We start from the raw sequence: 70,977 nt of genomic DNA, 5'->3' as shown, positions 1-70,977 counted from the left end.
CGACATTTTCAATTTCAAGCCCTCCCTTTCGGTCTTTCCTCAGCCCCACGCATCTTTACGAAGGTGTTGGGGGAAGCGCTGGCTCCACTAAGGTTAAAGGCGATAACTGTTATCCCTTACTTGGACGACCTCCTGATAGTGGCAAAATCATACCAAAGGCTGTTGGAGGATCTCCAGGCTGTACAGGACTTCTTACAGTCCCTAGGCTGGCTGATAAACAAAGAAAAATCGTCCTTGATTCCAGCCCAGAAAGTAACTTATCTGGGTTACGATTTTTGCTCAGTGAACCAAAAAGTTTTGCTTCCTTGGGAGAAGATTACCAGAGTAAGTATTCCAGACTATGTCAGCATTGCAGACCAACCAATCGGTCTCTCTGTCTCTGAGACAGGTGTCGAGGGCAGTGGGTCTTATGACCTCATGTTTTTCCACAGTACCATGGGCGAGACTCCGTCAGCGTCCGTTACAAATGTTTCTATTAAACTGGGACGGGGACGTAAGGTCCCTGGAGTCAAGGATCCGGCTTCCCACCAGGATAAAAAAGCCTGTGGTGGTGGAGAGCTGGCCAGCACCTAGCAGGAGGTCTCCCATGGTCCTTTCCCATATCCCGAAGAATTACCACGGATGCGAGTTCCTGGGGATGGGGGGCCCACTTCAGCAATTCAGTAGCACAGGGAGAGTGGTCCTCGAGGGAGGCAAGGGCCTCATCCAATCAAAGGGAGCTGCTAGCAGTCCCGAGAGCCCTGCAGTCTTTTCAGATGGAGATCAAAGGTCACAACCTCCCAAATTCTGTCAGACAATATCGCGACAGTCGTGTATATCAACAAGCAGGGAGGCACGAGAAGCCGGATGCTTCAGTCCATTGCCCAGGAGATCCTTTCATGGGCAGAGGGGAATCTAGCTTAAATTTTGGCTGTACACCTGAAGGGGACAAACAATTGCCTGGCAGATTATCTCAGCCGTCACAGGATAGACCGAGACAACTGGTCCCTTCATCCCGAAGTCTTTGCAGACCTCACCAGGAGATTGGGGTTATCCCGTAGCGGATTTGTTCGCAAACCGAAACAACCGCAAGACGGAGATATTCTTTTCCATGAACCTGGCAGACCAAGCCTTGGGGATCGATGCTCTGGCAAACCCGTGGCCTCCAGGCCTATGCTATGCCTTCCCGCCAATCAGACTGATTCCAGAAGTCCTCCGGAAGTTTTTACTAGAGGAGACGGATCTCTTTCTAATTGCCCCATTTTGGCCCAAGAGGCCATGGTTTTCCCTGCTACAATCTCTGGTTTCGGAGACTCCATGGAGTCTTCTGAAAAGAGAAGACTTATTATTGCATGGTCCAGTATCACACCCTCAGGTGGTTTCCTTAAACTTGACGGCCTGGTATCTGAAGAAAAGATACTGAGCGCCCAGGGGTTCTCTGACAAGGTAGTCAAGACTCTCGTAAATTGTAGGAAGCCGGTCACTAGAGCCATTTATTCCAAAGTTTGGAAAAAGTTTTAATTCATGGTTATCTGAAAATGAAAGATTAACTCATGATATTCCGTCTATTTTGGAATTTTTCCAAGAGGGTGTCGACAAAGGTCTTTCTGTTAGTACCTTAAAGGTACAGGCGGCAGCTATTGGTGTGTTCCTCCAGTTTTCTCTCCTGGAAAATCCCACTATAGCCAGATTTTTCAAATCTATCTCTAGGGCCAGACCAGTAGTGGTGAGAAATTGTCCAACTTGGGACCTGTCCCTTGTACTTCAAACTCTGGTAGAATTTCCGTTTTGAGCCTCTGGGAAGTATGTCAGTTAAGTTACTTACATTAAACACTGTGTTCTTTTATAGCTGTTACCTCAGCTCGTAGGCTAAGTGAGTTGCAGGCCCTATCACTAAGGGAGCCCTTCCTCATGATTTTTGAGGATCGAGTTGTTTTTTGAACCGATCCAGGTTTTTTGCCCAAGGTGGCAAGTACATTCCACCGATCTCAGGACATTGTACTGCCAACCTTTTGTAGTTCGCCACAGGGTGACCTAGAAAGAAAATTTGAGTTTTCTAGACATAAGAAGGATTCTCTTAGTCTATCTTGAGGTCACCAAGACCTTTAGGAAAACTGATGCCTTGTTTGTCCTCTTTTTTTCTGGAGTTCACAAGGGGAATAGTGCATCTAAAGCCACATTGGCTAGATGGATAAAGCAAGCCATTTCTGAAGCCTACAAAATTAGGGAGGTTCCTACACCTTTTGTTTCTGCGCACTCAACTAGAGTCTTGTCTACGTCTTGGGCTGAGAGGGCTGGTGCCTCACCGGAACAAATTTGCAGGGCTGCCACATGGTCCAGTTACTCGACCTTCATTAAACATTATCGCCTGGATCTCCTATTAGCTCAGGAGCAGGCGTTTGGTCGTAAGGTCCTTCAGGCAGTTGTCCCTCCCTAGACTGGTAAGTTCTGGCTCATCGTTTCATGGGCTGTCCTGGAAGACGCTTGAAGAAAAGCTGAGTTAGACTTACCGGTAACTCCTTTTTCTGAGAGTCTTCCAGGACAGCCAGATTCCCACCCAGTTATGTGTATTATGCATATGTTTTGCAGGGTCCTACGGTTCTTGAGAAGACTGACATGGGCCTGGAGGACTGCCCTTTTATCTGGTGGGTGTAACGTGTTTCCTGTCCTGGTAGGAGGAGCCCAAGGTCTCATGGGCTGTCCTGGAAGACTCTCAGAAAAGGAGTTACCAGTAAGTCTAACTCAGCTCCTTTTTTTTTTTTTTTTTTTTTTTTTTTTTAAAAAAAAAAAAGTTTTACCAAAAAATTGTGTAGTAGTTTTGCTGGAACGTTTTGCATTTGGTAAACATGTGACATAAATTTGCTATAAACACCATTTTATTTGCCAGGGCCTCTACTTTCCAAAAAAAAAAAAAATATATATGTTTGGGGGTTGTAAGTAATTTTCTTGCCAAGAAAAGTTCTGATAGAGAGATATATATATATATATATATATATATATATATATATATATATATATATATATATATATATATATATATATATATATATATATATATATATATATATATATATATATATATATAAAAATTATATATCTCCTATGTTGCCATCCTGCTGTTCTTGGCTGCAGGGATAGCTGATCTGTAAAATGTATTCAGCATTGTGCTGATCTGACACTTTTTTTTTTTTTTTTTTTTTTTTTTTTTTTGCATACTTACTGCTGACTTTTATTATTGAGTGGAGTTCTCTGCTAACATTGACCATATTCTCTCCCAACCCCCGCCCATTGTGTCTGCAGGTTGAGGTGATCGGAGGGGCAGACAAGTACCACTCGGTGTGCAGACTTTGTTACTTCAAGAAACAGCAGCCGACGGCGGGGAAGGAAAATCTTCTCACCCTCCAGGATAAATCCAACGTAGCCAAAACCAAACTCTTGCTGGGTGCGTCACCTCGTAAGCCTCTAATGCAAATCCAGCCCTCCGCATGACACAGTAGTGGGTGGCTGTGACCTCTGGGGGGCGCTGGAGGACTGACCTGAAAGACTTGCTTTGCAGGGAAATGCAGAAAGGTGTGCTTTGTAAATATGAATCTTTTTTTAATTTTATTTTAGTCTTTTGTTACTGCCATGCTTTGCTCAGAACCTGCAATGGCTGGATGGATGCGGTATTTATAATCCCTATGGGCTTTTCATAGCTGGGGCTCCAAGGGGAACCAAGATAATCCGCACTGAGTATTTGGCTGCAGCTGTGCCGAACCTCGTACGATGAAGTTTCTACCTTTTCCCTACTCGCCGGATCCAAAAGCTTTACATCAGGAATCTTCAAACTACGGCTCTCCAGCTGTTGCAGAACTACACGTCCCATGAGGCATTGCAAAGCTCTGACATTCACAGACATGACTAGGCATGATGGGAATTGTAGTTCCTGAACAGCTGGAGGGCCATAGTTTTTAGGAACCCCCCCCCCGCTTTTACATCATGGGTGCTCAAGCTGTTGTGAAACTACAAGTCCCATCATGCCTTTTGGGAGTCGTGCCTGTAACGGTCAGCAGCCTCATGGGACTTTGAGGTCCGCAGGTTGAGCCCCCGCGCTTTACATGAACTCTAAGGTGGTATTAAACCGAAAAAGTGAACCTTTTATTATATTGCAGCTTACCGATTCGTAGATGTGATGGCTGCTTTCTATTATTTTTCACCTGGTGATCTGATCGGCAAGTCTGTTGCTTTTCAAAAGCACAAGCGCTCCAGCAGAATGTGTCAATTTTATACAGGGGGGGAGACAACCCCTTTAACCACAGGGGGGGAGGGGGGGGTGGGTGCATGCGCGCTTACAATGATCAGCTTTTATTTATATTAGGGCCGGTTCACACCATAGAAACGCAGTCCGGATGCTCTGCATGGGTGTTTGATGTTTTCTATGTGTGTTTTTGATGTATTTCAGTACAGGAAAAACGCAGTATGTTATGCTGCTCCCCCTCCCCCCCTGCACTCGTGTGATCTACGTCATTGAAAACCACATAACCTACTTTCCATGCTTTTTTACCGCACTGGACTGCATGTTGTGTGAGCTGGCCCTAAAAATCTTTATCCCAAAAAGCAAAACTGATTATAAAGTGCGAGCTGGAGTTTGGCTTTAGTTTGTTAGTGTATCTAATGAATTACAATGCTGCTGTGCCTCCTGTGCTCCTTCATCCAGCGTGGGGGACAGCCTAATAAAGGAGGGGTGTTACTGGCTGTATTAATAAGTGAAAACAGTGGGAGGGGGCAGCAAAGGCTTAAAAAAAAAAAAAAATATGAATTCTGCCGCCACATCTAGTGATTGGTAAGCTTCAAGATGTGCTTCCTGTCCCGACTCCTCCCCTCCTTGCATGTCATAGCCCAGTCCTCCTATGGGAGTGGCCTGACTCCTCCCCTCCTTGGATGTCATAGCCCAGTCCTCTTATGGGAGTGGCCAGACTCCTCCCCTCCTTGCATGTCATAGCCCAGTCCTCCTATGGGAGTGGCCTGACTCCTCCCCTCATTGCATGTCAGAGCCCAGTCCTCCTATGGGAGTGGCCCGACTCCTCCCCTCCTTGCATGTCAGAGCCCAGTCCTCCTATGGGAGTGGCCCGACTCCTCCCCTCATTGCATGTCAGAGCCCAGTCCTCTTATGGGAGTGGCCCGACTTCTCCCCTCCATGCATGTCATAGCCAGGCCAGTAATTAGCCACTCCCATAAGAATACTGGGCTGTGACAGGCAAGGAGGGAGGAGCTGGGCCAGCATATACAGTAATTAATCATTCCCACGGGAACACGGTGCTGGCCCAACTCTTGGAGTGGCTAATTGCATGTCATAGCCCAGACAGTAAGGAGGGAGGAGCTGGGCCAGCATAGACAATAATTAGCCACTCCCAGGTGAGGAGAGCACTATGCTGTGCAAAGAGGGAGGAGCTGGGGCAGTACACAGGAATTAGCCACTCCCAGAAGAGGACTAGACTATGCAAGGAGGGAGGAGCTGGGCCAGCATGGGCGGTAGTTCTCCACTCCCAGAAAAGGAGAGAGCTATGGTTTGTAGGGTGGCAGGGGCCTGTGCTCGGGAATAGACTCTGCTGCTGCCAGCACTATCCATGTCGAATTGTTTCTTTTTTATTTGAGTGATGTGTACAGATTTTATTTGTGACGGTTTAGCACTTAGCTCTATATAACACTTTCTGGTTTGCTTGGGAAATAATATTCTGAATACTGCAATAACAAAATGAGGGGGGTTCTTGGATGATGAAATTGCGTACCCCTCCCTCCAAAATGAACACATGGCCCTAACGTGGTAAATGTGCCTCCCTTGTGGATACCTAATAGCGATTCCAAAGCCGGGGATCAGATATTTTTCAAGAAATATCAAACGGCGGCGTCCCAGTCCTTAGCCAGAAAAGAAAACGAATGCAGCCACCACATCTACGAAGAAGATTTTCAGCAAGTACAGAAAATGTTGCATCCTTGTCACTTCCTGTGAGACTAACTGGAAGCAAAAACCTCCTTTGCGTAAACTAGAAATCCCCCCCCCCCCCCCCCTTATCCCCCATGCAAAAGAGATGAAAAAATGCAGGCATGCTGGGATTCCAGCCTATGTGACAAGCATAGCTCCTTCCATAGGTACAGTGGAGGAGTTAGTGTAGCCACCTAGAGGCGAGTCGTGTTGTTACAATGGGATATAAATCAAGCCTAAAGAGAGAAAACTAGTGCAGCCACCACATCTAAGGACTGGGAAGCTGGAATACGACACTTTTTTTTATTTTTAATGTGCAGCCGCTAATTTGTACTTCTGCCCCCTAGGAGGTCTCCATAGTGCTGAGCGGATACAGATCTAGAGGTGGCTTTTCCTTGAATGTAATCCGTTTGCTACACGTTCTCTCTAATCCACCCCTATTTAGCGGCAGATGTCGTCCCCCCCCCCCCCCCGTTAAAATCTGGGGGATGAAGAAAAAACTGGGAGCATAGGTCCCACCCCCTTTCTGTTGAAGGTGGTGATTGGCTTAGCACTGTCACATGATAGGGGGAGTCCTTCGACCTGTGTAAGCTCCAAACAGAGCAACCCAGAACTTACCGAAAGCTGACTCCTCCCCCTCCTGAGGGGTGGATCAAAGGATGGTTGAGTATATTGCCATACATACATATGTGGGGGGAGGGGGTGCTGCAGATTCTTCCAGATCTCCGACCTTTGTTTTTAGCCACAGATCTCTTTTACGTTTCCTAAATGTGCATAAAATGTGGGATGTTTGCAGGCTTTAGCGTTTGACCAATATTTATTTATTTTTTACATTGTAATAAAATCTACAGAAATCGTGTTTGTGTCTTGTGTACTTTATTCTCAGCAAGAGGATGACTGCAGCTTGAGGTTTTTTGTTTTTTTTTTGTGGGGGGGGGGGGGGGGATTTTTCTATTTTTTTTTTAAACTTTACATTTTTAGGTTAGGCAAAGCCCCTTCCCTAATGTAAAATGACATCAGTCCGCTTTAAAGGGGAACTCCCACTTTCTTCCATTGCTTTGTGGTGCAGTTCTGATGCTCACGTTCCCATTATAGGTGCCTTTGGCTGTGGACACGGGTCAGCATGGACACCCTGACTGGTCTGCCGCTACACAGCAAACTGCAATGCTCTGTGTTATGACACATTTCCATCAGAATCGGCATTCACTTTTTCAATTTGAGCTCCAGTAGCTCTTGTATCAGACTACACTGGACAGCCTTGCCTCACAGCCCCAGGCCCCCCCCTCAATGAGCCTTCCTCACCCTACCTCCATCAATGAGCCTTCCCACCCCCACCTTACCTTCATTAAAGAGCCATCTCCAGTAGGTCTTTATTGAATTGGGCTATACAGGCCAGCCACCATCGATGAGCCTCCCCCCACCAAGGAGCCTTCACTCTACCTCCACCAATTGAGCCTTCCCCACCCTACCGCCTCCCCCCTCCATCAATGAGCCTTTCCTCTCCACTGCCTCACTTTTTCTGCAATCTCAGCTCCAGTAGGTCTTCGATTGGATTGGACTGGACTACACAGGTCAGCCTCCATCGATGAGCCTTCTCTCCCCCCACCTCCATCGATGAGCCTTCCCCACTACCTCCATCGATGAACCTTCCCCACCCTACTACCCCCTTAAATGAGCCTCCACCCACACTCCCCCCAACCTCCATCAGTAAGCCTGCTCTCCCCACCCTACCTCCATCAATGAGACGCCTTCCCCACTCTACCTCCAATCGATGAACCTTCCCCACCCTACCTCCTTAAATGAGCCTTTCCTCTCCACCACTCCAGTAGGTCTTCTATTGGATTGGACTACACGGGCCAGCGTTGACCCACTCCCCCCCAACCTAAATCAAAGAGCCTTTTCTCCCTCAAACAAGCCTTGGCCACCCATGACCCTGTCGCCAGTTGGCTGATTCTCCTTGGACCACTGCAGACTGGGAACATCCCACAAGAGCTGCAGTGACTCAGCCATCTAGACCAGGGGGTCTCCAAACGTTCTAAAGAGACTGTGGCCATTGGGAGTAGAAAAGGTCCTAAAGTCAGTGGGGAAAACCAATGCCCCATCATTAGTGTAATTGGGCCCAATTGTTTGGATCAGCAGGAAGAACTGTGCCCCGTCATTGGGCCCAATTAATTGTGTCCCCCTTTTACTGGTCGCAGTGGGGGAGAATTATACCTCAATGTTGATATTGGTGGATGAAATAGTGCCCAAAGGGTGGCATCTGGCTCCTGGGCCACAGTTTGGAGACCACTGGTCTAGACATTACAATTTGCCCCTTTTCAAAGTCGCTCAAATCCTTACACTTGCCCGTTTTTTTTTCTGCTTTCGACACTACCATTGTAATGAGCTAATCAATGTCATCTCTATCCATTCACACCCTTGAAACAGCAAGCAAACGGACATTTATTACATAGTGCCCCCCCAGAGTCGGAGCGGAGGATCAGCCCCTGGAGAGCTCAGTGAGGCTTCAGCCTAGTATCAGTTTGGCATCAAGTACAGCCAGTGGTTCTATGAGGGGGGGGGTGTTTAGAAGTGAGCGGCAGTGTCACCATTGGCTCCGCCCATTGCTTTGGTTTTCTGAAATATTTTACAGAAAGAGCTGAACAGCGGCGGTAACACTTCACCGCTCTCCAATAACAGAGCCCCAATTTACTAACGTGCAAAACAAGAAGGCAACATATCATTCAATGTACAACAATCAGCAGTATCAGTTCCTGGACGTTTGTGAAATCGTGGTTAAAACTCACCAGGACAAAGCTAAAAAAAAAAAAAAAAAAAAAGCAAAAAAAGGAATAGAAAAAAAAAGTTAAAGTGCAACTCCAGCCAAAACATTTCCTGGTTTGAGTTAGGGGGGGGTGGGGGGGGATAGGAACCTCTTGTTAGGTTTTTATTGCAGTGTATGTCCCCACTATGGAGAAGATCCCACTTCCTACCTAGAGACACTGGTCACCTGAGCCTTGTGGATGATGTTCTCAGCGATCCTAAATTGCAGTAAAGAGTTTTGGTTGTGTGTAGCCTATTAAAAGAGAATTTCCTGACTCACCAGAGTGACCTGGACCAACTTCTAAAGAGACGCTGTCAGGTCTTAGATGCAAAAACAAACTCCCCATAATAAAAGTATTTTACACCCCTCCAATGTCCCGTGTCTCCAACCTTAACGTGTGTCACCAGATGGATGGCTGTATTCTCCGTGGTTCCTTCCTCTGACCCCCATTGTCACTATAGCACTCAAGATGAAACCATGGTGCATGGCAGGGACATAGGAGGCCATCACTCATGGAACTGTTGAGAGGGATTATATCATCTCTTCTAATACAGGGAATGGAGGGGAGGTAGGAGACACAGGACACCAGAGAGGAGAGTATAATATCTTTTCTATTACAGAGAAAGGAGGGGAGGTAGGAGACACAGGACAGTGCAGTGTCCCCACTAGTGCAGCCAGCCTGTGTCCCCCACTGTAGCCAGCCTGTGCAAGGGAAGAGAGAGGAGAGCCGCCGCCTGGTTGATTACAGCGCTGGGAACATCACAGCTTTCATTTCAATAACTGTGTGTTCCCTGCCGCGTGCCGTCACATAAGCCCCTCCCCCTTGTCCGGGGAACTTTGATAGACAGATCACCCATCCCAGGATTGGACGGCTGATCTATCAAAGTTCCCCGGACAAGGGGAAGGGGCTGTATGTGACGGCGCGCGGCGGGGAACACACAGCTATTGAAATGAAAGCTGTGATATTCCCGGCGCTGTAATCAACCAGGCTGCGATTCTCCTCTCTCTTCTGCGTTATAGGACACCCCCGTGATGGGCGGCATCAGAGGTGGAGCCCCGCCCCATTATCGGCCATTTTTCTCTTTCGGCAAATTGCCAAAAAGGCCATTTTCGGTCAAAATGTTTCGGCGGCCGAAATTTCGGTTCATCCCTAGTTTTAACTGCAAGGTCCACTTTAAAGGGGAACTCCCACTTTCTTCCATTGCTCCGTGGTCCAGTTCTAATGCTCACGTTCCCATTATATGTGCTTTTGGCTGTGGACACTGGTTAGCATGGACACCCTGACTGGTCTGCCGCTACACAGCAAACTGCAATGCTCTGTGTTATGACACATTTCCATCAGAATCGGCATTCACTTTTTCAATTTGAGCTCCAGTAGCTCTTGGATCAGACTACACTGGACAGCCTTGCCTCACAGCCCCAGGCCCCCCCCCCTCCCTCCATCAATGAGCCTTCCCACCCCCCCCCCCACCTTACCTCCATTAAAGAGCCATCTTCAGTAGGTCTTCTATTGGATTGGGCTACACAGGCCAGCCTCCATCAATGAGCCTTCTCCCCACTCCACCTCCATCGAGGAGCCTTCTCTCCACTCCACCTCCATCGAGGAGCCTTCTCCCCACTCCACCTCCATCGAGGAGCCTTCTCCCCACTCCACCTCCATCGAGGAGCCTTCTCCCCACTCCACCTCCATCGAGGAGCCTTCTCCCCACTCCACCTCCATCAAGGAGCCTTCTCCCCACTCCACCTCCATCAAGGAGCCTTCTCCCCACTCCACCTCCATCAAGGAGCCTTCTCCCCACTCCACCTCCATCAAGGAGCCTTCTCCCCACTCCACCTCCATCGAGGAGCCTTCTCCCCACTCCACCTCCATCCTCCATCGAGGAGCCTTCTCCCCACTCCACCTCCATCCTCCATCGAGGAGCCTTCTCCCCACTCCACCTCCATCCTCCATCGAGGAGCCTTCTCCCCACTCCACCTCCATCCTCCATCGAGGAGCCTTCTCCCCACTCCACCTCCATCGAGGAGCCTTCCCCACCCTACCTCCTTTAAATGAGCCGCCCCCCCCCAATCAATGAGCCTTTCCTCTCCACCACCTCACTTTTTTGGCAATCTCAGCTCCAGTAGGTCTTCTATTAGATTGGACTACACAGGCCAGCCTCCATCGATGAGCCTTCTTTCCCCCCACCTCCATCGATGAGCCTTCCCCACTCTACCTCCATCGATGAGTCTTCCCCACCCTACCTCCTTAAATGAGCCACCACCTCCACTATACCGCCATCGATGAGACTTCCCCACCCTACCTCCTTAAATGAGCCACCTCCCCCTAATAAGCCCCCCTCCCCTCAATGAGCCTTTCCTCTCCACCGCCTCACTTTTTCTGCAATCTCAGCTCCAGTAGAGCTTCTATTGGATTGAACTACACAGGCCAGCCTTGCCCCACTCCCCCAACCTCTATCGATAAGCCTTCTCTCCCCACTTTACCTCTATCGATGAGTCTTCCCCACCCTACCTCCATCAATGAGACGCCTTCCCCCACCTCCATCGATGAGCCTTCTCCACTCTACCTCCATCAACGAGCCTTCCCAACCCTACCTCCACTGATGAGCCTTCCCCACCCTACCTCCACTGATGAGCCTTCCTCACCCTACCTCCACTGATGAGCCTTCCCCACCCTACCTCCATCGATGAGCATTCCCCATCCTACCTCCATCGATGAGCATTCCCCACCCTACCTCCTTAAATGAGCCACTTCCCCCTAATGAGCCTCTCCCCCCCCCCCCCATCAACGAGCCTTGGCCACCCATGAACCTGGCGCCAGTTGGCTGATTCTCCTTGGACCACTGCAGGCCAGGAACATCCCACAAGAGCTGCAGTGACCCAGCCGTCTAGACCAGGGGGCCTCCAAACTTTCTAAAGAGACTGTGGCCATTGGGAGTAGAAAAGGTCCTATAGTCAGTGGGGAAAACCAATGCCCCATTAGTGTCATTGGGCCCAATTGTTTGGGTCAGCAGGAAGAACTGTGCCTCATCATTGTCATTGGGCCCAATTATTTGTGTCATTGGGAGGAATTGTGTCCCCCTTTTACTGGTCGCAGTGGGGGAGAATTATACCATTGTTGGTATTGGTGGATAAAATAGTGCCCAAAGGGCTGCATCTGGCCCCTGGGCCACAGTTTGGAGACCACTGGTCTAGACATTACAATTTAGCCCTTTTCAAAGTTGCTCAAATCCTTACACTTGCTCATTTTTTTTCTGCTTTCGACACTACCATTGTAATGAGGTAATCAATGTTATTTCTGGTAGAAGCAAGTTTTAATGCAGCTTTACCAAAAGGCTTTTAAGGTAATGTTTAGCAGATAGCGATGGTGTTGGTTTGTTGAAGGTTACAAAGGATGAAAACGCTTCTCGTGTTTTGTGAACAAAAATCTTTATTGACACTTAAACCAGTGCAATGTGACATACAGGAAATGCATGACCCACTTCTCAATCCCCGACACCAGAATCACAATCATCTCTATCCATTCACACCCTTGAAACAGCAACCAAACGGCCGTTTTTTACACGGCGCTCCCACCCCCCAAAGTCGGAGTGGAGGATCAGCCCCTGGCCCCCGGAGAGCTCAGTGAGGCTTCAGCCTAGTATCAGTTTGGCATCAAGTACAGCCAGTGGTTCTATGGGGGTAAGAAGTGAGCGGCAGTGTCGCAATTGGCTCCGCCCATTGCTTTGGTTTTCTGAATTATTTTACAGAAAGAGCTGAACAGCAGCGGTAACACTTCACCGTTCTCCAATAACAGAGCCCCAATTTACTAACGTGTAATGCAAAACAAGAAGGCAACAGATCATTCAATGTACAACAATCAGCAGTATCAGTTCCTGGACGTTTGTGAAATCGTGGTTAAAACTCACCAGGTCAAAGCTAAAAAAAAAAATGCAAAAAAGGAATAGAAAAAAGTTAAAGTGGAACTCCAGCCAAAACATTTCCTGGTTTGAGTTAGAGGGGGGGGGGGGGGGGGGGGGGGGGGGGGGATGGGAACCTCTTGTTGGGTTTTTATTGCAGTGTATGTCCCCACTATGGAGAAGATCTCACTTCCTACCTAGAGACACTGGTCACCTGAGCCTTGTGGATGATGTTCTCAGCGATCCTAATTGCAGTGAAGAGTGCTGGTTGTGTGTAGCCTATAAAAATAGAATTCCCTAAGTCACCAGAGTGACCTGGGCCAACTACTAAAGAGACCCTGTCAAGTCTTAGACGCAAAAACAAACTCCCCATAATAGAAATATTTTACACCCCTCCAATGTCCCGTGTCTCCTACCTTAACATGTGTCACCAGGTGAATGGCTGTATTCTCCATCGTGGTTCCTTCCTCTGACCCCCATTGTCACGACAGGACTCAAGATGAAACCATGGTGCATGGCAGGGACATAGGAGGCCATCACTCATGGAACTGTTGAGAGGATTATATCATCTCTTCTAATACAGGGAATGGAGGGGAGGTAGGAGACCCTGGAGTATAATACCTCTTCTATTACAGGGAATGGAGGGGAGGTAGGAGACACAGGACACCAGAGAGAGGAGTATAATACCTCTTCTATTACAGAGAATGGAGGGGAGGTAGGAGACACAGGACACCGGAGAGGAGAGTATAATACCTCTTCTATTACAGGGAATGGAGGGGAGGTAGGAGACACAGGACACCAGAGAGAGGAGTATAATACCTCTTCTATTACAGGGAATGGAGGGGAGGTAGGAGACACGGGACACCGGAGAGGAGAGTATAATACCTCTTCTATTACAGGGAATGGAGGGGGGTAGGAGACACGGGACACCAGAGAGAGGAGTATAATACCTCTTCTATTACAGGGAATGGAGGGGAGAGTATAATACCTCTTCTATTACAGGGAATGAACAGACGTCAGGCAAGGCACCTCGGTGATAACACTAGTGAAGGAATCAATTGCACTAGGATATTGGCTGAGCGTATATAATGGCTGACATGGCGGTAATGACCATGGCTATACATAAGTAACCAATAAACAAAGCTCAAAACTGCAACCAACACAAAAAACAAACAAGAGACCCATCCTAATTGTATCTCTTCTGAAGCGATCCCAAATATAACTAAAATCTAAATAAAATCTACATATCCATGACGTTAGAAAAAAAGCCATGTGATTTCAAACAGAAAAATGAAAGAGAATGACAACTATGGCGTGTAAGAAGGTGAAGAGCATTCAGACTCGTTAATATCAGGCTAATTAAATATACAGTGCAAGGAGCGAAGAAGGGCTGGTGCAGTAACCCAGAGCAACCAATGCCAGCTCAAACCAATCAACTGGACTGGTTGCCTCAGGTGAACATGCCTTGATATATAAAGAATAATGGGCAATGTCCAGGAGCGGTTGGTTGCACAGGGATTACTGCACCCTGGTGTGCTCTGGACTACGGACCAATGTGCTTCTAGCTGGTACACAAAGCAGCTTAGGCCCCTATAGGAGGTATTCATTTTTGGCACATATTTGTAAAAATAACTTCTGTCAGCTCCTGCGAGAAGCACTGAATAGGCAGTTTGTGAAGTGAGCGAACCCGGCCCTGCGGACGGATCAATCTGTGTCTGAGGCCTCCTGGTTGGGCGGCCATGTTGTCTTCTGATGTGGCGGCGTCTGGCTCAGTACGTTGGTGGTTTGTAGCCATCGTCTGTCTCTGCACTCTGTGTGAAGGGCGGCCTCTGGTAGTTGTCGCTGACTGCGTCAGGGTAGCTGGAGTATGGCGCGGCGGTGTCCAGGGTCGGGTCCACGTAGCTCGTGTTAAAATCGTCCACTCCTATCTTGTATCTCTTGTAGGCCAAGAGAGCCAGAGGAACCTGTGGATACCAATAGGGTTAGAAATAGTAGAGCCCGGTGCCAGGGTTAGCTATGCTAGAGGCCAGTGCCAGGGTTAGCTATGCTAGAGGCCAGTGCCAGGGTTAGCTATGCTAGAGGCCAGTGCCAGGGTTAGCTATGCTAGAGGCCAGTGCCAGGGTTAGCTATGCTAGAGGCCAGTGCCAGGGTTAGCTATGCTAGAGGCCAGTGCCAGGGTTAGCTATGCTAGAGGCCAGTGCCAGGGTTAGCTATGCTAGAGGCCAGTGCCAGGGTTAGCTATGCTAGAGGCCAGTGCCAGGGTTAGCTATGCTAGAGGCCAGTGCCAGGGTTAGCTATGCTAGAGGCCAGTGCCAGGGTTAGCTATGCTAGAGGCCAGTGCCAGGGTTAGCTATGCTAGAGGCCAGTGCCAGGGTTAGCTATGCTAGAGGCCAGTGCCAGGGTTAGCTATGCTAGAGGCCAGTGCCAGGGTTAGCTATGCTAGAGGCCAGTGCCAGGGTTAGCTATACTAGAGGCCAGTGCCAGGGTTAGCTCTACTAGAGGCCAATGCCAGGGTTAGCTCTTCTAGAGGCCAATGCCAGGGTTAGCTCTACTAGAGGCCAGTGCCAGGGTTAGCTATACTAGAGGCCAGAGCCAGGTTTAGGTATAGTAGAGCCCTTGCCAGCCAAATGTTCTGTTTGTTTTCTCCAGCTGTTAAATAGAGCAGGGAAGGTTTGGAACCTCTGTTGGGTTTTTAATGTCCATGTCCCCATTGGGGAAGTGTATATATACATATACACATATACAGTGTGTGTTTTTTAATAACTAAAGACCGATAATAATCAAACATGTATACTGTATAACAATATTAAAGCCTATATATTTACATATTATATAAATATCTAGACACTTGTATTATTAATAGCAATATTGTTATTAGTATTATTATTGCTATTGTTTTATAAATATATAGACATTATTATTGCTATTATAGAAAGAGACATTAGTATTATCATTATTATGTAAAATATATAGGACTTTTTTTTTTCCCTCCAATAATTTACTAATTTTTAAACATTTCTCTTACAATACCAACAATCGTACAATCGTACAAACCAATCTCTTAGTTACAATTAAAAGGTCAATATAATTGTAAGCTTTCTAGAAATGATTTATCCAAATACCAATCACTCCAAGACTCGGTTCACACAGGGGCGACCTGTCAGGTGACTTAGCCGCCTGACAAGTTGCGCTCCATTCTGTACAATGGAACCCTTCTGATAAGAGCGACTCAAGTAAAAAAAAAAAAAAAAAAAAAAGGTTCCTGTACTACTTTGAGGCGACTTCAGAGCAGCTTGCATCGATTTCTATACAGAAGTCATTTTGCAAGGCGCACTGAAGTCGCACTGTACGGGGCGGCTTCAGAGTTGGGCAACTTTGAAGCCGCCCCTGTGTGAACCGGCACTTATACAGGCGATACTCGAAAAATTAGAATATTGTGCAAAAGTTAAATTTATTTCACCAATGCAACTTAAAAGGTGAAACTAATATATGAGATGGACTCATTACATGCAAAGCAAGATAGTTCAAGCCGTGATTTGTCATAATTGTGATGATTATGGCTTACAGCTCATGAAAACCCCAAATCCACAGTCTCAGAAAATTAGAATATTACATGCAATCAATAAAACAAGGATTGTACATAGAACAATATCGGACCTCTGAAAAGTATAAGCATGCATATGTACTCAGTACTTGGTTTGGGCACCTTTTGCAGCAATTACTCCCTCAATGCGGCGTGGCACGGAAGCTATCAGCCTGTGGCACAGCTGAGGTGTTACGGAAGACCAGGAGGCTTCAATAGCGGCCTTCAGCTCTTCTGCATTGTTCTGTCTCATGTCTCTCATCTTTCTCTTGGCAATGCCCCATAGATTCTCTATGGGGTTCAGGTCAGGCGAGTTTGCTGGCCAATCAAGCACAGTTACCCCACGGTCATTGAGCCAGGTTTTGGTGTTTTTGGGCAGTGTGGGCAGGTGCCAAGTCCTGCTGGAAAACGAAGTCATCATCCCCATAGAGCTCGTCTGAGGAAGGAAGCATGAGGTGCTCCAAAATCTCCTGGTAGACGGCTGCGTTGACCCTGGACTTAATGAAGCACAGTGGACCAACACCAGCAGATGACACTGCTCTCCAAATCAACACAGACTGTGGAAACTTCACACTGGACTTCAAGCATCTTGCAGTGTGTGCCTCTCCATTCTTCCTCCATTACTCTGGGTCCTTGGTTTCCAAATAAGCAAAATTCGCTCTCATAAGAAAAAAAAGAGGACTTTGGACCATTGAGCAACAGACCAGGTCTGTTTTTCTTTAGCCGGGGTGAGACGCTTCTGACGTTGTTTGTTGTTCAGGAGTGGCTTGACAAAAGGAATACGACAGTTGAAGCCCATGTCCGGGATCCGTCTCTGTGTGGTGGCTTCTTGATGCCTCCAGCCTCAGTCCACTCCTTGTGAAAGTCCCCAACACTTTTGGATGGCCTTTTCCTGACAATCTTCTCCAGGCTGCCGTCATCCCTGCTGCTTGTGCACCTTTTTCTTCCACACTTTTCCCTTCCACATAACTTTCTATTAATGTGCTTTGATGCAGCACTTTGGGAACATCCAACTTCTTTTGCAATTACCTTTTTGAGGCTTTCCCTCCTTAAGGAGGGCGTCAATGATGGTTTTCTGCACAACTATCAGGTCAGCAGGTCTTTCCCGTGATTGTGATTCCTACTGAACCCGACTGAGAGACCATTTAAAGGCTCAGGAACCCTTTGCAGGTGTTATGGCTTAATTATCTGATTAGAGTGGGGCACTTTGAGCCTAGAACAGTGATGGTGAACCTTGGCACCCCAGATGTTTTTGAACTACATTTCCCATGATGCTCATGCACTCTGCAGTGTAGGTGAGCATCATGGGAAATGTAGTTCCAAAACATCTGGGGTGCCAAGGTTCACCATCACTGGCCTAGAATATTCCACCTTTTTCACAATATTCTAATTTTCGGAGATTGTGGATTTGGGGTTTTCATGAGCTGTGAGCCATAATCATCGAAATTATGACAAATCACAGCTTGAACTATCTTGCTTTGCATGTAATGAGTCCATCTCATATATTAGTTTCACCTTTTAAAGCGGGATTCCGTCCAAAATAAAAAACAAATTTTAAAGTCAGCAGCTACTAACACTGTAGCTGCTGACTTTAAATAAGTACTTACCTGTCCTGGGTGCCCGCGATGTCGGCCGCCCGAGGCCGACCCGTCCCTTGGCTCTCGGGTCCCGGCACCGCCATCCTAAGTAAGGGAAAGCCTTGCGGCTTCACTGCCAGTTTCCTGCGGCGCAGCGCTCTGTGAACGGCCCCCGTGGTGTTCTGGGAACACACACAGTTCCCAGAAGACAACGGGGCCGAGGAGAAGAACACGCCGCGGAAGAGGAAGAGGCAGATTAGGAAGACTGCCTAGCAACAAGGGTTTAGGCAAGTTTAAACATTTTTTATTTTTCAAATGTTTTTTTTTTTAGTTTTTTTTAGGATTTTTGGTGATTTTTTTTTTTTTTTCAGGGTGGCCCTCCACTTTAAGTTGCATTCGTGAAATAAATTAACTTTTGCACAATATTCTAATTTTTCGTGTATCACCTGTACGTAACCAAAAAGAAAGCCCAAGTTAAAATTTACTAAAACGCCAAAACAAAAACACACACTCAGTGCCTTGCCTTCTAAATCCCATATGCATTTCAAATATATAGGCTTTAGTATTATTATTATTATTATTATTATTATTATATACATATATAGACATTAGTATAATCATCATTGTTTTTATATAACAATATCGATATTATGTCTATATATGTATATTATTCCAGTTACTAATATAGCGCTGTCAATTTATGCAAAAGTATTGGGACGCCTGCCTTTGCACCCACATGAACTTTAATGGCCTCCCAGTCTAAGAGCCCCTTTCATACTTGTGTGACTTGGGACCGCAAAGTCGCATGACAAGTCGTACTCCATGATTTCCAATGAGTACAGTTTATATCTGTGCGACTTCAAGTCGTAGCAACTTCAAAAAGTAGTTCCTGCACTACTTTGGTCTGACTTTGATGCAACTTGAGGTCCATAGACCTCAGGATTACACAGGCATTGATTCAAGTCCCTGGCAAAGTCATGTCAAAGTCACGCGACTTTCAGGTCGTACAAGTGTGAAAGGGGCCTTAGTCCGTAGGGTTCAATATTGAGTTGGCCCCGCCCTTTGCAGCTATAACAGCTTCAACTCTTCTGGGAAGTCCGTCCACAAGGTTTAGGAGTGTGTCTATGACAGGGGTCTCAACTGGCAGCCCTCCAGCTGTTGTGAAACTACAAGTCCCATGAGGCATTACAAGCCTGACTCCCAAAGGCAGAGGCATGATGGGACTTGTAGTTTCGCAACAGCTGGAGGGCCGCCAGTTTAAGACCCTTGGTCTATGGGAATGTTTGACCGTTCTTCCAGAAGAGCATTTGTGAGGTCAGGCACTGATGTTGGACGAGAAGGCCTGGCTCGTAGTCTCCACTCTAATTCATCCCAAAGGTGTTCTATCGGGCTGAGGTCAGGACTCTGTGCAGGCCAGTCAAGTTCCTCCACCCCAAACTCACTCGTCCTCATCTTTATGGACCTTGCTTTGTGCACTGGTGGGCAGTCATGTTGGAACAGGAAGGGACCATTTCCAAACTGTTCCCACAAAGTTGGGAGCATGAAATCGTCCAAAATGTCTTGGTATGCTGACGCCTTAAGAGTTCCCTTCACTGGAACTAAGGGGCCAAGCCCAACCCCTGAAAAACAACCCCACACCATAATCCCCCCCTCCCCACCAAATGATTTTGACCGGTGCACAAAGCAAGGTCCATCAGGACATGGATGAGCGAGTTTGGGGTGGAGGAACTTGACTGGCCTGCACAGAGTCCTGACCTCAACCCGATACGAACACCTTTGGGATGAATTAGAGCGAAGACTGCGAGCCAGGCCTTCTCATCCAACATCAGTGCCTGACCTCACAAATGTGCTTCTGGAAGAATGGTCAAACATCCCCATAGACACACTCCTAAACCTTGTGGACCCAATACGTTTTGACAATATTGTGTATATTTAGTTTTAGGGAGTATCTTTGGAGAGAGGTTTAAAGAAGAGATATCAGGCCGGGTGTAGGAAGGTCTTTATGGTCATCTAGATCAGTGTTTCTCAACTCCAGTCCTCAAGGCGCCCCAACAGGTCATGTTTTCAGGCTCCCCATTATTTTGCACAGGTGATTTGATCAGTTTCACAGCCTTGGCAATTACCACAGCCGTTTCATCTGAGGGAAATCCTGAAAACATGACCTGTTGGGGCACCTTGAGGACTGGAGTTGAGAAACATTGATCTATCAGGGGGTCTCAAACTGGCGGCCCCCCAGCTGTTGCGAAAACTACCCAAAAGTCCCATCATGCCTCTGCCTGAGGGAGTCATGCTTGTAACTATCAGCCTTGCAATGCCTCATGGGACTTGTAGTTTTACAACAGCTGGAGGGCCGCCAGTTTTGAGTCCCCCTGCTCTAGATTCAGTTGAAGGAAGATGGAGGTATAAATAAGGAGGAGACATAAAGGCAGGCGTCCCAATACTTTTGGTAATATAGTGTTTGTTTTATACATTCACATCAGTCCCTGCCCTCGAGGAGCTTACAATCCAAGATCTCTAACTCACATTCATACAGACACATACTAGATAACCTGCTAGCATGTCTTTGTCTATATTTACATAATAATAATAATAATAATAATAATAATAATAATACAAATAATAATATCTATATATTTACAGAATAATAATAATATATTTAAATAATAATAATAATAATGTCTATATATTTTCATAATAATAATAATAATAATACTAATGTCTATATAATTAAATAATAATAATGTCTATATATTTACATAATAATAATACTAAAAATAATAATAATAATAATAATAATAATAATAATAATAATAATAATAATGTCTATATATTTACATAATAATAATACTAATGCTAATGTCTATATATTTACATAATAATAATAATAATAATAATAATAATACTAATGTTATATAGATATTATTTTATTATTATTTTGATATAAATATATAAATATTATTATTAGATATATTAGTATTTTTATACAATAATAATAATAATAATAATAATAATATTATTATCTATATATTTATCGGAGTAGGTCACTGTTGGTCTGGCTACATCTCACCCAACGTTTGGATTTGGTGTTCAACTTACCCAGGACAGGATGGAGAAGAAGTTGAAGGCAATGGTCGCTCGAGCGTTGTCTTGGCCAGTTACAATCTTTGATGTATCCGTCAAAGACCACTGATTGGCCAGGAAGCAGAAGCCCACAAACCACAGGAAGCTCCACAGGCCTAGTCATGGGACAAAAAGGAGAGGACTCTGGTCAGATCTGAACATATTAAAGCCAAAGACAGCCAGTCAATCAGCATTTTAAAACCACTTGACACCCAGGCCAATTCTGATATTTCTCTCTTACATGTAAAAATCATAATTTTTCTGCTAAAAAATTACTCAGAACATAATAAAAAAAAAAAAATATATATTTAAAAAAAAAAAAAAAATATATATATATATATATATATATATATATATATATATATATATATATATATATATATATATATATATATATATATATATATATTTTTTTTTTTTACATTTTTTATTATTATGTTCTGAGTAATTTTTTAGCAGAAAAATTATGATTTTTACATGTAATAGATATATATATATATATATATCTATATCTATCAGAGACCCCTAAGGAATAAAATGGTGGTCGTTGCAACTTTTTATGTTGAACAGTATTTGCGGAGCAATTTTTCAAATCTTTTTTTTTTTTTTTTTCCTAAAAAAAATGTAAGAAAAACATTTCATGAATTAAAAAAAAAAAAAAAAAAAAAAAAGATTTTTTTTAACAGAGACCATAGAGAATAAAATGGCACTCATTGCAATACTTTATGTCACACTGTATTTGCGCAGCGGTCTTACAAATGCAATTTTTTGGGAAAAAATACAATTAAAAAAAAAAAAAAAAAACAACAAAACCGTAAAGTTAGCCGGATTGTATTTTTTTGCATAATGTGAAAGACGATGCTATGCAGAGCAAATAGACACCCAACATGTCATGCTTAAAAAATTGCGCACGTTTGTGGAATGGCGCCAAACTTCGGTACCTAAAAATCTCCATAGGCGACGCCCATTTAGAGTTCAAGAGGAGGTCTAGTGCTAGATTTATCGATTTCGCTCTAAAGATCGCGGTGATACCTCACATGTGTGCTTTTAACGTGGTTTACATATGCGGCCGCGATGTACGTATGCGTTCGCTTCTGTAAGCGAGAACGCGGGGATGGGGCGCTTTAAAAAAAAATAAAAAAATTTTTTTTTGTTTTTCTTTTTACTTTAAAATTTTTAGATTTTGACAGTTACATTTTTTTTTTTGATCACTTTTATTTCTATTAGAAGGAATGTAAACATCCTCGGAATAGGGCATGACAGGTCCTCTTTACAGAGACATGTGGGGGTTCTATAAGACCCCACATCTCTCCTCTAGGCTGGAAATCCAAAAACCGTCTCGGCTTCCCACCTGAAACAACGGCGGTGTATACAAATTCCGAGGCCGGACGTGACGTCATAACGTCGCGCCCGGCCTCTAAAAGGTCATAGAGATGACCGGAGACCACCTGGTCCTTGGTCAGCTCTATGGTAAACGGCCGCCGCCGGCTGATTGATTCTCCGGCTCGCCGATCGCAAAGAAGATGTGACCCCATCACTAAAACGCTAACTTTTACTTCCAAAAGTCATTTTCAATCTTTTTAAATGTTCACCTTTAATTAATTGCCGACCGCCTAGTGGGAGAATGCGTCATTGACTTTGACGGTAAATACCGGGGTAATAGCTGCAGCTAGATGCCACAACCTCGGTATTTTCTCTTCTCTTAGGCGGCGGTCTTTCAGATAAAAGTAGTCCGCCGCGGGATCACTTTCAGAAGCGGCGAGAGAGGTGCCCCCCCCAATACGTTACCGAGCGCTGATCCTGGGAACCATCCGGCGCCGGCATAGAGACAGGCGAGATGGCAAGATGGCCACCGCTCATCTCTATGCCCTTGGAGGACCGGAGCGACGTCATGAAGTCACTTGCGGTTTTTGGGCCATGCAAACATGTTTTTGTTTTTTTAAAGCAGAAGATAAAAAAGAAAAAACAAACCTTTCCAATCACTTTAAATGGAAAAGAAATGATACTTTAGTATCAATTTAAAAGCAAAAAAAAAAAAAAAAAAAAAAGTATCTTTTGCTTTTAAAATTGATACTAAAGTATTGTTTCTTTTCCATTTAAAGTGATTGTAAAGGTTCATTTTTTTTTTTTTTTTGAAATAACAAACAGGTCGTACTTACCTCCTCTGTGCAGTGGCCCAGATCCTCCTCTTCTGGGGTCCCCCAGCGGCGCTCCTGACTCCTCCTCTTCATTGGGTGCCCCCCCCCCCCATATGGAGAGCCGCATTCCATGGGGGGCACCTGTGCGGGCGCGCTCCTGAGTCCAGCTGATGCGTCCATTGACACAGACAGCAGGACTCAGCCCCGCCCCTACCGTGTCACTGGATTTGATTGACAGCAAAAGGAGCCAATGGCTGCCTGACAATCTATCCAATGAGGACCCGAGACAGCGGCTGAAGCTGCTGGGTTCATCCTCGTTGCTGGAACGATCGGGTTCAGGTAAGTTAAAGGGGGGCTCTGGGGGGGCAGCTGCAGCACAGAAGGTTTTTCACCTTAATGCATAGAATGTTTGTAAAGGTGAAAAACCACGAGGGTTTAACAAACATCTTATACTCGCCTCCTCTGTGTAATGGTTTTGCACAGAGCAGCTCCAATCCTCCTCTTTTCATATTTATTAATAAATCCTTCACTTTATAGTCCATATAAAAAGATTATAGCGATGTGATCTTCTCTTTTATACCCAGTTGTGACGCTACTTGTATATCAAGTCAAAATGTATTTAAAAATTTTGCTCATCTTGGAAAACTCTCTCAAACCAAGATTTTACTGTAAGCTTCAGTACATATTGGAGCGATGTGGAGAATATAAGGTCCAGCACAGTTTATATATAGTGGAGCGATGTGGAGAATATAAGGTCCAGCACAGTGTATATAGTGGAGCGGTGTGGATAATATAAGGTCCAGCACAGTGTATATAGTGGAGCGGTGTGGAGAATATAAAGTCCAGCACAGTATATATAGTGGAGCGGTGTGGAGAATACAAGGTCCAGCACAGTGTAGTGTATATAGTGGAGCGGTATGGAGAATACAAGGTCCAGCACAGTGTATATAGTGGAGCGGTATGGAGAATACAAGGTCCAGCACAGTGTATATAGTGGAGCGGTATGGAGAATACAAGGTCCAGCACAGTGTATATAGTGGAGCGGTGTGGAGAATATAAGGTCCAGCACAGTGTATATAGTGGAGCAGTGTGGAGAATATAAGGTCCAGCACAGTGTATATAGTGGAGCAGTGTGGAGAATATAAGGTCCAGCACAGTGTATATAGTAGAGCAGTGTGGAGAATATAAGGTCCAGCACAGTTTATATATAGTGGAGCGGTGTGGAGAATATAAGGTCCAGCACAGTGTATATAGTGGAGCAGTGTGGAGAATATAAGGTCCAGCACAGTGTATATAGTGGAGCGGTGTGGAGAATACAAGGTCCAGCACAGTGTATATAGTGGAGCGGTGTGGAGAATATAAGGTCCAGCACAGTGTATATAGTGGAGCGGTGTGGAGAATATAAGGTCCAGCACAGTGTATATAGTGGAGCGGTGTGGAGAATACAAGGTCCAGCACAGTGTATATAGTGGAGCGGTGTGGAGAATACAAGGTCCAGCACAGTGTATATATAGTGGAGCGGTGTGGAGAATACAAGGTCCAGCACAGTGTATATAGTGGAGCGGTGTGGAGAATACAAGGTCCAGCACAGTGTATATAGTGGAGCGGTGTGGAGAATACAAGGTCCAGCACAGTGTATATAGTGGAGCGGTGTGGAGAATATAAGGTCCAGCACAGTGTATATAGTGGAGCGGTGTGGAGAATACAACGTCCAGCACAGTGTATATAGTGGAGCAGTGTGGAGAATATAAGGTCCAGCACAGTTTATATATAGTGGAGCGGTGTGGAGAATATAAGGTCCAGCACAGTGTATATAGTGGAGCAGTGTGGAGAATATAAGGTCCAGCACAGTTTATATATAGTGGAGCAGTGTGGAGAATACAAGGTCCAGCACAGTGTATATAGTGGAGCGGTGTGGAGAATACAAGGTCCAGCACAGTGTATATAGTGGAGCGGTGTGGAGAATACAAGATCCAGCACAGTGTATATATAGTGGAGCGGTGTGGAGAATACAAGGTCCAGCACAGTGTATATAGTGGAGCCGTGTGGAGAATACAAGGTCCAGCACAGTGTATATAGTGGAGCGGTGTGGAGAATACAAGGTCCAGCACAGTGTATATAGTGGAGCGGTGTGGAGAATACAAGGTCCAGCACAGTGTATATATAGTGGAGCGGTGTGGAGAATACAAGGTCCAGCACAGTGTATATAGTGGAGCGGTGTGGAGAATACAAGATCCAGCACAGTGTATATATAGTGGAGCGGTGTGGAGAATACAAGGTCCAGCACAGTGTATATAGTGGAGCAGTGTGGAGAATACAAGGTCCAGCACAGTGTATATAGTGGAGCGGTGTGGAGAATACAAGGTCCAGCACAGTGTATATTGCAGTGTGGAGGATAAAAACTGTAGCACAATGTGTAGGATGCAATTACTGTCCAATGAGCAGACAGATGACAAAGAAAGCCGGTGTCACCCGGGCTAGGCATAGTGTGCACCACCGGCCATTCTATTCAGCATGAATGATGAGTGAGAGTGTCAGATCTAGCAGAGCAGACAGGTCCACACACCATACAATCTACAGCAGAAGTCGGCTGGGAGATCGGCACATTCACAGACATCTATGATAATCAATAAGGAGACATTTCCTGTAACTTACTTGAAAAGCCCAAGTCAGACAGCACAATGTATTTCCGGGTCTGGATGTTGCTGAGTGTCGGGAAGTAAGCGTCCAATCCCAGGAAGGTCACCGCCCCGAAAAAGGCGATCACCCCGATCCCGATTCCGTAGTGACAGGCGTCATTGTTGTGATTGAAGATACAGTAGAGTTCCGTAGATCCGACGGAATTGACATATCCGTCCGTCAGGATACAGCTGAAGACGATCAGCGCGAAGAACTGCAAAGGAGAAAACAAAAAAAAAAAAAAAACGTTTAACCTGCAGAAAACCGTCCAATCACGGCACACATGACATTTTTCTTGCACTAAAGCCACCGATAATGGCTGACAATAAATTCATATTTATTTAAATTCATGATATTAAATTAAAAAGTCAAATATAATGCACACATTTATATACACACACACACACAGTATCTCACAAAAGTTAGTACACCCCTCACATTTGTGTAAATCTTTTCTTCTATCTTTTCATGTGACAACACTGAAGAAATGACACTTTGTCTACAATGTAAAGTAGTGAGTGTACAGCTTGTATAACAGTGTAAATTTGCTGTCCCCTCAAAATAACTCAACACACAGCCATTAATGTCTAAACCGCTGGCAACAAAAGTGAGTACACCCCTAAGTGAAAATGTCCAAATTGGGCCCAAAGTGTCAATATTTTGTGTGGCCGCCATTATTTTCCAGCACTGCCTTAACCCTCTTGGGCATGGAGGTCACCAGAGCTTCACAGGTTGTCACTGGAGTCCTCTTCCCCTCCTCCATGATGACATCACGGAGCTGGTGGTTGTCAGAGATCTTGTGCTCCTCCACCTTCCGTTTGAGGATGCCCCACAGATGATCAATAGGGTTTAGGTCTGGAGACATGCTTGGCCAGTCCATCACCTTTACCCTCATCTTCTTTAGCAAGGCAGTGGTCATCTTGGAGGTGTATTTGAGGTCGTTATCTTGTTGGAATACTGCCCTGCAGCCCAGTCTCTGAAGGGAGAGGATCATGCTCTGCTTCAGTATGTCACAGTACATGTTGGCATTCATGGTTCCCTCAATGATCTGTAGCTCTCCAGTACTGGTGTTCTGCCGAGAAAGTTCCACTCGGCGGATAATGATCCCCCTGTAGTGCGCAGGCGCAGCGCTTGCTTGCGCAGTAGGAACAACAAGGGAGCCACCGAAAAGAGCCGAAGCTGAACACCTGAGTCAGCTGTACACGGCGCCTGCGTGCCATGACTATAGTAAAAAAAAAAAAACACTTTGTAACAGGCCCCTCGCAGGCTCGCCACGCTTCGGGCACGGCCTCACTGCGCTCGGCATTTTAATATTCTAACTCTATGTCCACTTATATGGTGGGGCTTTAACGTGGACTTAGGTTAGAATGTAATGCGCAGGCGCTGTATAGAGCTGATGATCAGATGTTCTTCTTCAGCAATTTTCAGCAGCTCAGTAGTCGTTCGTACTGCGCAAGCGCAGTACAGGGGGGTCCTTATCCGCCGGGGGAACTTTTTCGGCAAGACACCGGCAACACTCATGCAGCCCCAGACCATGACACTCCCACCACCATGCTTGACTGTAGACAAGACACACTTGTCTTTGTACTCCTCACCTGGTTGCCCCCACACACGCTTGTCACCATCTGAACCAAATAAGTTTATCTTGGTCTCATCAGACCTCAGGACATGGTTCCAGTAATCCATGTCCTTAGTCTGCTTGTCTTCAGCAAACTGTTTGCGGACTTTCTTGTGCATCATCTTTAGAAGAGGCTTCCTTCTGGGATGACAGCCATGCAGACCAATTTGATGCAGTGTGCGGCGTATGGTCTGAGCACTGACAGGCTGACCCCCCCCACCCCTTCAACCTCTGCAGCAATGCTGGCAGCACTCATACGTCTATTTCCCAAAGACAACCTCTGGATATGACGCTGAGCACGTGACCTCAACTTCATTGGTGGACCATGGCGAGGCCTGTTCTGAGTGGAACCTGTCCTGTTATACCGCTGTATGGTCTTGGCCACCATGCTGCAGCTCAGTTTCAGGGTCTTGGCAATCTTCTTATAGCCTGGGCTAACTTTATGTAGAGCAACAATTCTTTTTTTTTTCAGATCCTCAGAGAGTTCTTTGCCATGAGGTGCCATGTTGAACTTCCAGTGACCAGTATGAGAGAGTGAGAGCGATAACACCAAATTTAACACACCTGCTCCCCATTCACACCTGAGACCTTGTAACACTAACGAGTCACATGACACCGGGGAGGGAAAATGGCAAATCACTTTTGTTGCCAGCGGTTTAGACATTAATGGCTGTGTGTTGAGTTATTTTGAGGGGACAGCAAATTTACACTGTTATACAAGCTGTACACTCACTACTTTACATTGTAGCAAAGTGTCATTTCTTCAGTGTTGTCACATGAAAAGATAGAAGAAAAGATTTACACAAATGTGAGGGGTGTACTCACGTTTGTGAGATACTGTGTATATATATATATATATATATATATATATATATATATATATATATATATATATATATATATATATATATATATATATATATATATATATATTTTTTTTTTTTTATTATATAAAAACAGAAAGAAAAAGAAACACACACTGGTCATTTTTGGTTTTCGGCCAAGTGCATCCTGAATTTTCGGTACCAAAATTTCCATTAGGTGCACCTCTAGTTGTAATAAATTCATATTTATTTAAATTCATGATATTAATTAAAAAGTCAAATATAATACACATGTATAAAAATATATTTTAAAAATAAATAAAAATAATTTTGTTTCAGTATCAAAATTTCCATTAAGTGCACCTTAGTTGTAACCCCGGTAAACCACTATCTATCTATATATTATATAGATATATCTATCTATCTATCTATCTATCTGGGTTACAGCTGTGTTTGATTATACTGATTGGACTTGATTAGGAAAGCCACACACCTGTCTATATAAGACCTTACAGCTCACAGTGCATGTCAGAGCAAATGAGAATCATGAGGTCAAAAGGAACTGCCTGAAGAGCTCAGAGACAGAATTGTGGCAAGGCACAGATCTGGCCAAGGTTCCAAAAAAAATTTCTGCTGCACTTAAGGTTCCTAAGAGCACAGTGGCCTCCATAATCCTTTAATGGAAGACGTTTGGGACGACCAGAACCCTTCCTAGAGCTGGCCGTCCGGCCAAACTGAGCTATCGGGGGAGAAGAGCCTTGGTGAGAGAGGTAAAGAAGACCCCAAAGATCACTGTGGCTGAGCTCCAGAGATGCAGTCGGAAGATGGGAGAAAGTTGTAGAAAGTCAACCATCACTGCAGCCGTCCACCAGTCAGGGCTTTATGGCAGAGTGGCCCGACGGAATCCTCTCCTCAGTGCCGAGACACATGAAAGCCCGCATGGAGTTTACTAAAAAAACACCTGAAGGACTCCAAGATGGTGGGAAATAAGATTCTCTGGTCTGATGAGACCAAGATAGAACTTTTTGGCATTAATTCTAAGCGGTATGTGTGGAGAAAACCAGGAACTGCTCATCACTTGAACAAGTGAAGGTGTGGGGTGAGTGGCGCTCCCTGTACTGATGGGATCCCTATATAGACACAAAGATGTGTGCTGCACCTAAGTGTATATGTGCTATCAACCACCTAAAATAAAAATGTAAATTTTATATTGGACCTAAAACTATGTGGTAAGACAGTGACCGTGTATCAATATCCAAAATATATATATATCTATGTATAACTGCAAAACATCAACTAATAATGCAAAGTGAACAGAAACATCAAATAATGGTGCAAAGTGAGCAAAAAATGCTAACAGCAGAAAGCAGGGACACCACCCACAGAGATTCCCCGCTGTCAATATGAAATGACATCCAAAATAAATACCGGGTGAAAAATGTCCAAATCAACCATGTGGAAAAACAGGATTGTATAAAAAAATATGTATGTGATGGCAAAAAGTAAAAAAAAGGCAAAAAAAAAAAAAAAAAAAATAATATATAGAAGTGAAGCTCCAAAATGTTCATACAAAAAAAAAAAAAAAATGTACATGTGACTCTTGTGCTTCATCAGAATCCAGCGACTTCTGTGATCCCCCTTAAGGGCCCCCACTCACCAACTCCTGGCACCCCTACAGGGGTAATAGGCGTGTATCCTTAGAGGTGGACGGTCTCCTATCCCGGGGTAGGACGTCCCCACAGATCCTGTGCTCAGCACCGTATCCAGGAAATGGTTCACCGGTTTTCTTATGGTCACATCCTCTTCATTAGGCGGGTGCTGGCACTCTCTCCTTCCATGTTTTTTGTGTGTTCAGGCAGTGGTTTGGCTCGCTGGGTCTTGTAGTTCACCTCCTCCACGTGTACTCCTTTCAGGAAGCTCGGGATTGAGCAGGTGAGGTCAGAGGCAGCTTCCTCTTTGGGTTGCCTAGCCAGGCTAGGGGGGGGGGGGGCCCTTAAGGGGGATCACAGAAGTCCCTGGATTCTGATGAAGCACAAGAGTCGCATATGCATTTTTTTTGTTGTATGAACACTTATTATATGAACATTTTGCCATTTTGGAGCTTCACTTCTTTCTTTTTTTTGCCTTTTTTTTACTTTTTTCCATCACATACATATTTTTTTATACAATCCTGTTTTTCCACATGGTTGATTTGGACATTTTTCACCTGGTATTTATTTTGGATGTCATTTCATATGGACAGCGGGGAATCTCTGTGGGTGGTGTCCCCGCTTTCTGCTGTTAGTGTTTTTGTTCACTTTGCACCATTATTTGATGTTTCTGTTCACTATGCATTATTAGTTGATGTTTTGCAGTTATACACACACACACACACACACACATTATATTATACTATATATATATATATATATATATTATATTTTATTGATCCACGGTCACTGTCTTACCACATAGAGTTTTAGGTCCAATATAAAATTTACATTTTTATTTTAGGTGGTTGATAGCACATATACACTTAGATGCAGCTCACATCTTTGTGTCTATATAGGGATCCTATTCCCATCAGTACAGGGAGCGCCACTCACCCCACACCTTCACTTGTTCATTTATAGACACCCCTTTTTTGGGGGGTGTTATTAGGGGAGGCCGCATACCTTTTCTATCCTAAGCGCGGAGTCAATTCTATTTCTATTCTACTGCTCATCACCTGTCCAATACAGTCCCAACAGTGAAGCATGGTGGTGACAGCATCATGCTGTGGGGGTGTTTTTCAGCTGCAGGGACAGGACGACTGGTTGCAATCGAGGGAAAGATGAATGCGGCCAAGTACAGGGATATCCTGGACGAAAACCTTCTCCAGAGTGCTCAGGACATCAGACTGGGCCAAAGGTTTACCTTCCAACAAGACAATGACCCTAAGCACACAGCTAAAATAACGAAGGAGTGGCTTCACAACAACTCCGTGACTGTTCTTGAATGGCCCAGCCAGAGCCCTGACTTAAACCCAATTGAGCATCTCTGGAGAGACCTAAAAATGGCCGTCCACCAACGTTTACCATCCCCCCTGACAGAACTGGAGAGGATCTGCAAGGAGGAATGGCAGAGGATCCCCAAATCCAGGTGTGAAAAACTTGTTGCATCTTTCCCAAAAAGACTCATGGCTGTATTAGATCAAAAGGGGCTTCTACTAAATACTGAGCAAAGGGTCTGAATACTTAGGACCATGTGATATTTCAGTTTTTCTTTTTTAATAAATCTGCAAAAATGTCAACAATTCTGTGTTTTTCTGTCAATATGGAGTGCTGTGTGTACAATATGGGGTGCTGTGTGTACAATATGGGGTGCTGTGTGTACAATATGGGGTGCTGTGTGTACAATATGGGGTGCTGTGTGTACAATACGGGGGGCTGTGTGTACAATACGGGGGGCTGTGTGTACAATATGGGGTGCTGTGTGTACATTAATGAGGAAAAAAATGAACTCAAATGATTTTAGCAAATGGCTGCAATATAACAAAGAGTGAAAAGTTTAAGGGGGTCTGAATACTTTCCGTCCCCACTGTATGTATGTATGTATGTATGTATGTATGTATGTATGTATGTATATATATATATATATATATATATATATATATTTTTTTTTTTTTTAGCCCGGCTGAGACTGTAGAGGTTCAAGCATCCCTGATTTATAATTTTTGGGGGGTCATTGCTCCCCCCAGTTGGGATATATACAGAGCTCATGTCATTTCTGGAATCTGCATCTCTCTCACACATTGCACTCAGGTGTGACATTTCCACCCACCATGATAAACCACACCAGCGTGCTGTCACCGTCACCTCATTGCTGCTCCCCGGGGACGTGCGGCTGGTGAGGCACTGGCACGTATCAGAGCCAGAATATAGCTAGCAACAGTCCTGATTTTATTTAAACAAGTCCTTATGTTGGTTAAATTAGTAAACTAGGAGAACTAATGAAAGTGCCATATATAATCTATATAATAAAAGAATAGAACCTGAGCGATTCTCTGATTATATAGATTATATATGGCACCTTCATTAGTTCTTCTAGTTTACTAATTTTTCCAACTTAAGGACTTGTTTTAGCAAAATGTAAATACCGTTCAAACCGCACATGTGAGGTACCACCGCGTACGTCAGAGCGACAGCAACCATTCTAGCACTAGACCTCCTTTGTAACTCTAAACAGGTAACCTGTAAAAAAATGTAAAGTGTCGCCTATGGAGATTTTTAAGTACTGGAGTTTGGTGCCATTCCATGAGCGTGCGCAATTTTAAAGCGTGACATGTTAGGTATCTATTTACTTGGCGTAACATCATCTTTCACGTTATACAATAAAACTGGGCTAACTTCAGTGTTTTTTTGTTTTTTTTATTCATGAAACAGTTTATTTCTAAAAAAACAAAAACAAAAACCCAAAAAACAAAAACCCCACACACACACACACACACACACGTTTGAAAAATTGCTGCACCAATACCGTGTGACATAAAAAGTTGCAACGACCCCCATTTTATTCCCTAGGGTGTCTGCTAAAAAAAATATATATAATGTTTGGGGGCTCTGAGTAATTTTCTAGCAGAAAATATTTACATGTAGGAGAGAAGGGTCAGAATTGGCCTGGGTGGCAAGGGGTTGATTACCATAAGTAAGTTACAAATAATTATTATATATTGTTTTTAAGGTAATTTACTATATTTTCAAAAACTGTACTCAAGCAGGTGGCTTAGCGGACAAATTACTAAACTCTGAAGTTATAACTTCCAACCAGTAATTTCAAGTAAATAGAAAATAAATTACTATGTTATAACATATAGCATTATATGTATTAGCTTGATTTACAAAAAAAAAAAAGTACCTTTTCAGCAGCAGATTCTCATTCTCCCTCTTAACTGTGTGAGAAAAACATGGGATTGTGGGTGAATCTTATACAATGTTTTTTCTCTGTAGTTAGGAGGGCTGGGCTGGAAGGAAGCATTTGTCTTTGAGACACACGCCCCCTTCTATTACACTGCAGTGAGAGGCGTGCCTCCACTGCAGCATTTTTATTGGACAGCTTGCACCAATGGTGCTTTACCATTGGTCCAAGGCTCCAAGCTGTCCATTGAGCTCAGTGCTTCTGACAAAAAGTGAGAGGCCCTGTGAGCTCATCCTCTCAGTCTGTTGCAAACAGAGTGAGCCAGCTTGTACTTAAACTGGCCGCTCTGTATGTAGCTTCTGACAGGCTGCGCAAGGAGCAGGAACCAGAACCATAGGTACTAGAAGATATAACCATAATTTTGACTGGTGGTGAGGTAGGACTTCGGCTACCTACCCCCCAAATTTGGGGTCTCTGTGACCCCAGGTCGCAAAGCTACGACCCTCGAAGCTCGATCGTTTTATTCTTTTATTTTTATGGCAGGTGAGGCTCTGCCTCACCTTCCTCCCCTGACTGCATGCCCCTGCTGTCAGGGGAGGCAGTGAGTGAAATTCTGCAGCACCAATCATTGAAGGAGTAATGCTGAAGGAGCAGGTAAGTGGCCTCTATACTGCTGCTTGTGAAAAAACACACATCTGGGCTCATGTTCAGGGTGGTCTAGACCTCTAAAATTTTTAACGCTCCGTTGGTTAGCTGTTGTATTTGTGATGTCTTGTGCGATATGTTTTGTATGCTCCGCTTGTATTTTTCAAAATTTCATTAAATGAAATCTGAACAAAATAAATAAATTTTATAATAATATATATATATATATATATATATATATATATATATATATATATATATATATATATATATATATATATATATATATATATATATATATATATATATATATATATATATATAATTAAAATGTTGACGCTGCATGACAGATATGCTGAAAGAAGCGCATGGGGGGAGGGGTCATCCTCCGGGGCAATCAGAAGGCCACACTGTTATCCAAATGGCCCCTTAAGGATACAATAAGATATCTGTGAGCAGACACACTTGTAAAGGGTTTTGTGCAAAAAGTTTATTACTGCACTGAAAGCAGAACGGAAACCAAACCAGGAAATAAGCTGAGAGAGCCAGAGAGACTTCATAAATATATCACCTAGAAGAACAGAGACTTCCTGCCATGTGACAACAGTTGTGACATCCACTTTTACCTAATAGATGTCACTGAGACCATCCACTGCGCCAACAGAGAGAGCCGGGGGGTGTGTGTGGGGGGGGGGGGGGGGGGCAGGAGAACACAAGAGCCTAGAACCCACAACATGTAACACGAAGCACCAGGCCAACAGAGAGGACCTGGAGGATTCCCACATCATATAACCCAACATATCGAGCCAGCAGAGAGAACCTGGGGGAGCCTGAGAGTCTAGAGGGAGCCCACCCCATACAACCCAAAGTACCAGGCCAACAGAAAGAACCTGGTGGAAGTCCACACCATATAACCCAACATAACCTGGGGAAGCCTGAGAGTCTAGGCTCTAGGGGGAGCCCACACCACACAACCCAAAGTACCAGGCCAACAGAGAGAGCCTGGAGGGCGAGCCTGCACCATACAACCCAACGTATAGATCCAACAGAGAGAGCCTAGGGGGAGCCTGCACCATACAACCCAACGTATAGATCCAATAGAGAGAGCCTAGGGGGAGCCTGCACCATACAACCCAATGTATAGAGACAACAGAGAGCTGGGGGGGAGCAGGGGAACCTGAGAGTCTAGGGGTATCCCACACCATAGAACCCAAAGTACTGTACTGAGCCAACAAAGAGAGCCTATGGGGGGGTGGGGAGCCTGGAAGCCCGCACCATACAACTTAACATATCAAGCCAGCAGAGAGCCTGGGGGGAGCCCGCACTATACATCTCAACGTACCAAGCCATCAGAAAGAGCCTGGGGGAGCCTGCAATATACAATCCAAAAAACCAGGGCAAAAGAGAGTGAGCCGCCTAGGGGGGCCCGCACCATAGAAAGCAATGTATCCAGCTAACAGAGTCTAGGGGGGCCCCTGCACCATACAACCCAATGTATCAAGCCAAGAGAGTCTTGGGAGGGGTCCAGTCTATACGACCTAATGTATCAAGTCAACAGAGAGTGCCTGGGGGAGCCCGCACTACACAACCCAATGTATTGAGCGAACAGAGAGAGTCTGGGGGAAGCACACACCATACAACCCAACGTATCGAGCTAACAGAGTCTAGGGGCCCCACCCTGCACCATACAATCCAATGTATCGAGCCAACAGAGAGAACCTGGGGGTAGCCCAAACCATACAACCCAAAGTACTGAGTCAACAGAGAGAGCCTGGAGGGAGTTGGGGAACCCGAGAGCTTGGGAGAAGCCCACACGAAAAAAGCCTAATATATCAAGCCAACAAAAAGTGTCTGGGAGGAACTAAGGGTAACTGGGGAGAGTTTGCACAAAATACAACCCAACCCACCGAGAAATCACCACATCGCACAGTCAACACATTTTGGGTGTCATAGAACACCCCTTTACACAGCCAACATATTTAGGTGGTCAAAGAATGCTCCTCCATACAACCAATGTCTTTCAGGGATCAGAAAAAACACCTTCACAGAGCGAACGCATTTCAGGGGTCAGGGAATGCCCCTTTACGTTGCCAACATGTTTTGGGGGTCAGAGAATGCCCTTTTACTGAGTCAATATGGTTGGGCGCAATGGGCGTCAAGGAACTGCCCTTCATCAGGGCTTTATGTGAAGGATAATGTATGTTGGACTGAATATCTGCTATGCGGCGGTTGTACCGGGAGAGAGGGGAGGAGACGTTGGCTCCAGTTCCTGGTCCAGAGATGCGAGAAACAAAACCCCGAAGTAAGGTGGGTGCCCAACAGCTGACTGTCCAGATCTGAACCGCGCACTCCCATTCATTCCTATGGAGAATTTGTACTCCACCATGGTATGTTTGGATTTTATCTAAATGGCCAGACACAGGCCATGTAATGTGAATCTGAGAACGCACAGGGTGGGGGAGGGGAATTTAAGGCACCATCATCCAATTCTAAGATATTAGTTTTGGATGCAATCAGTGCCATCATTGTATCTACAACCCGGTATTAAAGTGGAACTCCGGCTGTGGGTTTCCAATAGAGTAAAGAACATTTGGAACACCTGTCCGATTTTTGGACTGCGGTGCAGATTTTCCCTAAAAGCTTTCTTTGGTGACACCGGGACAGGAAAAGAGGTAACGAGCGTCACCTGAAGACACAAAAAAAAAAGAAAAAAAAAAAAAAAAACCATGAAAAACAACCCCCCCCCCATTTATAAGGGGTTTTCTTGTCACTTTACCTGTCCCTGTGACAACCTGGACAGGAAGTGAGGGGAATCACTGTCCGCTCATTCACTTTAACATTGTATTGGTTGATTACATGGATCGCACAAATACAGTGCCTCAATATTGAACCCTATGGACTAAGACTGGGATGCCATTAAAGTTCACGTTGCGTGTAAAGGCAGGCGTCCCAATACTTTTGGTAATGTACAGTGCCTTGAAAAAGTATTTTTACCCCTTGAAATTTTCCAAATTTTGTCATGTTACAACCAAAAACGTAAATGTACTTTATTGGGATTTTATGTGATAAACCAACACAAAGTGGCACATAATTGTGAAGTGGAAGGAAAATGATAAATGGTTTTCAAAATGTTTTACAAATAAATATGTGAAAAGTGTGGGGGGTACATTTGTATGGCGCCCCCCGGAGTCAATACTTTGTAGAACCTCCTTTCTCTGCAATTACAGCTGCAAGTCTTTTTGGGGATGTCTCTACCAGCTTTGCACATCTAGAGAGGGACATTTCTGCCCATTCTTCTTCTTTGTAAAATATCTCAAGCTCTGTCAGATTGGATGGAGAGCGTCTGTGAACAGCAAATTTTCAAGCCTTGCCACAGATTCTCAATGGGATTTAGGTCTGGACTGTGACTGGGCCATTCTAACACATGAATATGCTTTGATCTAAACCATTCCATTGTAGCTCTGGCTGTATGTTTAGGGTCGTTGTCCTGCTGGAAGGTGAACCTCCGCCCCAGTCTCAAGTCTTTTGTAGACTCTAACAGGTTTTCTTCTAAGATTGTCCTGTATTTGTCTCCATCCATCTTCCCATCAACTCTGATCGGCTTCCCTGTCCCTGCTGAAGAAAAGCATCCCCACCACATGATGCTGCCACCACCATGTTTCACGGTGGGGATGGTGTGTTCAGGGTGATGTGCAGTGTTCGTTTTCCGTCACACATAGCGTTTCGCTTTTAGGCCAAAAAGTTCATATTTGGTCTCACCTGACCAGAGCACCTTCTTCCACATGTTTGCTGTGTCCTCCACATGGCTTCTCACAAACTACAAACAGGACTTCTTATGACTTTCTTTCACCAATGTCTTTCTTCTTGTCACTCTTCCATAAAGGGCAGATTTGTGGAGAACACGACTAATAGTTGTCCTGTGGACAGATTCTCCCACCTGAGCTGTGGATCTCTGCAGCTCCTCCAGAGTTACCATGGACCTCTTGGCTGCTTCCCTGATGAATGTTCTCCTTGTCCAGCCGGTCAGTTTAGGTGGACGGCCATGTCTTTAGGGGCAGTAGAAAAAATTGACAGCCTGTACATTCAGGAGCAGAAGCTGTTGTGCCATACTCTTTCCATTTTCCGATGATGGATTGAACAGAGCTCCGTGAGATGTTCAAAGCTTGGGGAGATTTTTTTATAACCTAACCCTGCTTTATACTTCTCCACAACTTTATCCCTGACCTGTCTGGTGTGTTCCTTGGCCTTCATGATGCTGTTTGTTCACTAAGGTTCTGTAACAAACCTCTGAGGGCTTCACAGAACAGCTATATTTATACTGAGATTAAATTACACACAGGTGGACTCTATGTACCAATTAGGTGACTTCTGAAAGGCAATTGGTTCCACTAGATTTTAGTTAGGGGTATCAGAGTAAAGAGGGCTGAATACAAATGTACTCCCCCCCACACACACACACACACACACTTTTCACATATTTATTTGTAAAAAAAATGTTGAAAACCATTTATCATTTTCCCTCCACTTCACAATTGGTGGGAGCTAGGACGCCTGTATTCGCGTCGTTTTCCCGGCCAATCGCGTTGTTTTCCCGGCGGTGGGAGCCAGGACGCCTGTATTTGCGTCGTTTTCCCAGCTAATCGAGTCATTTTCCCGGCGGTGGGAGCCAGGACGCCTGTGTTTGCGTCGTTTTCCTGGCTAATCGCGTAGTTTTCTCGGCGGTGGGAGCCGGGAAGCTCTACTAACTCCTGGAATAGCTCTGGTGAAGAAAACAGTCTGTAGGAACACGTCAGCCTCCCTGGACAAGGCTGTGCAACCGGATCTGCAGCTGCCTCGCCGCGTCCCAGACAGGAAGGAGTTAACCCCTCCCTCTCGGCCTAATCCGATCCCTTGTAAACAGACCCCACGTGCCCCGTGATCACATGACGTGTCTCGGCATGTGACTCCCATGTAATCCATAAGCATATGACCCGGTGGGGGGGTGGGGGGGCGCCCCATGACCAGCACATGTGGGGTTAACTCAGCACAATGGAGGAAATAGTTTGTTACTTTTGTTACTTATTAACAATAAAGGTTACAATGAGATCATTCACACACAGAGATACAACTGCAACTCATGTGTATAAAAGACAGGGGGTGCTTTGTATCCCCACTGGGGGGGGGGGGGGGATTCCACCTCTGTGTCCTGGTGTCACCAAGACAGGAAGTGACATCCCAAAAAATGTTATAGTAGTCACCAGAACAAGAAATAAAAAGTTTCCAATGGGGACACTTGCTCTGGTGACAACTAAGAGGGTACCTCTTGTCTTTCCACCCACCTTGTCTCAGCATCAGGGAGGAGGACAGAACTCCTGTTACAGATCCATCGCCTCTCTGTGCGGCTGCAAGACCCCCCCTGGTCCCGCAGCCACAGGAAGCGAGGGGAAATCTTCCAACGGGGACACTTGCTCTGGTAATAGCTTAGAGGATATCACTTTGGGAGAGATAGCCTCCCACTTCCTATTGTGTCACCAGAACAGGGAATGAAGGGAAATCTTTCAACGGGGACACCTGCTCTAGTAATAGCTTAGAGGTTATCACTTTGGGAGAGATAGCCTCCCACGTCCTATTGTGTCACCAGAACAGGAAGCGAGGGCGAATCTTCCAATGGGGACACATGCTCCAGTAACAACTAAAAGCGTTTCCCTTTGGGAGAGATATCCTCTCACTTCCTATTGTGTCGCCAGAGCAGGAAGTGAAGAAAATTCTTCCTAAAAGGAACACAGACAGTAGAAATAAACTGAGGGTGTTTAACCCCTTCCTAATCTGCCCAAAACTAAAAGCAGACCTAATGGAAAGTGTGAAGAAACTCGCTGACAATGAACTAATTCAGGCGCGGTTTGATATCAGTTGGTCCCAGATTCAGGGTTACTGACTCTTTAAAATGACCGTGGAAAGGTGCAAACCTGATATAAGCCCCACCCAGCGTTCTCTGATTGGGTGACGCAGGTAGAAGGACGCCACTCACAGTGGCACCATGTAAAAAAAGTCAGTGGTATCCTTTATACCACTGCTGATTTATGATTGGGTAAATCACTCGCTATCAAAATGTCTACAGATCAGATCTAAAAATAAAATAAATTATAATCAAATAAAAATAAATTCCAGGAAACTCGTGACGAAACATGTTGGGAGGAGGGGTCTGTGTATGGGATGATCACTACTGGCTTTCAGAGAGTGCTGGAGGCTGAAGCTTTGTAAATACCAATAGAAATTCACATGAACATTTGTTAGAATTTTTTTTAGAGAACATTCAATTGTCGTTGAAAAGTAGTTCAAGTTTTAGTTTGCTTTTAACATTCGATGTTGGAACGAATGGACTTTATCGAACGAAAACCACAATGTTAACAATTCGTACAATTGAGAAACATTTTCCATCCCGCTCCTTCGAATCTTCCTGAAAATGAACGTCGATTTGACACCAATAATGATTAGAAGAACGAACGATCGTTCTTATATTTCACTAGTGTTTACCCAGCTTGAGACATCGGAGTCTGCGATTGGCTGGTGGGAGACGGTGGCTGCGGTTTGTGAATCCCAACACAATAGAAAGTGGCGCGGTCTGCGAGCGGCGTGCTATTGGAGCTCTCTGTGTGTGTATGAGGCGCAGTATATGCGGAAACAGTCAATGATAGGACGGACGCATCGATCTAATAAATCGCATTACCCGAACATTGGCCAGGTCAGATTGGCGAGGTTCTGCCACGATTGTCCAGGGAAAGATCGCCCTGCAATCGCAGCAAACCACAGCGCATAAAAGCTTGTCTTCCAAAAAAAAGTTCAGGAGCTTCTTTTGGCCGACATGCTTCACACAATGCGGTTTGCCGCGATCGCAGGGCGGTTTATCGCGGGACAATCGTGGCAGAACTGCACTGCGGTTTTAGGTGTCATTTAAATGAATGGCATCTGAAATGAAATGTGCGTTGTGAGATTTGTCATGCACACGTGGGCGTTGTGAAATCGCGGGCAGAATCACAGCAAATATAAATTTGAAATGCCCAGATGTGCATGCAGACAGGAGGGTAAGATGAGAGAGTACTTATAAGGGGCAAGGAAAGGGGCACACATAGGGGACAAGGGGGTGTTGGGTGGGGGGGGGACATGGGGGCACTTATAGGGGGATGAGGCGGACACTTACAGGGAGCAGGGGGGCAATTATAGGTGAGAAGGGAACACTTATAGGGGAGGGGGAAACTTATAAGAGGGGGGGGGGAACACTTAAAAGGTGTCAGATGGCACTTATTAGGGTGTAGGGTGGCACAGGGGAGAGGTGCACTTATAGGGGTAAGGGGGACACTTAAAGAGAGCAGGGGGGTCAATTATTGGCGAGAGTGGGGAGAAGGGAACACTTATAGGGGAGGGGGGAATTTAAGGGGGGCACACTTATAGGGGTCATATGGCACTTATTAGGGTGTAGGGTGGCACAGGGGAGAGGGTGCACTTATAGGGGTAAGGGGGACACTTAAAGGGAGCAGGGGGGCAATTATAGGTGAGAGTGGGGAGAAGGGAGCACTTATAGGAGGAGGGGGAAACTTATAAGGGGGAGGAGGGAGGCACACTTATAAGGGTCTGATGGCACAGGGGAGAGGGGAAAACTTATAGGGGTCAAATGGCACTTATTAGGGGGAACGCTGGCACAGAGGGAGAAGGGAACTTATGGGGGGGGGGGACACTTATAGGGGTCAGAGGGCACAGGGGAGAGGGTGCACTTATGGGGGGGGGTGGCACAGGGGGGAGAAAGGTACTTATAGGTGTCAGATGGCACAGGAGAGAGGGGGCACTTATTAGGGTCCGATGGCACTTATTAGGGGAAGGGGGGGGGGGGGGGGCACTCATAGGGGGAGGGACACTTTTAGGGATCAGATGACACAGGGGAGAGGAGGCACTTATAGGTGGGAGGACGACACTTATAGGGGTCAAAGGGCACCCATTAGAGGGTAGGGTGGCACAGGGGAGAGGGTGAAACTTATAGGGGTCAGATGGCACAGCAGGAGAAGGGCACTTATTCGGGGGGGGGGGGGGGCTTATAGGGGTCAGATGCCATTTATTAGGGGGTAGGGTGGCACAGGGGAGAGGGAGAAACTTATAGGGAGAGGAGGGACACTTATAGGGGTCAGGTGGCACTTATATGGGACAGGAGGAAGGGTGGCACAGGGGAGAGGAGGACACTTATAGGGGACAGGTGGCATCTATAGGGGAGGGGGCACCTGTAGAGGAAGGTGGGGGGCATTTATGGGAGGGGGGGGGCACCTGTACTGTAGAGGAAGGCGGGGAGCATTTATGGGGGTGTCACCAGATGTCCCTGTCAGTCCCCCGGTACTCACAGCGCTGAGGATCCTCAGGATGGTCTCCGGTCTCCGCAGGAATTCCCCCGGGTTGAAGCTCCCCCCGGCATTGCTCGCCCCGTACGCTCCGCTCTGCATGCTGACGATCCGACTTCCTAGTCCCGGCCCGGCACTCCCCCAACTCACCGAGCCGGGGCGCCACCACCACGCCCAGCCCGAGTCACCAGAGCTCCGCCACTCCCCCTGCTGGTAGAAGCGGATCCTGCACCTCCCCTCCCCGATCCCTCCACTGATACAATGTAACAGAAGTATAAAAAGTGAAAGAAGGCGGAAGAGATCAATAAACGATTATTGGGCTCAGAGAACAAAGTGATGGCTGATCGATGTATTGTATGTTTAGCTATTAAATATAATACCTTCGAGATGAAACTGTTTTTGTTTTATTTACTTCGGTTTGCTTTGATGTTATTATTATTTATTTGTATTATTATTATTATTATTATACATTGGTATTATGTTGCAAAGCTTCTGCTCTGTTGTCCTTATTACGTGATAAATAGAGAAATATTTTTGGATGATTTGTATTACTGGTGATCACCTTTACTATTCCTTTTTAGTTTACTACAATGTAAAAAGTCCAAAGTGCAGCAGCTTCAAATTGTCATTAATCATATGACAGTTCTGTCATTGAAGAGATAGGGAATATGAAGAACTCTGCGCCAGCTATAGGGGGTTATTTACAAAAGTCAAATCCACTTTGCACTCCAAGTGCTCTTGAAATTGCACTGAAAGTGCACTTGGAAGTGCGGTCGCTGTAGATCCGAGGGGGACATGCAAGGAAAATAAAAAACAGCATGTTAGCTTGCACATGATTGGATGATAAAATCAGCAGAGCTTCCCCCCACAGTGGTATAGTGGGTAGCACTCTCGCCTAGCAGTAAGAAGGGTTGCTGGTTCGAATCCCAACCACGACACTACCTGCCTGGAGTTTGCATGTTCTCCCTGTGCCTGCGTGGGTTTCCTCCGGGTACTCCGGTTTCCTCCCACACTCCAAAGACATGCTGGTAGGTTTATTGGATCCTGTCTAAATTGTCCCTAGTATGTATGAATGTGAGTTAGGGACCTTAGATTGTAAGCTCCTTGAGGGTAGGGACTGATGTGAATGTACAATGTATATGTAAAGCGCTGCGTAAATTGACGGCGCTATATAAGTACCTGAAATAAATAAATAAATAAATAAATTTCAGATCCACCCCTCAGATGTACAGCGACTGCACTTCTAAGTGCACTTCCAGTGCAATTTCAAGTGCACTTTGCACTTGTTGTTTGCACTTGTAGTGCAAAGTGGATTTGCCTTTTGTAAATAACCCCCTCAGGGTCGGTTCACACTGAGGCAGCACGACTTGCAGCGCAAATGCCTCAGGTGACCTGGACACAACTGAGCGGCGACTTGCAAAACGACTTCTGTATAGAAGTCAATGCAAGTCGCCCCCCAAACTTGTACAGGAACCTTTTCCTAAGATTAGAACGGTTCCATTGCACAGAATGGGATGCTACTTGTCAGGCGGCTAGGTCGCCTGACAAGTCGTCCCAGTGTGAACCAAGGCTTAATGTGTATGAAACAGCACACCACACCCAAGTGAATCCAATCTGCTTACCAGAGAGTAATGGTAAAGAGGCATGTAATCATAAATCACAGAGGATGGAGATGTCACACTCCAAATACTGCAAATCGATCACAGGGAATCCATAATCCAGATCACATATAGCCACCAGCTCATCAAACTCCAAAACAGGGATGCATATGCAGGGGCGGACTAACAACTCATGGGGCTGCTGGGCAATAGGAGATTATGGGGCCCCCAGGCAATCAGAGATTATGGGGCCACACAGTATACACACACACACAGTATACAATCACACACAGTATACAATCACACAGTATACACACACACAGTATACAATCACACAGTATACACACACACACACAGTATACAATCACACAGTATACACACACACAGTATACAATCACACAGTATACACATACATGTACACACAGTATACACAGACATGTTTCTGATGGCTGAGAAGGTACTGGAGAGGTGGGGAAGCTATAATCTTGGGATTTTTAGACCAAATGGATGTCGGTAAGGGACATTTCAGAGACAGATGTAAAAAACCACTGATTTTTACATACTGTCCCTGGTTTTACTGAGGCTGGCAACCCTGATGGGGCCCCCTAGTGGCTCAGGGCCCTCGGGCAGTGTCCAAGTGGCTCAATGGTCAGTCTGCCCCTGTGCATATGATATACGCTCATCAATAAGGCAGCAATAGTGAAGCCCGTGAGATATAAAAGCAGTAGTTTATTGTAGTCCACTTACAGGTAGTAGAAAAATACAGACATCATGATGTATAGTGGAAAATCCACGGCTCACAGCGTGCTTGCATCGACCAGCCTGACATGTTTCATCCCGTAGGATATCATCAGAGTCACCTTTGACGCCTCTGATGATATCCTACGGGATTGATGAGCGTATATCGTGGTAAGCAGATTGGATTCACTTGGGTGTGGTGTGCTGTTTCGTACACACTGAAGCTGGTGAAGAGTTCTTCATATTCCCTATCTCTTCAATGACAGAACTGTCATATGATTAATGACTATTTGAAGCTGCTGCATTTTCGACTATTTATATATATATTTTGTTTGATGATCAACGAACTGTGCTGGCTGCTTTTCAAAATATTTTAGCATTTTTTTTTACTACAATGTCACAGAATCAGAGGAAGGAAACAACAACCGACCAACTCCCCCAGATATATTTCCATCTCAGAGTGAAACTACACTGTATACACTGACAGAGAGGGATTAGTCGGTTGAAGAGGGATCAGTATGATGTAGTTGGTCAGAGAGGGATCAGTATGATGTAGTTTGTCAGAGAAGGATCAGTATGATGTAGTTGATCAGAGAGGGATCAGTATGACACAGTAGTCAGAAAGGGATCAATATGATGTAGTTGGTCAGATAGGGATCAGTATGAGGTAGTTGGTCAGAGAGGGATCAGTATGATGTAGTTGGTCAGAGAAGGATCAGTATGATGTAGTTGGTCAGAGAAGGATCAGTATGATGTAGTTGGTCAGAGAAGGATCAGTATGATGTAGTTGGTCAGAGAGGGGTCAGTATGACATAGTTGGTCAGAGAGGGATCAGTATGACGTAGTTGGTCAGAGAGGGATCAGTATGACATAGTTGGTCAGAGAGGGATCAGTATGATGTAGTTGGTCATAGAGGGATCAGTATGATGTAGTTGGTCATAGAGGGATCAGTATGATGTAGTTGGTCAGAGAGGGATCAGTATGATGTAGTTGGTCAGAGAGGGATCAGTATGATGTAGTTGATCAGAGAGGGATCAGTATGATGTAGTTGATCAGAGAAGGATCGTATGACATAGTTGGCCAGAGAGGGATCAGTATGACATAGTTGGCCAGAGAGGGATCAGTATGACGTAGTTGGCCAGAGAGGGATCAGTATGACGTAGTTGGTCAGAGAGGGATCAGTATGACGTGTTGGTCAGAGAGGGATCAGTATGAGGTAGTTGGTCAGAGAGGGATCAGTATGAGGTAGTTGGTCAGAGAGGGATCAGTATGACGTAGTTGGTCAGAGAGGGATCAGTATGATGTAGTTGGCTAGAGAGGGATCAGTATGATGTAGTTGGTCAGATAGGGATCAGTATGAGGTAGTTGGTCAGAGAGGGATCAGTATGATGTAGTTGGTCAGAGAGGGATCAGTATGACGTAGTTGGTCAGAGAAGGATCAGTATGATGTAGTTGGTCAGAGAGGGATCAGTATGAGGTAGTTGGTCAGAGAGGGATCAGTATGATGTAGTTGATCAGAGAAGGATCGTATGACATAGTTGGCCAGAGAGGGATCAGTATGATGTAGTTGGCCAGAGAGGGATCAGTATGACGTAATTGGCCAGAGAGGGATCAGTATGACGTAGCTGGTCAGAGAGGGATCAGTATGACGTAGTTGGTCAGAGAGGGATCAGTATGAGGTAGTTGGTCAGAGAGGGATCAGTATGACGTAGTTGGTCAGATAGGGATCAGTATGAGGTAGTTGGTCAGAGAGGGATCAGTATGATGTAGTTGGTCAGAGAGGGATCAGTATGATGTAGTTGGTCAGAGAGGGATCAGTATGATGTAGTTGGTCAGAGAGGGATCAGTATGAGGTAGTTGGTCAGAGAGGGATCAGTATGACGTAGTTGGTCAGAGAGGGATCAGTATGAGGTAGTTGGTCAGAGAGGGATCAGTATGATGTAGTTGATCAGAGAAGGATCAGTATGATGTAGTTGGCCAGAGAAGGATCAGTATGATGTAGTTGGTCAGAGAGGGATCAGTATGACGTAGTTGGCCAGAGAGGGATCAGTATGATGTAGTTGGTCAGAGAGGGATCAGTATGACGTAGTTGGCCAGAGAGGGATCAGTATGACGTAGTTGGTCAGAGAGGGATCAGTATGACGTAGTTGGTCAGAGAGGGATCAGTATGATGTAGTTGGTCAGAGAGGGATCAGTATGACGTAGTTGGTCAGAGAGGGATCAGTATGAGGTAGTTGGTCAGAGAGGGATCAGTATGATGTAGTTGGTCAGAGAGGGATCAGTATGATGTAGTTGGTCAGAGAGGGATCAGTATGAGGTAGTTGGTCAGAGAGGGATCAGTATGACGTAGTTGGCCAGAGAGGGATCAGTATGACGTAGTTGGCCAGAGAGGGATCAGTATGAGGTAGTTGGTCAGAGAGGGATCAGTATGATGTGGACAGCCACGCCATGCAAATGTGGCCTGCAAACCCGCAACAGCGCAAACCCGGGATAAAACGGCTGAAATCTCTGCAAACACTTTGTAAAAGCTCGCTGTTCACACCGCCCTAAGGCTACTTCCACATTGTCGCTTTGCCGCTGTTATAGCGGCGCTTTTCGTCCGCTAGCGGGTCACTTTTAACCCCCCGCTAGCGACCAAACAAAGGGTTAAAAGCGTCTCAAAAAGCGCCGCTGCTGAAGTGCTTTGCAGGCGCTTGGGCGTCGCTGGTCGTTGATTTCAATGGGCAGGGGCGGTTTAGGAGTAATTGTATACTGCGCTCACGCACCGCCCCAAAGATGTGGCTAGCCAGCGCACCGCTCCCGGTGTGGAGGCACGCGGACTCTCACACTGGGGTGGCATGAGAGGCTCTTTTCAGGCGCTATTTTTTTAGAAAAGCGCCTCAGTGTGAAAGTCGTTTAATTAGAGTTGCCACCTCATCCCTTTAAACCCGAACACATATGAATTACACGGGCTCTGTGGCTAAATGAATGCAGGTAAGACACTAAGTGAGTTTAATTACCACCTCAATCAGCCACAGAACCTGTGTAATTAATATGTGTTCGGGTTTAAAGGGATGAGGTGGCAACCCTACATATAATACAAGCGGAAGCCTGTGATATGGAAATGATTTTGGGACCTGCGAGGGGCAGGAGTCCATCGGGCAGTAGGGGGCGCTGTAGACGTGAGCGGAGGATTGGTTGCTGGCACATTGTCCGGGTCTATACTCTCCCAAACATACAGCATTATAGGATTTTTAGTGGGACCTCAGACTTTGGTTAATCATTCTTCATGGCCGGGGGAGGGGGGGGGTTGTCGTTGGTGGAGGGTGTCATCGATTGTACAGGTCTGCAGGAAGGGGGGGGGGGGGCGGCGGCCCTGTGATGAGGGGTCAGAGTCCTCCTGAAGACAACATGGAGGGGCAAAGCTGGAGGAAGCTGGAGAGACAGGTGAGCAGGCAGACCCCCAACCATCCCACACACCTGGATCAATCGGTGACACCACCGACTACAGCCTCAGCTCACGTGATTGGAGGTGACAACAGACAACGTCACCATAAACGGAGGATTGGACCCGCGGGGGGGGGGGTAGTCTGTGTAAAGCCGGCCATACCTGGGTCGAATCCCAAATCAATTTTTTTTTTTTTGAAAATTCTAAGAATTTTTTTGTTTCAAAATTCACACCCTTGCAGCAAACACCCAATACGATCCAATTTCAGTGCAGCAAAAAAAAAAAAAAGGGCCGGCACCTTTTTTTTGTGCGATTTTTGAAACCCATCATTTTGTAGTGGCTCAAATCGCACTGCATCTGCGCGAAAAAAAAAAAAAAAAAAAACAGATGCAGGCACAAAATCACATGCGATGCATCAGTGTGAACTCAGCCTTTAAGCGTGTGTATATTTTCCCTTAGCCCCCCCCTCCCCCCCCGCACGCCCTGAAAGTCGTGCGACTTGAAGCAATGCCTGTGTAATCTTGAGGTCTATGGACCAAAGTAAGAGAAGCAGAAACTGACTTGAAGTCGCACAGATATGAAAGCTACTCATTGGATATCATGGGGGGGTTAGGACTTGTCATGCGACTTTGCTGTCCCAAGTCGCAGAATAAGTGTGAATGGAAGGGGGCCTTACAGTAAAGCCGATTGCTGGCTGCAAGATTTGATCCAGCCATGATGTATGTTCAACTCGAGAACATACCGGTATGTCCTAAAGACTGGAAGCGGACAGATTTTATTTTTTAATGGCTTTCATTTAGTGCTTTTATATAGCAGATGGGGGAGGGGGGGGACTATATTTTCACACAAGATTCACTTTAAAGGCACATCATAAAAAAAGACCAATAAATGGTGTATTCCATGCTGGTCATCACTATGAGATTCCTTTTCTGTGTTCTGCAAAAATTTCCTGGTTGATCCCTCTGCTCTCTATCGCCCCCTTCTGTCCATGTCCCCACAGCAGTTGGGGATTTTGCAGAGCAGCGTTGGCAGCTCTGCACATGCTCAGTTTGAGTGAGTTTCTATGCTCAGCATTTCCTCCCTATCTGAGCAGCCCACAGTGGCGGCTCGCGCTCCATCGATCGGGGGGGGGGGGGGGGTTGGGGGCAGACAGACCTGATCACAAACATCCCCCGTCGCTCCAGCCTCCCCTCGCTCAAGCCCGCCATTGCACACCATACCCACACCCCTCCCCAGTCGCCGGCTCGCTCCCTCACCCTCTGGCCCACCAGACCCCCATCAGCCCCGAACTTACCCCATGCAGGTCACGGCGGCGGCTCCCCCCCCCTCTGTCTCCTCCCTGTCCTGGCCGTCGCTTCTCCTCCCGGCCAATCGGGTCTTTGGACACCAGCCGATGGGGGTCTTAGGACTTCCGGCCAATGGGGTCTCAGGACCCGCTTCCTGATTGGCCGGGAGGAGAAACAGGAAGACATTAGCGAATATTATTTGCTATTGTCACACAACTGGGGGGGGGGGGGGGGGAGTGTCCTAGCACAAGTCCTCTACTCCTAAAATGTCCCTTACCAGGACATATCTCCCCCACTTCAGATCCCTCCCTCCCAGCACAAATGTTCCCCCCCCCCCGTTTCCCCTGCTGAACCCCAAATTCCCCCTCCCAACACATTCCCCCCCCCCCCAACCTCCTTGTGGCGCCTTCCACCTCACATGATACCACAGTGCTGAGGGCAGCTGCCCCTCCTGCCCACCCCTGGTCCTGGCAGCCAATCAAACAGATCTCTGATCAGCTGCCTTGGAGGGCAGAGGAGGGATCAGGGGGGGTCTAATAAACCCCCCCGATCTCTCCATAAACAGAACTGCCCAGGTTATCACTGAGAATGTTGTTTTGGCGGGCTGCCTCAGTTCCTGTCCAGTGGTGAAAGGAGAAGCAGAGCAGTGATAATCTCATCCTTCTGTCACTCTGCTCTCTCCTCCTATCAGCATGAACCGATTGGCTCCTTGTGCTGCTTCTTTCTTTCACACTCCATCCCTGCTGTAGAGGGGACTACAAGAGGCTGATAGCAGGTCACAACGAGAGGCTTGAGCTGCTTGTATTTAGATTTTTACATTTATTGATGTTTTAATAAATACAAAGTTGCATTAATTTGTGTCTTTTTCTTCCTATCTGTCCGGAGTTCCGCTTTAACCTCCCCGGTCTTTGTGTTTTCAGGAGCTGGACCACCAGTATTCCCCCAGTCACTGGTCCCACCGCATGGACAAGGATGCCGTGATCGAGGCGCACGTCCGGGAGACCGCAGAAGGTGAGGGGCGCCCCGATACCCCCATCCCCCCACCCCCCACCCCTCTACCCCCCCCCCATCCCCCCACCCCTCTACCCCCCCCCCCCATCCCCCCAGATACATTGTTTCAGGTCTAGATATTGTGATGAAGAGTTCCATTTCTCTTATTTCTGTCTGTGACCCCCACTGAAAAGATTTTCCCTCTCTTCCTGTTCTAGTGACACCTGTCATGGGGACAGGAAGGAAGTTCTGACTCCTCCCCAGGTTTCCAATGACTTCCTGTCCTCACAGGAAATAAAGAACAATCTCCCTAAAGGGGACACAGGCAGAGATAGAAATCTCATGATCTAACCCCGCCCCCCTCCTTTATCCAAAACCAAATAAAGAGTTTCTATTGGATGATTCGCACTCATTTGGGCTCATAGTAAATCAGATAACATCTCAGCCATCACACACAATGCAGCTCCAGCCAGCGGGGGCTCCGCCTTCTGACACCCGCCCTCCCAGTGAGAACTGATAATTCCCCATACTGGTGGAACTGGTCATTTCCAACCTTTACCCCGGTGTACATTACCTCCGGGGGAGGGGCAGGGCAAGGCCAAGCGGTGCACGGCGCCCTCATGCGTTGTGTTAACATGTGTTGTATTCAAGCCATCATTTCAAATGACTGGGCTAGTAAAGCACCAAAATGAAGGAATAAAGGACATGCATCATTGCTAGCAATGCAACGCACCACAACGCATGATGTGTACAACGCATGGTATATACAACGCATGGTATGTAGTGTGTGCTGCGCTGGAGCTGCATTGCCTTATAGTGCGTTGGGGGCCATTCAAAAAGAAATGTTACCGCAACATACTGACACCCGTGTTACCGACCCCAGGAAGCCGTCACCACTTCATTTAGGGGGTCATGGAGTAATGAATGAGGTTATTTGAATGGGGCCCTAAGACACCGAGATAACACAGCTCCATGTAACACCTACACCGCACATACGCCTCACATACACGTCACGTACACGTCACGTACACGTCACATACACGTCACATACACCCCACATACACCCCATGTCCATCTCACATACATCTCACATACATGTCACATACATGTCACGTACACCCCATGTACATGTCACATACACGTCACATACATCCCATATACATGTCACATACATGTCACGTACATCTCACGTACACCCCATGTACATCTCACGTACACCTCACATACACCTCACATACATCTCACATACACCCCATGTACATCTCACATACACCCCATGTACATCTCACATACACCCCATGTACATGTCACATACATCTCACATACATGTCACATACACCCCATGTACATCTCACACCCCATGTACATCTCACATACACCCCATGTACATCTCACATACACCCCATGTACATCTCACATACACCCCATGTACATCTCACATACACCCCATGTACATGTCACATACATCTCACATACACCTCACATACACCCCATATACATTTCACATACACCCCATGTACATCTCACATACACCCCATGTACATCTCACATACACCCCATGTACATCTCACATACACCCCATGTACATCTCACATACACCCCATGTACATCTCACATACACTCCATGTACATCTCACATACACTCCATGTACATCTCACATACACTCCATGTACATCTCACATACACCCCATGTACATCTCACATACACCCCATGTACATGTCACATACACCTCACATACATGTCACATACATCTCACATACACCCCGTATACATATCACATACACCCCATGTACATGTCACATACACCCCATGTACATGTCACATACACCCCATGTACATGTCACATACACCCCATGTACATGTCACATACACCCCATGTACATGTCACATACACCCCATGTACATGTCACATACACCCCATGTACATGTCACGTACACCCCATGTACATGTCACGTACACCCCATGTACATGTCACGTACACCCCATGTACATCTCACGTACACCCCATGTACATCTCACATACATGTCACATACACCTCACATACATGTCACATACACCTCACATACATGTCACATACATGTCACATACATCGCTCTTTCATCCATCCCGCCAGATAAGTGTTTCCGGTTGTCACCTGTCAGGATATCTTCCAGTCTCTCTCCTCCTATCCCCTCTGATTGTACAATGTGCCCGGCAGGTACACGGACGGCACGGATGGTGACGCACCCTGCGCTGAATATCCAATATGGAGACAGAGAGAGTGAGAAGATGGACGTGTACTTCCCCAACCAAACATGTCCAACTTCCCGAGAGAAAGGTGAACTACAAACCCCAGAATGTCAGTAGATTACCAATCCTTACATGTGACGGCTGCGTTTCTTTTACTTTTTCCTTTGTTTGCACCTGGTGATCCTGCCACTAATGCACTTCCTACCCCAGGGTGACAACGCTCACTATACTGTATCTATGGCGTAGTGTTGTCACCCCCAAGGCCTCTCTCCTGATTTGGACTACAAACACCTCCCCCTCTCCGCCCTCCATTACAGAGAATGGAAGTGTTCTGTAGTTTATAGGAAAGCTGATGACATAGAGTACGGCATTTCTGGCAGGATCAACAGGTATTCTCTGTACTACTAACTCTAGTCTCCTGTAACCTTCAATGGGAGTCTCATTATCAGCCGCCCGGTGTGATCAGACCCTTCCAGTGACCCGGAGTTTCTCCCTTCCAGGTTTTCCTCTGCTGGTTTATATTCATGGAGGATACTGGCAGTTCCTCAGGTAAGTGATGCTTGTGGCAGCCAATCAGCTGCTCCCGTTCTCTTCAACCATTTCCCCGGCATTCCCTTGAGTCTGACACAGTTGCTCCTCTCTTGGCCTAAAACTGCTTCCTCCGATTTCACCGCACACTGTGAGCTTCTCACAATGTGCATTAGAAGCTGCAACAAGTCAGATAGAGCCCACCTAATTTCCTGGCTGGCGGACGCCCAGCATCATCTAGCACTTTTCCACCCCAGTTCAACTACCCTTGGCCCACCCCTTTCATTTATCGGGTTTCAGTTCTTTCAATCATGGAGGCCCAGCGCCACAAGTGGGTGTGGCCTATGCAAATTCAGCCTGCCTAGGAATGCCCACTCCCCCAGACTGGCATCCACCCATCATGGCATTTTGATATTTGCATAAACGCTACAATCTGATTGTCCAATCAAACCTGCTGGATTGTATACAAATTAAAGGAACAGTACACCAGTGCCGGCTGTTTTTTTTTTTGTGGGGGGCAAACCGATTTCAACAGGAATGCGGGGGAACGCGGTTCCGGCACCTGTAGCATTGACTGTATATAATGGCAAGGAGTGCTGGGGGTCCATTGTTGCAAGGATGAATCTATTGTTGCTGGGAGGGATCTACTGTTGAGGAAGGGGTCTATTGTCGCTGGCTGCTGACAAATCTATTCTTGCTGGCGGAGATCTATTGTTGCTAGGGGGAGAGCTTAATTATTGCTAGGAGGGGTCTATGGCTGCTGGGAAACCTATTGTTGCTGGTGGAGGTCTATTGTTGCTGGGAGGGATCAACTGTTGCTGGCTGCTGGGGGATATATTGTTGCTGGGAGGGATCCACTGTTGAGTAGGGGGTCTAGTGATGCTGGTTGCTAGGAAATCTATTGTTACTGGTGGGGATCTATTGTTGCTGGGGAAGGTGGCAATTATTGCTGTCTCGGGGGCCTATTGATGCTGGCTGCTGGGAAATTTTTTGTTGCTGGTGGGGGTCTATTGGTGGTGGTGGTGGGGGGTTATTTTGTTGTACGGGGGTCTATTGTTGTTGGCTGCTAGGGCATATATTGTTGCTGGTGGGGGGTCTATTGTTGGTGGGGGGGTGGTATTTTGTTGTAGGGGGGTCTATTGTTGCTGTTAGGGTATATATTGTTGCTAGAATGGATCTAATGTTGAGGGAGGGGTCTATTGATGCTCACTGCTTTGAGATCTAGTGTTGCTGACAGGATCTATTGTTGCTGGGGGGTCAAATATTTCTGGGAGGGATCAATTGATGGTGGGGTCTATTGTTAAGAGGAGGGGTATTTAGTTGTGGGGGGAGATCTATTATTGCAGGGGGTGGTCTGTTAATGCTGCTGAGTGCTGGGGGATCTGTTGTTACTGGGGGGGTGTCTTATGTTGCTGGGATGGATCTACTGTTCAGTAGGGGGTCTAGTGATGCTGGTTGCTAGGAAATCTATTGTTACTAGTGGGGATCTATTGTTGCTGGGGAAGGTGGCAATTATTGCTGTCTCGGGGGCCTATTGATGCTGGCTGCTGGGAAATTTTTTGTTGCTGGTGGGGGTCTATTGGTGGTGGTGGTGGTGGGGGGGGGGTTATTTTGTTGTACGGGGGTCTATTGTTGTTGGCTGCTAGGGCATATATTGTTGCTGGTGGGGGTCTATTGTTGGTGGGGGGGTGGTATTTTGTTGTAGGGGGGTCTATTGTTGCTGTTAGGGTATATATTGTTGCTAGAATGGATCTAATGTTGAGGGAGGGGTCTATTGATGCTCACTGCTTTGAGATCTAGTGTTGCTGACAGGATCTATTGTGGCTGGGGGGTCAAATATTTCTGGGAGGGATCAATTGATGGTGGGGTCTATTGTTAAGAGGAGGGGTATTTAGTTGTGGGGGGAGATCTATTATTGCAGGGGGTGGTCTGTTAATGCTGCTGAGTGCTGGGGGATCTGTTGTTACTGGGGGGTGTCTTATGTTGCTGGGAGGGATCTACTGTTGAGGGAGGGGTCTATTGTTGCTGGCTGCAGGGGATTTATTTTATGGCTATTATTATTATCATTAACAAATTCCATACAAATTACTAGGTGGGTAGGGGGTGGGACCAAGGGACAGTACTCAGAGGTGGGTAGGGGGTGGGACCAAGAGACAGGGGTGGGTAGGGGGAAGAGACAAGGGACAGTACTCAGAGGTGGGTAGAAGGAGGAGACAAGGGACAGTGCTCAGAGGTGGGTAGGGGGAGGAGACAAGGGGCAGTGCTCAGAGGTGGGTAGGGGGAGGAGACAAGGGACAGTGCTCAGAGGTGGGTAAGGGGAGGAGACAAGGGACAGTGCTCAGAGGTGGGTAGGGGGAGGAGACAAGGGACAGTGCTCAGAGGTGGGTAGGGGGAGGAGACAAGGGACAGTGCTCAGAGGTGGGTAGGGGGAGGAGACAAGGGACAGTGCTCAGAGGTGGGTAGGGGGAGGAGACAAGGGACAGTGCTCAGAGGTGGGTAGGGGGAGGAGACAAGGGACAGTGCTCAGAGGTGGGGGGAGGAGACAAGGGACAGTGCTCAGAGGTGGGGGGAGGAGACGAGGGACAGTGCTCAGAGGTGGGTAGGGGGAGGAAACAAGGGACAGTGCTCAGAGGTGGGTAGGGGGAGGACACAAGGGACAGTGCTCAGAGGTGGGTAGGGGGAGGAGACAAGGGACAGTGCTCAGAGGTGGGTAGGGGGAGGAGACAAGTTACAGTTCTCAGAGGTGGGTAGGGGGAGGAGACAAGGGACAGTGCTCAGAGGTGGGTAGAGGGAGGAGACAAGGGGTGGTACCCGCACCTATTCTCTGAGAAAAAAAAAAGGAAATATATTGTGTGTGTATATATATTATATTGGCAGAATTTTAACATGTATGTACAGATTTCACCAATATCAGACAAAATAGGGCGTGAAGGGAAACGGAAAAAAAACAAAAACAAACTTTTTGTCCCCATTATTCCGGGATTCTGTGATTTTTCTCATCTGTGTTCAGTAAGGAAGAATCAGGATTCCTGGCGCCCCCTCTGGTGTCTTGCGGTATTGCAGTGATGGCGATGGATTACGATATCGCTCCTCAAGGTGAGAGTGGAAATAAAAGCGATCGTCTCCTGGGGGGGGCTCAGCGCGGCATTCACTATCTTCTGAATTATTCTGATCCTCTCAGGTGACATGGACCTCATGGTGTCGCAGGTGAGACGCAGCATTGTCGCCGTCCTCGCACGCTTCCCGCAGATCACGTACGTTTTTGGTAAATTCTTTTTCTATAAGGAAGATCTCACAGGACAAATGTAACTGAGAATAGGAGACCGTACAGAGGAGTGATGACAATGAGATGCATTGTATTCAATGACAGGATGATCGATCTCGTAGGAGATTACAGATTGGATCAGATTTTCTCCTCTGTAAATGATTCATCAATAAAATATCATTTGAGTGAGCCGCCATCTTTATATTGATCTTTCACAGTCAGTTTTCAATGAAAAAAACTGTCAGATCCGGAGGATCTATTTATGACACAATGAGGTTTATTTACTAAAGCTGGAGAGTCCAAAATGAGGCTCACTTCTGCAGAGAAGCCAATCAGCTTCTAACTTCAGTTTGTACAATTAAGCTTTGGCAATGAAACCTAGAAGCTGATTGGTTTCTATGGCTGAGTGAGCCTGATTTTGCACTCTCCAGCTTTAATATATAAACCCCATTGGCTGTATGAATGTTTCAGGTATTCACAAATAATTCCCACAATTTGCCTAATATATTTATTTCCTATGATCATCGGCTCCATCTAGTGGTCATAATGTGGTATTTTCCTGAAATACCTCAATCAAAAAACACCTTTATTATGACCACTAGATGGCCTCAGTAGTGTACAATGCAGACAAGGGGCCCCAATAGTGGGAAATGCAGACAAGGGCCCCCACTACTTCCCCAATAGTGGGAAATGCAGACAAGGGGGCCCCAATAGTGGGAAATACAGACAAGGGGCCTCAGAAGTGTAAAATGCGTAATGTAAGTACAAAAAGAATGCAAATTGATTTCGGAATTTTCCCTCCAGGGGCGTCTTCCTATGTGGACACTCTGCCGGGGCCCACCTCGCCGCCATGACGCTGAGCACAGACTGGTCACATTACGGGGTGACTCCGGACATTAGAGGTCAGTGCCAATATATACTCTATGTATATCCTGTAGAACCCTTGCTGTGTCTCTTATAGGGCCCCTGCCACATAACAAAAGGGGGTGACAGATCACTGCTATCCAATCTCCAAGCCATGCATCCAGTCCAGTGATTGTGCCTCTCCTAGCAGATTTCAGTCTGAGGCCGACCATACACTAATAGATTCTCTCATCCAACCCTGCAGGCTGAGTAAGAGAATTACATGGATTCCCCATCTACACTAAACAGCTTCGTGTATGGAAGAATCTCCCCTGCCGGTGTTCTGCCGAGAAAGTTCCCCTCGGCGGATAAGGACCCCCCTCTAGTGCGCAGGCGCAGCGCTTGCGCAGTAGGAGCCGGCGGAAATAGCCGAAGCTGAATAGAATAGAAATCAGCTGTACACGGCGCCTGTAACAGGGCCCCTCGCGGGCTCGCTTCGCTCTGCACTTTTTTATTCTACCTCTAGGTCCACTTAGATGGTGGGGCTTGAACGTGGACTCAGGGCGCAGGCGCCGTGTACAGCTGATTGAAGTTTTTCAGCTTTGGCTATTTTCGGCGGCTCCTTAGTCGTTCGTACTGCGCAAGCGCTGCGCCTGCGCAGTACAGGGGGGTCCTTATCCGCCGGGGGAACTTTCTCGGCAAGACACCGGCTATTGGAATCCCACAACCACAGCAGTTGTCTTAATAATCTAATAGTGGCTGCATCTGATTGGATGATGCATCTGATAGGACTATACATCTGATTGGATGATATGTGTGTGCTGCTGTGTGCTGGGCGGGTCATGTGTTGTTACATTGTATTGCACTGATTACTTTTTTTTTTTCATTGTTTTTGAATCGTCACAAAATGACATTTTGTTGACGTCTATGCAGCACATTGCGGGGACATGCGGGGACATGCGGTGCAATGTGCGGACATGTGGTGCCATGCGGTGACGTGCGGAGACACGCAGTGCCATGCGGGGACATGCTGTGCCATGCGGGAACATGCGGTGCCATGCGGGGACATGTGGTGCCATGCAGGGACATGCGGGGACATGCGGGGACATGCGGGGACATGCGGTGCCATGCGATGACATGCGGTGCCATGCGATGACATGCGGGGACATGCGGTGCCATGCGATGACATGCGGTGCCATGCGATGACATGCGGGGACATGCGGTGCCATGCGGGGACATGCGGTGCCATGCGGTGACATGCGGTGCCATGCGGGGACATGCGGTGCCATGCGATGACATGCGGGGACATGCGATGACATGCGGTGCCATGCGGTGCCATGCGGGGACATGCGGTGCCATGCGGGGACATGCGGTGCCATGCGATGACATGCGGGGACATGCGATGACATGCGGGGACATCATGTGTCGGTCATTACGCTGCATAGGAATGCAGATATTATGAAATAGACCCGAACGCAGCCCTATGGTGTGAACGGGGAACATAGGAAACAATTGTGTCCTGGCATTGAGCCTGTGTTGATCAATACAGAGGTGGTCCGATCGACCCCATACAGCTCTCATTGGTTGTTTCATTTTTCTGACTCCTCCCACTATCTGTCCTCCTAGGGGCCCTTCTGGTCAGCGGAGTGTATGACCTGCTCCCCATCACCCACACCTATGTCAATGACGTCATCAAGATGTCTCGGTAAGTCTCTTTCTTCTTTGCCGGGCGCAGTGTGTAGAATGCAGTTCACCATGACAGCCAATCAGAATGAATCTTTCCGTTGTAATTCCAAACTGATGAGAGCTGAAATCTGATTGGCTTCTAAGAGCTAATGCATTTTCCAAATCATCGCTTCTGAAATGCATAAATGTAATAGTACTTTACAAGCAGAATGGTGGATGAAATTTAGGATTGGGGTTACCAGCCAATCAGAGAGCAGCTTTTCTTTCTTTGGTGCAGCGTCTCCCAACAATAGAGATCAGAAGAGAACGAGATGAATATAATGAAAGGCGATTCACTGCCGTGTTCCCTCCATAGTTCTAGATCTAATTGTATGAAATAAATCTTCATACAGCTGCTGCCGGTACCCGAAATCTGCCCTTATTTGGGGGCGCAACAGACCAGCTGAAAGCTGAAATCAGCCTTGCAGTGGGACGGGCTACTCTGTAAGCTTATGGATATTGTACAGAAATAGTGATCATCAGTGTGACCCTTCCAGGTATTTATTCCCTCTCGCACAGATCACACTACTTCCCCCTGACAACGCCTTCATCTGCTTATCCCTCCAGAAGGACGGCACCATCCTTGTTCAGGCGTCATCCAAGGTCACCCTCTATTTGTGACTTGCTACAATGTACAGTCTGATCACTGGGGGAGGGGAGACTGAGGAAATGCTTCCTCCTACTTCTACAAAGTTACAATGTACAGTCTGATCACTGGGGGAGGGGAGACTGAGGAAATGCTTCCTCCTGCCTGCAGCAGATGGATGACATCATCTCAGCCTAGGCACAGTCACTGGACTGACATGTCAGGAATGTATTTTTGCAGACTTGACCATCTAATGAATAGTAAGGATGGACACTTCTCTTCTCCCACAGGGAGGTGGCGGTAAGGAACAGCCCCATACAGCTTACAGCACTGCTGAAAAACAACGCCGACAGCTGTCGCTGTCACATGGTCATTGCGGTGGCTGAACACGATTCTCCGGAATTCCACAGACAATCTCGGGAATATTTCCAGGTAACTCGTTGTATGACGCTCATCCCCCGGGATATGGATGGGAAATGTGCAGTAAAATCCATCCCCACCATCAGGTGCTCACATTTCATGTTACTGGAGAGCTGTGCACAAAGATTGTCTTGGTGATTTCATGTTACTGGAGAGCTGTGCAGAAAGATTGTCAATGGTGATCTGTCTGAAAATGTTCACTGCCTGGCTGCTCTATTTATAAATCTGATTATCAGAATTTGGATGACATTTTATATGTTTCCCCTTTGCAGAGTGTGGAGGATTTGGACCTCGCTGTCTCCTATCAGCAGGTGAAGGACACCGATCACTTTGATGTCATAGAACGTTTATCTCAGGAGGGATATGTTCTCACTCAGGTGAGATCTCCACCCACCCCATGTGTCTACATAGTGCACCCTCCATGTGTCTACACAGTGCACCCTCCATGTGTCTACACAGTGCACCCTCCATGTGTCTACACAGTGCACCCTCCATGTGTCTACACAGTGCACCCTCCATGTGTCTACACAGTGCACCCTCCATGTGTCTACACAGTGCACCCTCCATGTGACTACACAGTGCACCCTCCATGTGTCTACACAGAGCACCCTCCATGTGTCTGCACAGCGCACCCTCCAGCAGTATGGTTGCCCTGAAAGGGCCAATTTTATCTGGAGTGTGCTACGTGCAAAGTCCAGGGGTGCGCTACATACAGAGTGCAGAGATCAGGATTACGCTATGTGCATGGTTCAGGAGTGTGCTATGTACAGAGTGCAGGGTTCAGGAGTGTGCTATGTACAGAGTGCAGAGTTCAGGAGTGTGCTATGTACAGAGTGAAGATTTTAGGAGTACGCTACGTACAGAGTGCAGAGTTCAGAAGTGTGCTACATACAGATTGCAGAGTTCAGGAGTGTGCTAAGTAGAGAGTGCAGTGTGCTACATGCAGAGTTCAGGAGTGCGCTACGTACAAAGTGAAGAGTTCAGGGGTGTGCTGTGCACAGAGTGCAGATTTCAGGGGTGTGCTATGTAGAGAGTGCAGAGTTCAGGGGTGCGCTATAGGGGTGTAAGGGGTTTGTTGGCCTCTTGTGATAGCAATAACGTTTTTAAAAAATCCAAAAAGTGTAAAAAAAATACAGAAAAAATAAAAATATAAAAGAATAAATATATCTATACAAAAAAACCTCAACTGCGCCACACATGTGAGATGTCGTTGTGAACATCAGAGATCAATAATTCTACTGTTAACTCTAAACTGATAACCTGTAAAGGTTTTTAAAGCATCACCTATGGAGAGTTTTGGATGGCAGTGTTATTTGAGATTTTATGGGAGTGCGCAATTTTAAAGCTTGACATGTTTGGTATCTATTTACTCAACGCAAGCTCATCTTTTTAAATTTTCCCTAAAATGTTGGCACAATATATTGTTTGCACTAAAATGCATTTACAGTAAGTGTAATTTTTCCTGAAAATATGTGTTTGATAAATACCCGCGCAAACATTGTGCGACATTAAAAAAAAAATTTGCAACTACCGCTATTTTATTCTCCATGGCCCCTGCTTTCAGAAAAGATATAATTTGGGCGGGGGTTGCTACAGTAATTTCTGGCAAAAAATTGCCCCGGTAACCAGCAGAACCCAATCTAATGAATGTTATTCTGGCGCTGAGGGCGGGTCTGGTTCTGGCAGTGCAGGTTCTGTGTCCTACAAGACATGCGCATACATTGTTAATTATGAATTTTATTTTGTTTACAGCTCCTTCTAGAAATGATCTTGAAAAAGTGACGCAGATATCATCAGACCAATTGGAAATGAATATCAGGAGCATGTGATCAATGGGAGACGTATACTGGGAGCATCATGTGATCAATGGGAGACGTATACTGGGAGCATCATGTGATCAATGGGAGACGTATACTGGGAGCATCATGTGATCAATGGGAGACATATACTGGGAGCCTGTGATCAATGGGAGACGTATACTGGGAGCATGTGATCAATGGGAGACGTATACTGGGAGCATCATGTGATCAATGGGAGACGTATACTGGGAGCATCATGTGATCAATGGGAGACGTATACTGGGAGCATGTGATCAACACACTGATAAAGAAGCTTCTAGAAGAAAGAAGTTCAATCTCCTTATAGGCTTTTCTTTCCCTGGTCCCCCCCAATCACAATAATAATGTATATTTTAAATAAAACTTTTCCACTCTCATCACACACCGTCCCTTTATTCCCAGGGATGTCACATTTTATAAAGTGGTGCTGCGGCTGCACCAAATTCAGAAGAATGACCTCCAGTTGGTAGATAATAAAACTGGAGGCAATTAAGGCCAACAGTAAGCTGATGTACAGAGAGAGCGGAGTGCTGGGAATAGAGTGCAGAGAGAGCGGAGTGCTGGGAGAAGAACGCAGAGAGAGCGGAGTGCTGGGAGAAGAGTGCAGAGAGAGCAAGGTGCTGGGAATAGAGTGCAGAGAGAGCGGAGTGCCAGGAATAGGGTGCAGAGAGAGAGGAGTGCCAGGAATAGAGTGCAGAGAGAGTGGAGTGCCAGGAATAGAGTGCAGAGAGAGCGGAGTGCCGGGAGAAGAGTGCTGGGAGAAGAGTGCAGGGAGAGCGGAGTGCTGGGAGAAGAGTGCAGGGAGAGCGGAGTGCTGGGAGAAGGGTGCAGGGAGAGCGGAGTGCTGGGAGAAGAGTGCAGGGAGAGCGGAGTGCTGGGAGAAGAGTCCAGAGAGAGCGGAATGGTGGGAAAAGAGTGCAGAGAGAGCCGAGTGCTGGGAATAGAGTGCAGAGAGAGCGGAGTGACGGGAGAAGAGTGCAGAGAGAGCGGAGTGCTGGGAATAGAGTGCAGAGAGAGAGCGGAGTGCTGGGAATAGAGTGCAGAGAGAGCGGAGTGCTGGGAATAGAGTGCAGAGAGAGAGCGGAGTGCTGGGAATAGAGTGCAGAGAGAGCGGAGTGCTGGGAATAGAGTGCAGAAAGAGCGGAGTGCTGGGAGAAGAGTGCAGAGAGCGGAGTGCTGGGAATAGAGTGCAGAAAGAGCGGAGTGCTGGGAGAAGAGTGCAGAGAGAGCGGAGTGCTGAGAGAAGAGTGCAGAGAGAGCGGAGTGCTGGGAATAGAGTGCAGAGAGAGCGGAGTGCTGGGAATAGAGTGCAGAGAGAGCGGAGTTGCGGGAATAGAGTGCAGAGAGAGCAGAGTGCTGGGAGAAGAGTGCAGAGAGCGGAGTGCTGGGAGAAGAGTGCAGAGAGAGCGGAGTGCTGGGAATAGAGTGCAGAGAGAGCGGAGTGCCAGGAATAGGGTGCAGAGAGAGCGGAGTGCTGGGAATAGAGTGCAGAGAGAGCAGAGTGCTGGGAATAGAGTGCAGAGAGAGCGGAGTGCCAGGAATAGAGTGCAGAGAGAGCAGACTGCTGGGAGAAGAATGCAGAGAGAGCGGAGTGCTGGGAATAAAGTGCAGAGAGAGCGGAGTGCTGGGAGAAGAGTGCAGAGAGAACGGAGTGCTGGGAATAAAGTGCAGAGAGAGCGGAGTGCTGGGAGAAGAGTGCAGAGAGAGCGGAGTACCGGGAATAGAGTGCAGAGAGAGCGTAGTGCCGGGAATAGAGTGCAGAGAGAGCAGAGTGCTGGAAATAAAGTGCAGAGAGAGCGGAGTGCTGGGAGAAGAGTGCAGAGAGAGCGGAGTGCTGGGAATAGGGTGCAGAGAGAGCGGAGTGCTGGGAATAGGGTGCAGAGAGAGCGGAGTGCTGGGAATAAAGTGCAGAGAGAGCGGAGTGCTGGGAGAAGAGTGCAGAGAGAGCGGAGTGCTGGGAATAGAGCGCAGAGAGAGCGGAGTGCTGGGAATAGAGTGCAGAGAGAGTGGAGTGCTGGGAATAGAGTGCAGAGAGAGCGGAGTGCTGGGAGAAGAATGCAGAGAGAGCGGAGTGCTGGGAATAGAGTGCAGAGAGAGTGGAGTGCCAGGAATAGAGTGCAGAGAGAGCGGAGTGCCGGGAGAAGAGTGCTGGGAGAAGAGTGCAGGGAGAGCGGAGTGCTGGGAGAAGAGTGCAGGGAGAGCGGAGTGCTGGGAGAAGGGTGCAGGGAGAGCGGAGTGCTGGGAGAAGAGTGCAGGGAGAGCGGAGTGCTGGGAGAAGAGTGCAGAGAGAGCGGAATGGTGGGAATAGAGTGCAGAGAGAGCCGAGTGCTGGGAATAGAGTGCAGAGAGAGAGCGGAGTGCTGGGAATAAAGTGCAGAGAGAGCGGAGTGACGGGAGAAGAGTGCAGAGAGAGCGGAGTGCTGGGAATAGAGTGCAGAGAGAGAGCGGAGTGCTGGGAATAGAGTGCAGAGAGAGCGGAGTGCTGGGAATAGAGTGCAGAAAGAGCGGAGTGCTGGGAGAAGAGTGCAGAGAGCGGAGTGCTGGGAATAGAGTGCAGAGAGAGCGGAGTGCTGGGAGAAGAGTGCAGAGAGAGCGGAGTGCTGAGAGAAGAGTGCAGAGAGAGCGGAGTGCTGGGAATAGAGTGCAGAGAGAGCGGAGTGCTGGGAATAGAGTGCAGAGAGAGCGGAGTTGCGGGAATAGAGTGCAGAGAGAGCGGAGTGCTGGGAGAAGAGTGCAGAGAGCGGAGTGCTGGGAGAAGAGTGCAGAGAGAGCGGAGTGCTGGGAATAGAGTGCAGAGAGAGCGGAGTGCCGGGAATAGGGTGCAGAGAGAGCAGAGTGCTGGGAATAGAGTGCAGAGAGAGCAGAGTGCTGGGAATAGAGTGCAGAGAGAGCGGAGTGCCAGGAATAGAGTGCAGAGAGAGCGGACTGCTGGGAGAAGAATGCAGAGAGAGCGGAGTGCTGGGAATAGGGTGCAGGGAGAGCGGAGTGCTGGGAGAAGAGTGCAGAGAGAACGGAGTGCTGGGAATAAAGTGCAGAGAGAGCGGAGTGCTGGGAGAAGAGTGCAGAGAGAGCGGAGTACCGGGAATAGAGTGCAGAGAGAGCGTAGTGCCGGGAATAGAGTGCAGAGAGAGCAGAGTGCTGGAAATAAAGTGCAGAGAGCGGAGTGCTGGGAGAAGAGTGCAGAGAGAAAGGAGTGCTGGGAATAGGGTGCAGAGAGAGCGGAGTGCTGGGAATAGGGTGCAGAGAGAGCGGAGTGCTGGGAATAGAGTGCAGAGAGAGCGGAGTGCTGGGAGAAGAGTGCAGAGAGAGCGGAGTGCTGGGAATAGAGCGCAGAGAGAGCGGAGTGCTGGGAATAGAGTGCAGAGAGAGTGGAGTGCTGGGAATAGAGTGCAGAGAGAGCGGAGTGCTGGGAGAAGAATGCAGAGAGAGCGGAGTGCTGGGAATAGAGTGCAGAGAGAGCGGAATGCTGGGAATAGAGTGCAGAGAGAGTGGAGTGCTGGGAATAGAGTGCAGAGAGAGTGGAGTGTTGGGAATAGGGTGCAGTGAGAGCGGAGTGCTGGGAGAAGAGTGCAGGGAGAGCGGAGTGCTGGGAGAAGAGTGCAGAGAGATAGCGGAATGCTGGGAATAGAGTGCAGAGAGAGCGGAGTGCTGGGAATAGAGTGCAGAGAGAGCGGAGTGCTGGGAATAGAGTGCAGAGAGAGCGGAGTGCTGGGAATAGAGTGCAGAGAGAGCGGAGTGCTGGGAATAGAGTGCAGAGAGAGTGGAGTGTTGGGAATAGGGTGCAGTGAGAGCGGAGTGCTGGGAGAAGAGTGCAGAGAGATAGCGGAATGCTGGGAATAGAGTGCAGAGAGAGAGCGGAGTGCTGGGAATAGAGTGCAGAGAGAGCGGAGTGCTGGGAATAGAGTGCAGAGAGAGTTGAGCGCTGGGAATAGAGTGCAGAGAGAGTGGAGTGCTGGGAATAGAGTGCAGAGAGAGCAGAGTGCTGGAAGAAGTGTGCAGAGAGAGCGGAGCGCTGGGAATAGAGTGCAGAGAGAGCGGAGTGCCGGGAATAGAGTGCAGAGAGAGCGGAGTGCTGGGAATAGAGTGCAGAGAGAGCGGAGTGCTGGGAATAGGGTGCAGAGAGAGCGGAGTGCTGGGAATAAAGTGCAGAGAGAGCGGAGTGCTGGGAGAAGAGTGCAGAGAGAGCGGAGTGCTGGGAATAGAGCGCAGAGAGAGCGGAGTGCTGGGAATAGAGTGCAGAGAGAGCGGAGTGCTGGGAATAGAGTGCAGAGAGAGCGGAGTGCTGGGAGAAGAATGCAGAGAGAGCGGAGTGCTGGGAATAGAGTGCAGAGAGAGCGGAATGCTGGGAATAGAGTGCAGAGAGAGTGGAGTGCTGGGAATAGAGTGCAGAGAGAATGGAGTGCTGGGAATAGAGTGCAGAGAGAGTGGAGTGTTGGGAATAGGGTGCAGTGAGAGCGGAGTGCTGGGAGAAGAGTGCAGGGAGAGCGGAGTGCTGGGAGAAGAGTGCAGAGAGATAGCGGAATGCTGGGAATAGAGTGCAGAGAGAGCGGAGTGCTGGGAATAGAGTGCAGAGAGAGCGGAGTGCTGGGAATAGAGTGCAGAGAGAGCGGAGTGCTGGGAGAAGAACGCAGAGAGAGCGGAGTGCTGGGAATAGAGTGCAGAGAGAGCGGAATGCTGGGAATAGAGTGCAGAGAGAGTGGAGTGCTGGGAATAGGGTGCAGTGAGAGCGGAGTGATGGAAGAAGAGTGCAGGGAGAGCGGAGTGCTGGGAGAAGAGTGCAGAGAGATCGGAGTGCTTGGAGAAGAGTGCAGAGAGAGTGGAGTGCTGGGAATAGAGTGCAGAAAGAGCGGAGCGCTGGGAATAGAGTGCAGAGAGAGCGGAGTGCTGGGAATAGAGTGCAGAGAGAGCGGAGTGCTGGGAATAGAGTGCAGAGAGAGCAGAGTGCTGGGAGAAGAGTGCAGAGAGAGCAGAGTGCCGGGAATAGAGTGCAGAGAGAGCGGAGCGCTGGGAGAAGAGTGCAGAGAGAGCGGAGTGCTGGGAGAAGAGTGCAGAGAGAGCGGAGTGCTGGGAGAAGAGTGCAGAGAGAGCGGAATGCTGGGAATAGAGTGCAGAGAGAGCGGAGTGCTGGGAATAAGTTGCAGAGAGAGCGGAGTGCTGGGAGAAGAGTGCAGAGAGAGCAGAGTGCCGGGAATAGAGTGCAGAGAGAGCGGAGTGCTGGGAATAGGATGCAGAGAGAGCGGAGTGCTGGGAATAGAGTGCAGAGAGCGGAGTGCTGGGAATAAGTTGCAGAGAGAGCGGAGTGCTGGGAATAGAGTGCAGAGAGAGCAGAGTGCCGGAAATAGAGTGCAGAGAGAGCGGAGTGATGGGATGATGGGAGAAGAGTGCAGAGAGAGTGGAGTGCTGGGAGAAGAGTGCAGAGAGAGCGGAGTGCTGGGAATAAAGTGCAGAAAGAGCGAAGTGCTGGGAATAGAATGCAGAGAGAGCGAAGTGCTGGGAGAAGAATGCAGAGAGAGCCGAGTGCTGGGAATAGGGTGCAGGGAGAGCGGAGTGCTGGGAGAAGAGTGCAGAGAGCGGAGCGCTGGGAGAAGAGTGCAGAGAGAGCGGAGTGCTGGGAATAGAGTGCAGAGAGAGCGGAGTGCTGGGAATAGAGTGCAGAAAGAGCGGAGTGCCAGGAATAGAGTGCAGAGAGAGCGGAGTGCTGGGAATAGGATGCAGAGAGAGCGGAGTGCTGGGAATAGGATGCAGAGAGAGCGGAGTGCTGGGAGAAGAGTGCAGAGAGAGTGGAGTGCTGGGAGAAGAGAGCAGAGAGAGCGGAGTGCTGGGCATAGAGTGCAGAGACAGCGGAGTGCTGGGAATAGAGTGCAGAGAGAGCGGAGTGCTGGGAATAGAGTGCAGAGAGAGCGGAGTGCTGGGAATAGAGTGCAGAGAGAGCGGAGTGTTGGGAATAGAGAGCAGAGAGAGCGGAGTGTTGGGAATAGAGAGCAGAGAGAGCGTAGTGCTGGGAATAGAGTGCAGAGAGAGCGGAGTGCTGGGAGAAGAGTGCAGAGAGAGCAGAGTGCTGAGAGAAGAGTGCAGAGAGAGCGGAGTGCTGGGAGAAGAACGCAGAGAGAGAGGAGTGTTGGGAATAGAGTGCAGAGAGAGCGGAGTGCTGGGAATAGAGTGCAGAGAGAGCGGAGTGTTGGGAATAGAGTGCAGAGAGAGCGGAGTGCTGGGAGAAGAGTGCAGAGAGAGCAGAGTGCTGAGAGAAGAGTGCAGAGAGAGCGGAGTGCTGGGAGAAGAACGCAGAGAGAGAGGAGTGTTGGGAATAGAGTGCAGAGAGAGCGGAGTGCTGGGAATAGAGTGCAGAGAGAGCGGAGTGCTGGGAGAAGAGTGCAGAGAGAGCGGAGTGCTGGGAGAAGAGTGCAGAGAGAGCGGAGTGCCGGGAATAGAGTGCAGAGAGAGCGGAGTGCTGGGAATAGAGTGCAGAGAGAGCGGACTGCCGGGAATAGAGTGCAGAGAGAGCGGAGTGCTGGGAATAGGGTGCAGAGAGAATGGAGTGCTGGGAGAAGAATGCAGAGAGAGCGGAGTGCTGGGAATAGAGTGCAGAGAGAGAGGAGTGCTGGGAGAAGAGTGCAGAGAGAGCGGAGTGCTGGGAATAGAGTGCAGAGAGAGCGGAGTGCTGAGAGAAGAGTGCAGAGAGAGAGGAGTGTTGGGAATAGAGTGCAGAAAGAGTGGAGTGCTGGGAATAGAGTGCAGAGAGAGTGGAGTGCTGGGAGAAGAGTGCAGAGAGAGCGGAGTGCTGGGAGAAGAGTGCAGAGAGAGCGGAGTGCTGGGAATAGAGTGCAGAGAGAGCGGAGTGCTGGGAATAGAGTGCAGAGAGAGCGGAGTGCTGGGAATAGAGTGCAGAGAGAGCGGAGTGCTGGGAATAGAGTGCAGAGAGAGCGGAGTGCTGGGAATAGAGTGCAGAGAGAGCGGATTGCCGGGAATAGAGTGCAGAGAGAGCGGAGTGCTGGGAATAGAGAGCAGAGAGAGCGGAGTGCTGGGAATAGAGTGCAGAGAGAGCGGAGTGCTGGGAGAAGAGTGCAGAGAGAGCGGAGTGCTGGGAGAAGAGTGCAGAGAGAGAGGAGTGTTGGGAATAGAGTGCAGAGAGAGTGGAGTGCTGGGAATAGAGTGCAGAGAGAGTGGAGTGCTGGGAATAGAGTGCAGAGAGAGCGGAGTGCTGGGAATAGAGAGCAGAGAGAGCGGAGTGCCGGGAATAGAGTGCAGAGAGAGCGGAGTGCTGGGAATAGAGAGCAGAGAGAGCGGAGTGCTGGGAATAGAGTGCGGAGAGAGCGGAGTGCTGGGAATAGAGTGCAGAGAGAGCGGAGTGCTGGGAATAGAGTGCGAAGAGAGTGGAGTGCTGGGAATAGAGTGCAGAGAGAGTGGAGTGCTGGGAATAGAGTGCAGAGAGAGTGGAGTGCTGGGAATAGAGTGCAGAGAGAGCGGAGTGCTGGGAATAGAGAGCAGAGAGAGCGGAGTGCCGGGAATAGAGTGCAGAGGGAGCGGAGTGCTGGGAATAGAGAGCAGAGAGAGCGGAGTGCTGGGAATAGAGTGCGGAGAGAGCGGAGTGCTGGGAATAGAGTGCAGAGAGAGCGGAGTGCTGGGAATAGAGTGCGGAGAGAGCGGAGTGCTGGGAATAGAGTGCAGAGAGAGCGGAGTGCTGGGAATAGAGTGCAGAGAGAGCGGAGTGCTGGGAATAGAGTGCAGAGAGAGCGGAGTGCTGGGAATAGAGAGCAGAGAGAGCAGAGTGCTGGGAGAAGAGTGCAGAGAGAGCGGAGTGCTGGGAGAAGAGTGCAGAGAGAGCGGAGTGCTGGGAATAGAGTGCAGAGAGAGCGGAGTGCTGGGAATAGAGTGCAGAGAGAGCGGAGTGCTGGGAATAGAGTGCAGAGAGAGCGAAGTGCTGGGAATAAAGTGCAGAGAGAGCGGAGTGCTGGGAGAAGAGTGCAGAGAGAGCGGAGTGCTGGGAATAGAGTGCAGAGAGAGCGGAGTGCTGGGAATAGAGTGCAGAGAGAGCGGAGTGCTGGGAATAGAGTGCAGAGAGAGCGGAGTGCTGGGAGAAGAACGCAGAGAGAGCGGAGTGCTGGGAATAGAGTGCAGAGAGAGCGGAATGCTGGGAATAGAGTGCAGAGAGAGCAGAGTGCTGGGAGAAGAGTGCAGAGAGCGGAGTGCTGGGAGAAGAGTGCAGAGAGAGCGTAGTGCTGGGAGAGTGCAGAGAGAGCGGAGTGCTGGGAATAGAGTGCAGAGAGAGCGGAGTGCTGGGAATAGAGTGCAGAGAGAGCGGAGTGCTGGGAATAGAGTGCAGAGAGAGCGGAGTGCTGGGAGAAGAACGCAGAGAGAGCGGAGTGCTGGGAATAGAGTGCAGAGAGAGCGGAGTGCCGGGAATAGAGTGCAGAGAGAGCGGAGTGCTGGGAGAAGAGTGCAGAGAGCAGAGTGCTGGGAGAAGAGTGCAGAGAGAGCGGAGTGCTGGGAATAGAGTGCAGAGAGAGCGTAGTGCTGGGAATAGAGTGCAGAGAGAGCGGAGTGCTGGGAATAGAGTGCAGAGAGAGCGGAGTGCTGGGAATAGAGTGCAGAGAGAGCGGAGTGCTGGGAATAGAGTGCAGAGAGAGCGGAGTGCTGGGAGAAGAACGCAGAGAGAGCGGAGTGCTGGGAATAGAGTGCAGAGAGAGCGGAATGCTGGGAATAGAGTGCAGAGAGAGTGGAGTGCTGGGAATAGGGTGCAGTGAGAGCGGAGTGCTGGAAGAAGAGTGCAGGGAGAGCGGAGTGCTGGGAGAAGAGTGCAGAGAGATCGGAGTGCTGGGAGAAGAGTGCAGAGAGATCGGAGTGCTTGGAGAAGAGTGCAGAGAGAGTGGAGTGCTGGGAATAGAGTGCAGAAAGAGCGGAGCGCTGGGAATAGAGTGCAGAGAGAGCGGAGTGCTGGGAATAGAGTGCAGAGAGAGCGGAGTGCTGGGAATAGAGTGCAGAGAGAGCAGAGTGCTGGGAGAAGAGTGCAGAGAGAGCAGAGTGCCGGGAATAGAGTGCAGAGAGAGCGGAGCGCTGGGAGAAGAGTGCAGAGAGAGCGGAGTGCTGGGAGAAGAGTGCAGAGAGAGCGGAGTGCTGGGAGAAGAGTGCAGAGAGAGCGGAATGCTGGGAATAGAGTGCAGAGAGAGCGGAGTGCTGGGAATAAGTTGCAGAGAGAGCGGAGTGCTGGGAGAAGAGTGCAGAGAGAGCAGAGTGCCGGGAATAGAGTGCAGAGAGAGCGGAGTGCTGGGAATAGGATGCAGAGAGAGCGGAGTGCTGGGAATAGAGTGCAGAGAGCGGAGTGCTGGGAATAAGTTGCAGAGAGAGCGGAGTTCTGGGAATAGAGTGCAGAGAGAGCAGAGTGCCGGAAATAGAGTGCAGAGAGAGCGGAGTGATGGGATGATGGGAGAAGAGTGCAGAGAGAGT

At 47.6% G+C, this 70,977-nt stretch overlaps 3 protein-coding genes across 5 annotated transcripts in view; 2 read left to right on the top strand and 1 right to left on the bottom strand.

Moving 5' to 3' along the window:
* TK1 (thymidine kinase 1) overlaps positions 1 to 6,800 on the top strand; it is a 17,156-nt gene extending 10,356 nt beyond the window's left edge. Inside the window, exon 7 of the mRNA XM_073606924.1 lies at positions 3,280 to 6,800. Coding sequence (XP_073463025.1) covers positions 3,280 to 3,468 — 189 coding nt within the window. The 3' untranslated portion in view covers positions 3,469 to 6,800. The remainder of the gene's footprint in view (positions 1 to 3,279) is intronic.
* Positions 6,801 to 12,151: 5,351 nt separating this feature from the next.
* SYNGR2 (synaptogyrin 2) lies at positions 12,152 to 42,248 on the bottom strand. 3 transcript variants are annotated; one of them, XR_012236797.1, is made up of 5 exons: positions 42,063 to 42,248; positions 25,714 to 25,951; positions 20,897 to 21,036; positions 13,629 to 14,604; positions 12,152 to 13,525 (listed from the first exon to the last, which is right to left on the bottom strand). XR_012236797.1 is itself a non-coding variant. In XM_073606923.1 (4 exons), exons 1-4 carry the CDS (start codon positions 42,159 to 42,161, stop codon positions 14,410 to 14,412), a joined length of 672 nt encoding a protein of 223 aa, XP_073463024.1. In that variant the 5' UTR covers positions 42,162 to 42,248; the 3' UTR covers positions 12,152 to 14,409. The 3 variants fall into 3 exon arrangements, 1 of the variants encoding a protein (XP_073463024.1); XR_012236798.1 differs by having other exon boundaries at positions 12,152 to 13,393; XM_073606923.1 differs by having other exon boundaries at positions 12,152 to 14,604.
* A 5,440-nt stretch (positions 42,249 to 47,688) lies between these two features.
* AFMID (arylformamidase) lies at positions 47,689 to 61,916 on the top strand. The gene is made up of 11 exons (XM_073606922.1): positions 47,689 to 47,821; positions 50,029 to 50,119; positions 52,300 to 52,419; positions 52,832 to 52,880; positions 55,870 to 55,955; positions 56,041 to 56,113; positions 56,929 to 57,026; positions 58,594 to 58,672; positions 59,569 to 59,710; positions 59,971 to 60,075; positions 61,451 to 61,916. The coding sequence occupies exons 1-11, from the start codon at positions 47,756 to 47,758 to the stop codon at positions 61,478 to 61,480; spliced, it is 939 nt and encodes a 312-aa protein (XP_073463023.1). The 5' UTR covers positions 47,689 to 47,755; the 3' UTR covers positions 61,481 to 61,916.
* The last annotated feature ends 9,061 nt before the right edge of the window (positions 61,917 to 70,977 follow it).

The sequence above is a fragment of the Aquarana catesbeiana genome, linkage group LG12, assembly GCF_042186555.1.
Source record: "Aquarana catesbeiana isolate 2022-GZ linkage group LG12, ASM4218655v1, whole genome shotgun sequence".
NCBI classification, from domain to species: Eukaryota; Metazoa; Chordata; class Amphibia; order Anura; family Ranidae; genus Aquarana; species Aquarana catesbeiana.
Note: the sequence above shows the minus strand (reverse complement) of the source record. Positions and strands in the feature narration are given on the sequence as shown.

What these genes read in the sequence shown, in the direction of transcription:
- SYNGR2 (XM_073606923.1), bottom strand. Translation starts at nt 42,161, where the DNA reads ATGCAGAGCGGAGCGTACGGGGCGAGCAATGCCGGGGGGAGCTTCAAC. An exon ending in GTCTGACTTGGGCTTTTCAA is followed by an intron (nt 21,037 to 25,713) that starts GTAAGTTACAGG and finishes TCCCATGACTAG; the next exon opens with GCCTGTGGAGCTTCCTGTGG. An exon ending in TCTTCTCCATCCTGTCCTGG is followed by an intron (nt 14,605 to 20,896) that starts GTAAGTTGAACA and finishes TGGTATCCACAG; the next exon opens with GTTCCTCTGGCTCTCTTGGC.
- AFMID (XM_073606922.1), top strand. Translation starts at nt 47,756, where the DNA reads ATGAGGGGTCAGAGTCCTCCTGAAGACAACATGGAGGGGCAAAGCTGG. An exon ending in TCCAACTTCCCGAGAGAAAG is followed by an intron (nt 52,420 to 52,831) that starts GTGAACTACAAA and finishes TCTCCCTTCCAG; the next exon opens with GTTTTCCTCTGCTGGTTTAT. An exon ending in GACGTCATCAAGATGTCTCG is followed by an intron (nt 58,673 to 59,568) that starts GTAAGTCTCTTT and finishes CTTCTCCCACAG; the next exon opens with GGAGGTGGCGGTAAGGAACA.